The following is a 57337-nucleotide window of genomic DNA, read 5'->3' as shown; positions in this document are numbered from 1 at the left end:
CATCACCCTGGCCAAACACAGGTGTGAAATCCAGGTAATCAGGTCATGGTTTTTTGTCCTTCCAAATGTATATTCATCACACAACTCCTCCCACAGCTAATAAACTCATTTAGCGCCTTCCTTTTCTGCCTTAAGGACATTACATCTTAGGTTTCAAAAGTGCCCCTGATTCTGGGTGCCCAACTGAGATTCCAAAGACGTGATTTTCAGTGCTGTCGAAGAACAACACTTCTCATTTAAGTCAAAAGAGGCTGTAAGTGCTGAGCACCTCTTAAAATGGGGGGTGGGGTTGGGTGTAATTACCCAAAAATATTAAGTTTGGAAGGTCCTTTAAAGTAAGTCTTCAGCAGATTTCACTCACTTACTGTTGCCAATAAAGTAGTGCTGCAGGAGACATGAAGAAGTTAAGGTAAAAGTTGCTCTCAGGGTGGGTGGTGCTGTGGGGTGGGGAGGTTTGTAACTGTGCTTGCAGGTGATGAAATCTAGTCAGAGAAGCTTCTGCGATTTGTCAGCTGTGAAGGGGGAAGGACAACAGGATCTGGGATGCTTCACCGCAGGGAACCCACAGTTCCCTCGCCTGCAGAGAGAGAAAACATCAGAGAGCGAGTGTCTGTGAAACAACAGGAGACGGCAAGTCACGTCATTCGTATCCGTGAAGCGGCTCCTGATCCCAAATATGGACTTGACCATGCATCCCTGGATCCCGGAGCTCACACTATCAGCAACACAAGAGCCGATGCTGAGCACAAGGTACAAAATAACAATTTAGTGTAAATGTTTCCACTACTGGAAATACACTATTTCTACTCCAAGAGCCAACTGTCAGTGCCTGGCTGGGGTGCTTGATTTATTGGGTAGAGCCAGCATTTATCTCGCGGGATTTCAGCTAGCCTAGTACCCAATGGGCAGCTAGCTTTTGTCAGTTTTGAATTGCACTGAATGTGACCTTGTTCTTGTGCTGTAAGACTGTGGATACAGAAGCTTCCAATCTACCTTCTCGAGGTTATTCATTATTTTATATAGTTCATCATGTTTCCTCTTATTTGTCTCCTTTTTAAGGTAACAATCCCAATCTTTTCACTCTCTCTTTTTACAATGGTTTTTGAGGCCCTTGCTCATTCTCATCACTTTTGTTTGATCTCCCTCTAGTTCTAAATGATCCCTGTTGATGGGGTGACCTGTCCTGCCCAGAGTATCCAGATGAGGCGGCACCACTGATTTATATAAAGACTTTATAATATATTCCATATTATTCTCCATCCTGTTCCTTATGCATCGTAGCATCTTGTTAGCTGTTTTTACTTCAACTGCCCATTGAGCAGAGGTTTTCCTTGATCTGTCCACAGTGACGCACAACCAGGTCTCTTGCCTGAGTGACTACAGTTAATTTAGAACCCCACAAGATATAACAGTAGCGTAAATATTTCTCTCCAATGTGTGGAGAATGGATTTTATTTACCATCATGTTGTCCATTCCCCAGGCCTCTTTAGATCTCTCTGAAGCTCCTCACAGTTCTTTCTGGTCCTGAATAGCCTAAAGAACTATGTGCCATCTGCAAATGTTGCTACCTCACAGCTCTTCCCATTTTACATTATTTATATTAAATAATTTGGGACCTTGTATGGAACCTTGAGTTTCCTGCTGTTAACCTTTGGCCATGATGAAAACTAACTATTTCATCCTACTCTTTGTTTTCTGTCACAGACAGTTTTTGATCCATGACAATAGTCTGTCTCTCACCCCATGACCACTTAGCTTCTTTAGTGGCTGCTTGTGGGGGATGTTCGGGTCAAAGGCCTTTTGGAAGGCTCAATAAATTATGTCAACTCATTCATCTTTATCATGCACTTTATTGACACATGGAAACAATTCTGAGAGATCAGTGAGACACAATTTTCCTTTGCAGATTCTGTGCTGATTAGACCCTATCACATCATGGTCTTCTGGGTGTTTTGTTTTTCTGCTTTTAATTGTCATTTCAACCAATTTGCTGGGTACAGATGTAAGGCGTAATGTCTGTGCAACATTCAGTACCCTCCAACCCTCTGGAGCAGTGGCTGTGCTTAATGACAGATTACATAGTTTTGTTAGCTGTTCATGGAACCCACACACCTCCTGGTCTGGTGTTCTTTCCCATCTAGTGTTGGGGAGGGGGAGGGAAGAGAGGTAGATAGAGATAGAAGGATAGATATATTAATGAGTTTGCTTTACAGTCTTAGCTAATAGCCAGTTGGCTTTTAGCTCATGTGGTAGAGACTCATTCACTGAGCTTCAGAGATCACCGGTTCAATCCTGCCCATCAACAACCACAAACTGTTTCATACTTCAGCCACTTCATACTTAATCCCCTTCAGAAACCTGCAGGCTCCTTGCGAATGGTGAATGCTCTCACTTTTGAGGAATTTCAGTGCCCCATAAATGCACCACCAGTGCCACTGCCCCCCCTCTCTCCTTGGTTGGTCAGCAGTGCTGTGTTGGGGATAGGAAGCCCAGATAGTGGTGTGGGGCTGGAATTCTATGGGAGGTACCAGCTGTCAAACTGAAAATGGCACCTGAGAGGCCAGTGCATGAGCACCAGCCAGGAGGAATCAGGGCTTTGCTGGGACAGGCTCACTGAGCTGTTGCAGGCCAGCACTAGGCATGACAGATCGGGTCTGTGCTGAGAGCTGGGAACAAGCATGCTTGGTGTGTACACAATGTGTGTGATGCTGAACCCAGGGTGAGGAGCTGGGAACAGGTATGCTCAGTGCATATCATGGTGCTGGCACCCAAGCACTGAGATGGGGGAAGAGGAATGTGGACACCTGATGAGATGAAATGGAGCCGTTCTCACCTCTCTTAGCATCCCATGCTGCAGATGGATGCGCAGAGCCCCTACCCCATACACTAGACTGAGATTTGGGGTAGGCACTCAATCTCCTTTCTCCCACCCCTTCTTCTGTCCAGCTGGTACGGGCACTGCTCACAGGCCCATCAACTCCCCACCTCTCCATGGCCCCTCCCAGCTTACTAGAGTCACAGAATGGTAAGGGAGTAGTGGGAGCTTGTAGCTGAGTGGTGGAGAGGTATACTCAGGAACCTCCTGTGTCTCTCCCTGCAATTATGCCCATCTCACTGTCATCACTGCTTCAAAAAACAAGGGAAATTCCTTGCTAAAAGGTTTGTTAACAGAGTTAAAGTTGCCCAGTGCTGCCTTGGGCATTGCAGAATGTCTGCTGCCTCCACCTTTAAATCTCTAACATTCAACTGCCTTAACTCTGCCCTCCACCTTAATTAATTAATTAATAATATTATAACACTCCAGATAATTCTGAGCACAGCGGGGCCAGAGCACACGAATACCATAGGATAAGCTGTAGTACACTGCTATGTAGACCACCACACGGCTACAAATTCCCATGGCAAGAATAGACCATTATAACTTACAAAAGTAGACTTGGCATACTCCATTTTTAAAAATAATTTTGATGGATAACTCTAATGCCTATTTTTAAGCATTTTATTCAATTTTTATTTATTACATTTTCATAATTGCATGAAATTATGGGGCTGGGAGGAGGTCAAAAAATGATGATATCAAAACATACAAAGTAAATATCTTTAAATTGAACTCTAATAAGTTCTCAAGCAGCATTTTTCTTACCTTTTCTATCTGTTAATTTTTATTATCAATGGAAATATATTTTCATTCATTTGTGTGTGTGCAGTGCAATGCCATATATGGAGGTAAAACCACCTCCATGCTTGATATTTCCCTCCTTCATACATCCAAGGATCCCACTGATCCTCTTAGCTCCAGCATTATGCTAGGAGCTCACTTTAAATTTAGATGTTCACCACAACTACAAGTCCTTTTCAGTGTCGTTGCTTTTTAGGATACAGTCCCCCATTCTGTTAATGTGACCTGCATTCTTTGGTTTTTGACCTTGCAATTACCTGTATTTAAACAAATGTTGTTCATATGAGCCCACCTTATCATGTGATCTCCATCAGTCTGTATAACGTCATTATTTACCACTTCTTCAGTGTTTGTGTCATCTGCAAATGTTATCATCAATGATTGTATGTTTTCTTCCAGGTCATCAATAAAGATACCCAGTAGTATTGGTCCAAGTACAGATCCCCGTGGCACATCACTAGAAACACCCTATTAGTGCTGATTATGTATTAATTGATAAAGTCAGAGATGTATCACTTAGCACCAGTTTTTAATCCATTTAATATGTAGACTATATTTGTGTAATCAGAATGATTTCCAAGATACATTATACAGGATGACTTGCAAGAGAGGACTCAGGATGAAAGCAGAAAGTGATTTCTGTTGTTTTGCTTGTCAAACACTCCCCCATACAGAACAGAATCTGATTTTTCTTTTGTTTCTCTGTCTTCTAGGTGGATGTAAAGGGCAGCAGGGAAAGATGGGTTTGTGAATTTTACTGTGATGTGCTGGGAAGCGCCAGCAAAGCTCCCTGTTGCTCCCTGTTTTTACGCGCTGAAGAATGTTGTTACTGCTGCCAAGTTGTCATGGCTGCTCAGTGCTGCTGTTCTTGGAGCGTCAGTGTTAGCTGCATGAGCAGAGGACTCCGCTTGCTGATCCAGCAGATCTTGATGTTATTCATAGGAAAGACGACAGGCCTGGTCCGTTGGAAAAGGTGCTCAGCGAGGTTTATCATCGACAAAGCACTGTACTAGTGCTGCAGAGGAGCTACAGGTGCACTAACACATGTATGCCCTCAGCAACGGTACCAGCTCAGCCATCCCCTTGGCTGGCCAAAGGTGCCCCTCCTCTGACTTCTCCTTCTATACATTGATACCAACCAGTTACCTACCATACTCCTGACATTGTTGAAAGACTCTGGGTAAGGATAAAAGAGGTAAAAATCAAGGGTGATGTCATGGTAGGGGTCTACTATCCACCACCTAACCAGAGAAAGTAGGGTAATTGGCTACTTATCTTAGGTGCATGTACACAAACACAAGAAGCCTGGGAAACAAGCAGGGAGAACTGGAAGTCCTGGCACAGTCAAGGAATTATGATGTGATTGGAATAACAGAGGTGGCAGGGCCGGTGCAACCACGAGGCAAACTAGGCGGTCGCATAGGGCGCCAAGTGGTTGGGGGCGGCAAAAAGTGGTGCCCTGGCTCGGCAGGGAGGAGCTGCCTTCCGGAGGCACTGGAGAGCCAGAGCGTCGGCTTGTGGGGGCGGCGAGCCCCAGCCATGGAGGAGCTGGCACGGCGCAGGGGGGGCAGCAGCTCTGCAAAGTCGGCAGCGCCGCTAGCGGGAAGCAGCCGCGCCCCCCCGCCCCTCCTGCCCGGGCTGCGGCCTGGCGCACCCCCCAGGAGGCTCCTGCAGCAGATGCATGCGGGCACCAGCCCCCATGCGCCCCCCCGGCTCCCCCCTCACTGCGCTCGGGTCTGCGGCTCCTGGGAGCGTGAGCTGCTGCTGCCCCTCCCGGAGCAGGATCAGGGCCCTGCGCCCCAGCGGAGGCTCACACTCCTGGGAGCTGCAGAACCCGAGCGCGGTGAGAGGGGAGCCGGGGGGCACATGGGGGCCAGCGCCCGCATGCATCTGCTGCAGCCTGCAGGAGACAGAGCCCCTCCCCTGCCCCCCTTCTGCTGCCTCAGCACTCTGAGGGGGAGGGGCTGTGCACACGGCAGCGTGTTTTGTCTCCACGTGGAGCCAGAGTCTGACCAGCATAGGCATGGTAAGGGGAGTCCCGGGGGCAGTCAGGGAGCAGGGGAGGTTGGAAGGGTTGGGAGTTCTGGGGGGGGCCTGTCAGGGAGCGGGCGTGTAAAGAGGGATCGGAGCAGTCAGGAGACAGGGAGCAGAGGGGGTTGGATGGGTCAGGGGTTCGGGGGGGGGGCTGTCAGGGGACGGGGAGCAGAGGGGTTTAGATGGGTCGGAAGTTCTGGGGGGGGCTGTCAGAGGCTGGGGAGTGGTTGGATGGGGCGTTGGAGTCCCAGGGGTCTGTCTGGGGGTGGGGGTGTGGATAAGGGTTGGGGCAGTCAGGGGACAGGTAGGGGGTAGGGTCCTAGGGGGCCAGTTAGGATGGGGGGAGGGTCTCAGGAGGGGGCAGTCAGGGGACAAGGAACAGGGAGGCTTAGGTAGGGGGTGGTGTTCTGGGGGGCAGTTAAGGGCAGGGGTGTGGATAAGGATTGGGGCAGTCAGGGGACAAGGAGCGGGGAGGGGTTTGGGGTTCTGAGTGGGGCAGTCAGGGGGTGGGAAGTGGGAGGGAGTGGATGGGGGCAGGGAGGGGATCTCTTCCCCCTCTACTCTTTTTTGATTGTTGAAATATGGTAACCCTAGGGGCACGTGGGTGCAGCCTGAGCAGGAGGGGTGGGGGGCATGGCTGCTCCCCACTAGCGGTGCCGCTGCCTTTGCAGGGCTGCTGCCCCCCTGTGCTGCACCGGCTCCTCCATGGCTGGGGCTCACTGCCGCCGCAAGCCGACGCTCTGGCTCTCCGGTGCCTCCGGAAGGCGGCTCCTCCCTGCCGAGCTGCTGCAGCAGCCCAAGCCTGGCAAAGCCAGTGAGTGGACTCGGGGCAGGGGCCACAGGTGTGGGGTGGGCTCACGGGGGGACTGTGCACCCTCCAGGGGAGTTCAGGGGGCAGGGAGGGGGAACCTGGTCTGGGGAGCAGCCCCTGGGCACGGCTGGCCCCTGGGGTCTATAAACGCTCGTTGGGCTTTGCCCCCAATGAACTGATGTGCAAGGGGCGGAGGGGGGCGCAAAGTGGAAGTTTCGCCTAGGGCGCAAAATATCCTTGCACTGTCCCTGCTTAGTGGGACAGTTCACATGACTGGAGCACTGTCATGGATGGATATAAACTGTTCAGGAAGGACAGGCAGGGTAGAAAAGGTGGGGGAGTTGCATTGTATGTAAGAGAGCAGTCTGACTGCTCAGAGCTCCAGTATGAAACTTCAGATAAACCTGTTTAGAGTCTTTGGGTTAAGCTTAGAGGCAAGAGCAAAAAGGGTGATGTAGTGGTGGGCAGATGAGGTAGACGAGGCTTTCTTTGGACAACTAACTGAAGTTTCCAGATCACAGGCCCTGGTTCTCATGGGGGACTTCAATCACTCTGACATCTGCTGGGAGAACAATACAGCAGTGCACAGACAATCCAGGAAGTTTGGGACAACTTCCTGGGTGCAAGTGCTGGAGGAACCAACTAAGAGTCATGCTCCTCTTGACCTGCCGCTCACAAACTGGGAAGAATTGGTAGGGGAAGTAGACGTGGGTGGCAACCTGGGCAGCAGTGACCATGCGATGGTTGAGTTCAGGATCCTGACAAAAGGAAGAAAGGAGAATACGGACCATAGGCGCTGACTCCGTGGGTGCTCCAGGGCTGGAGAAAAATTGGTGGGTGCTCGGAAGCTCCCCGCCCACCCAGTCCCCAGTCCCAGCTCACGTCCACCTCCCGAGGCACCACCGCCAATCCACTTTTCCTCCCTCCCAGGCTTGCCGCGCACCAGCTGTTTGATGCGTGTCAAGCCTGGTGGGGGGCGGGGGGGGGCCTGAAGCGGAGTGGCGGCACCTTGGGGGAGGGGGAGGAGGCAGAGGCGGGGCCGCCCAGCTCAACTCCGGCCCCTCCCCCTTCCCCAAGGGGGGCGGGGTGGGGAGCTGCCGGTGGGTGCTCTGCTGCTTCTCCCCCCTCCTTCCCAGGCTTGCAAGCCTGGGGGGGGGGGCGGGTGGAGGGGAAATGCAGCATGCCTGGGGCAGGAGGCGGGGGTGGGGATTTGGGGAAGGGCTGGAATGGGAGCGTGGCCGGGGGTGGAGTTGGGGCGGGGCCGGGGTCGCGAGCACCCACCGGCGCTGTCTAAAGTTGGCGCCCATGATACAGACCCTGGACTTTAGCAAAGCAGACTTTGAATCTCTCAGGGAACTGATGGGCAGGATCCCCTGGGAGGCTAATATGAGGGGGAAAGGAGTCCAGGAGAGCTGGCTGTATTTTAAAGAAGCTTTATTAAGGGAGCAGGAACAAACCATCTCAATGTGCAGAAAGAATAGCAAATATGACAAGTGACCAGCTTGGCTTAACAGTGAAACCTTCGGTGAGCTTTAACACAAAAAGGAAGCTTACAAGAAGTGGAAACTTGAACAGATGACCAGGGAGGAGTATAAAAATATTGCTTGAGCATGCAGGGGTGTAATCAGGAAGGCCAAAGCATGATTGGAGTTGCAGCTAGCAAGGGATGTGAAGGGTAACAAGAAGGGTTTCTACAGGTCTATTAGCAAAAAGAAGAAAGTCAGAGAAAGTGGGGGAGGTGATGTGGAAAAGGCTGAAGTACGCAATGCTTTTTTTGGCCTCAGTCTTCCCAGACAAGGTGAGCTCCCAGAGTGCTGCACTGGACAACACAGTATGGGGAGAAGGTGAGCAGCCCTCAGTGGTGAAAGAAGAGGTTAAAGACTGTTTAGAAAAGCTGGACATGCACAAGTCCATGGGTCCAGATCTAATGCATCTGAGGATGCTGAGGGAGTTGGCTGATGTGATTGTAGAGCCATTGGCCGTTATCTTTGAAAACTTGTGGGGATCAGGAGAGGTCCCAGACGATTGGAAAAAGGCAAATATAGTGTCCATCTTTAAAAAAAGGGAAGAAAGAGAACCCGGGGAACTACAAACCAGTCAGTCTCACTTCAGTCCCCAGCAAAATCATGGAGCAGGTCCTCACGGAATCCATTTTGAAGCACTTGGAGGAGAGGAAGGTGATCAGGAACAGTCAACATGGATTCACCAAGGATTGCCTTCTATGATGACATAACTGGAGCTGTGGATATAGGGAAAACAGTGGACATGATATATCTTGACTTTAGCAAAGCTTTTGATACGGTCTCCCATAGTATTCTTGCCAGCAAATTAAAAAAGTATGGATTGGATGAATGGACTATAAGGTGGATAGAAAGTGGCTAGATCATCGGGCTCAATGGGTAGTGATCAATGCCTTGATGTCTAGTTGGCAGCCGGTATCAAGAACAGTGCCCCAGGTCCTGGGGCCAGTTTTGTTCAACATCTTCATGAATGATCTGGATGATGGGATGGATTGGGCCCTCAGCTATTTCACATAAGACACTAAGCTGAGGGGAGAGGTAGATTCTCTGGAGGGTAGGGATAGGGTCTAGAGTCTAGAGGACCTAGATAAATTGGAGGATTGGGCCAAAAGAAGTCTGATGGGGTTCAACAAGGACAAGTGCAGAGTTCTGCACTTAGGACGGAAGAATCCCATGCACTGCTACATGTTGGGAACTGACTGACTAAGCAGCAGTTCTGCAGAAAAGGACCTGGGGATTACAGTGGATGAGAAGCTGGATAGGAGTCAACAGTGTGCCCTTGTTTCTCCTCTATCGGCACTGCTGAGGCCACATCTGGAGTATTGCGTCCAGTTTTGGGCCCCCCACTACAGAAAGGATGTTGATAAATTGGAGAGAGTCCAGTGGAGGGCAATGAAAATGATTAGGGGGATGGGGTACATGACTTATGAGAAGAAGTTGAGGGAACTGGGGTTATTTAGTCTGCAGAAGAGAAGAGTGAGGGGGGATTTGATAGCAGCCTTCAACTACCTGAAGCGGGGTTCCAAAGAGGACTGAGCTCGGCTGTTCTCCATGGTGGCTTATGACAGAACAAGAAGCAATGGTCTCAAGTTGCAGTGGGGGGGGTCTAGGTTGGATATTAGGAAAGCCTATTTCACTAGGGAGGGTGGTGAAGCACTGGAACGGGTTACCTAGGGAGGTGGTGGAATCTCCATCCTTAGAGGTTTTTAAGGCCCAGTTTGACAAAGCCCTGGCTGGGATGATTTAGTTGGGGTTGGTCAGGGGATGGGACTAGATACCTCCTGAGGTCTCTTCCAACTGTGAGATTCTATGATTCTATGACTGGGCACTAAGTCAGCGTGTTCTTGTCAGATCCCCGCTGACCCGATGGTGAATACACTTGTCACTGACAGGGCCCTGGGCTGGGACCTGGTGGAGTAAAGAGGGTCTGGGACTCCCTACCCCAGCCACCACCCCCCTTTGGTGATGGCCCATCCCTCCACCCCCGTGACCATTAGGCCCTAATGCCGTGCGAGAGAGGGCAGCTGTATTGACCCTGGCCATTAGGCCTTAGCCTGAGGCTAAGGGTGCTCAGGTGGACTTAGCCGCACGGCTATAACGCCCTTTTCCCTGCCCCAAAGGGGAATGGGGTGGACTTGCCCCATGAGAGGTTCTCACGGCCTTCTGAGCTCAGCACCTGCATGAAGAGCAGCTGGCTGAAGCTGATCCGTGTGGGAAAGGAGAAGCACTCCTTCTCTGTCACAGTCCCAGCCATCTGCCCTCACACTGCCCCTCTGCTCCACAGCCCGGGCTCCTCTTAGATGTATGTAGCAACAGCAACAAAGCAAAAAGCTCCCTGCTGTCTGTGGCTGGCCCGCTTGTGCCCGGTGTTAGAAAAGGCAGAGCTGGTCCCAGTGCGCTGCGCACTGTGACACTTAGGCTGGGTATTGCAGTTCCTTTTATCTAGGAGGGAAGCACAAGCCCTGAGGAAAAACAGCTTGTTCAAAACACAGCAACCTGGTCGCTCAGCAACACAGGACGCTGGGAACACATCACCCCAACATGCCGTTCTCTGCATTGGCTCCCCATTCAGTTCAGAGCCCAGTTCCACGGGGTGCTGATTTTTCAAGACCCTGCATGGCACTGGTCCTGGCTCCCTGAGAGATCAGTCACCCTGCTGCACCCAGGGCTCCCCTGACACCTGAATTCCACTGGCACACTAGGGCTGGCCAGAAACAGCAATTCCAGTTTGGGAAAAAATGACGTCTCTAATTTGTTTGGTTCCAATTCAAAACAAAACTGAGGCCTTTCAAAATCCCCCACGCCCAAATATGAGTGCAAGCCCCTGCCCACCCCAGGATAGCCAGTAGCCTGGTGGTTAGGGCACTCACGTGGGATGAAAACACCCCGGGTTCACGTTCCTGATTTGCAGTAGGCGCTTGGATCTTGCACATCCCAGGTAGTACCCTGACCACCAGCCAATAGAATCAGCCTCTCTGGAGCAATAAACATGTAATTTTTTCAATATAAAATAGAACAGCTCCAACAGGAGTCATTGAAAGAGAGTGACTCTATAGCCTAGTGGTTAGAGCACTTCCCTGGGATGTGGAAGACCCAAGCCCTTGCTCCTGAGCAAGCTATTCTGGGGTAAGGCTGGGTCTCTCTCTCCAGAAAGCCAATCCTGGACCTGAGAAACCTTCCTAAGGAAAAGTTAGTCAAACCTGCACGTGTCCAGCAAGTGGGATGAGTGGATGCGTCTGTGTCTCTTAGGAAGATAACTGTACGAGTAGAGAGCTATGTACAGCGCTGTCAGAATATGATCCGCTGCCATCCCAAGCTAGGGATCTAGGGTTCCCAGTCCAACTCCAATGGAAAGCCTCCCACTGTCTTGAGTGCAGTTGGATCCAGCCTACGGTCTGTGAGCAGGGTGGGTGCAGGCCGGGTCATTGGTAGCAGGGCCAGGCAGTGACAGAGCCGTAGGGACAAGAGAGTCAATGGGCTTGTGTTCACTAGAAAATCAGGGTGCGACAGAACATGGCCCTGAACTAGTTGTGTTCACTAACACGGCGTTAAAACCAACTTTGCAGTGGGTGTATTCGCCAGTGTGTTGGTTAACACAAGTCCGCCAAGCAGTGCTAACATGCCCTCATGTCATAGTGAAGACAAGCGGGACCCTCTGGGGCAGAGGGGAAGATCAAGGTGGGAGGAAGGGTGGCTGGAAGAGTGAGTTTGTTTGGGGATTGGGGTTGATCTGGGGGGGAAAGGCCAGGGAATGCTGGGGAGGAGAAGCCTCCACATGGGCCCAGTTGTGTGTGTTTCTCTGGGCACGGGGTCCATTCTGTACCTTCCACTCCCTAGTTACTGCGTTGTCTCCAAGGTGACAAGTCAATACTGTCGATCATTCTGCAGTTCACAAAGTCCTCGGGATAGCGGTTGACCTTGAACACGTCCCTGGGCACCTCTCTAATGCGAGTGTTATCACAGAGAACCCGCGGCAATGAACTGCTGCTCAGGGCCTGGCGCTGCTGTGGAGTGAAAACCCCGGGATTCTCCCACCAGAATCTACAAAGAAGCAGAAAAGCGGCAGTGTTACAGCCCGTGTTTATCCTTCTTGGGAATGAATTTAGGCCTGGGGGGACGTGATTTGTTTTGTCTCCATTGATATGAAAAGTGGCCTTGCCTGTGAAATGGAAATACACGTGGTGGTGTGGGACATCGGGGACTCGTTGTAGGCAGCAGCAAAACTCCCACCAGCTGCAGTGGGGCCACAATTTCACCCGGTAGTTTAAAAAAAAAAGTGTTTTTCTAATGTTAATAAATCTCCTATAGCCAAAATGCCTTCAAGCTTTCTAGAGAAAGACTGTGAAGATTCTATACAGATACGTTCTACTGAAAATGAAAAGAACTTTCGATTGCAAAGTCACGGGCTAAAAAGCTTCTGTGGGAATCACCGATGTTCTCTGGCCTGTGCTGTGCAGGAGCTCAGACTAGATCAAGGGTTCTCAACCTGGGGGTCGGGACCCCTCAGGGGGTTACAAGGTCATTACGGGGGGGGGGTGTCACAAGCTGTCAGCTTCCACCCCAAACCCCGCATTTCCTACAGCATTTATAATGCTGTTAAATATATAAAAAAGTGTTTTTAATTCATAAGGGGGGGGTCGCGCTCAGAGTCTTGCCATGAGAAAGGGGTCACCAGTACAAACGTTTGAGAGTCACTGGACTAGATGATCACCATGGTCCCTTCTGGCCTTAACATCTATGAATTGATCCAAATTTAGGAAATCCCGGAATTAAGGTTGCCTGCGCAATCTTAACTCTGCCCTCTTGTGCGTATGGGCTGTTAGAGACCTTAATTGAATGATCACGTACTGTTTAGTCCACAAACGACCCCTGGCTCACTCCAGTAGCAGGAGCTGCGCTACCAGCATGGCAAGGATCCCCCCTCCCTCATGGAGCATGGGGAGTGCTGAGAATCTGCTCCCCCGTACACCCGCCTCACAGAGCAAGGAGGAGAGGCAGCTCCTAGAGTCCAGCACTCCAGCCCCCTGGACTGTGCCCTTCACGAGCTGTAGAACTGCCTGCCGGTGCTCACCAGCCCAGTCAGATCATGGCCCCAGCTCCTCTGGGCCTGTCAGTAAAATGGGCTAATGCCTCCCTGAAACAGGGCGAGTTCCTGGAATACACTCTTCTGTCTTCCGCCCAGCGCTTGGATGGTGTGCCATGGGCTAGGCAGGGCTGCACAATGACTTGGAAGAGATACAAATGTGGACAAGCAGAGAAACTGCCCACCAGCACGAAAGGGGTTAAAGAGAGCCTAGCCCTGCCCTGTTATACCTGAATGCCAGGCCTGGAGGGGAGAGAAAAGGAGGGAGCCTGGCTCAATTTGGTGAAAAGGCAGGCGCTAGCGGCTCCCTACCTGAGGGAAGGAGCACTACCCTGCCAGCCGAGGCAGCCGCCAGGAACCCAGCACCGTCTTCCTGGCCAAAGGAAATGGAGAAAGAGGCCTAGGTGCCCCCGGCCTGAGAGGAACCCGGGTGACCGAAATGCAGAGACCTTGTGGGGCTCCTGCTACTGGAGAGGGTGCAGGCATGTGTAGGGGGGTAAGCTGGCTTGAACTGCGTGATACTGGGGGCCTTTCTGGGACCCCGTCTCTCTGCAGTGCTAGACGTGCTAGTATAAGGGTCATCTGAGGGGAGGGGGAAATGGGACACTTCCCCCCCCCAACTCTCAGGCGGGGAGACAATAACTTATCCCCCCACCATCAAGCCTGTGGCAGAGGGGACGAGGGAGGGAGGGGAGGAAACTGGCCCAGCTCAGGTCCCTCTGGTTTATCACTTGTTACTTTGCCAGCTCTGAACCCTGCAGGCTGAGATTCACCTGGCTTGGTCTCTGCCTCAAGCTGGATTTTTCTGCTGTGTTTCAGCAAAAACGGTTTGGCTCCTCTTGAGAACAGGGTGAGGGAAAGAGGTAGTGTTGCCCACATTAGCCAATTTTTCCTGCCATTTCTTTGAAGAGCTCTAGTGCTCCCAAGGGTTTGTGGCTTGGATGTGAAATTTAGCAGGAGAAACAAACGCCTGTAAGTTATGGAGTTACTAGCTCTGCGCCCGTCTGTCAAATGGGGCCCACAACACCTTCCTACCTCACTGAGGTGTTGTGAAGATACATTGGTGATACTATGGTAAGTGCCCTGGAACTGCCCATGAAGAAATGACTAATTCTGTATTCAGTGCAAGGTTTGGATGATGTGAGGTGAACACGGCAGGGGCCACCCGCTGAACAATAGGGATAAAACGAAATATTGAACAGCTGCCTCATTCCTGGAGCACTGTCCGTCCTGTGGTGTTTTTCCCAGAACCCTGACAACACACAATCGTGTCATTAAAAAGACTGTGTCAAAATGCACACGCACAAGGGTGCCGAATTCAGATCGCAGGCAGCCTTATTTCTGGCATTTCTGAGTGCTTCTGAGTGCTCGACTTTGCAAACTGCATAACTTTTCTTAATGTAGTGTTTTTGCAGGGCATAAATTATGGGAGAATGGTGGTGACGTTGATAAAAGGAAAACTCCGCTGCAACGTTAACAGTCAAATTAAACCTGCATTTCTAAGAAATGTTTTAAAAGTGGCAATATATGAAACAGAAATTAAAATTGACAGAGTGTTTGCCTTTTCATGTTGGTTTGAAGCAGGCCGGATTCATACACACAGGATAAATGACCCCAGAAATTACCACTTTTAAAAGAGATTTAAGGGGGTGTTTCACCTTTCTTCAGAGCCCTCTACAGACCATCCATGCACCAGTGAGTGGAGCTGTCTGGCCACATAGGGGTTAATCAACTGCCCTTCCCACAGGGGCGCCCCTTTAATAACTGTGAATGAAACTCCGGTATTGGGCTGTGGTGCTCGGAACACCAAGCAAGCCCGTCGGTGAGGGACTGGAACAGCACGTGACACCAACTGCCAATTGTTCTTTTGTAAATAAAATGGAAGTGGAGATTCACTTTCCAGTCAGCCTACCTGTCCCCATCTCGCAATTTCCTGAACTGAGATCCAATGATGCAAGCCAGGAGAGGTCCCACTCTGCCATTGGGAACAAACGGCTCCGCCATAGCCCCAATCCAGATGTCGATATTGTCTGGTGTCCCGTACAGGTCCATGAACTTCCTGGCCAGCTCAGGATTTCTCAGCACTTCAGAGAGTTCAGCTAAGTTGCGAGGCTGTGAGAGCCCACAGAATTGCCTCCAGGCGTTATACCCTGCGGAACCAGAGCAGAGCAGTCAATCCCGCCATCTCCCTCCCACCTGTGCTAGCATCTCCCCATTGTAGTCCATTCTCCACGCGCAGCCCGCTTTGCCATTGCCCAGGATTTTAAAAAATATTTCAGCAGTTATTGATGTGTCATCTAGAATCAGACACTGAATTAACAAAGTTCTGTCTTCACAAATGGGAGGGGGAGTTAAAGCTGAGCTGGAAAGTTCAGTGTCCTACTAACTTGATAACTATGTGGCACTGGGAGTGAATGTATCCATGAGGAATGCAGCACAGGACCTATTGTCAATCCCTGTTTTCAGATGCTTGTAACTTTCTGAAGTGTCACCGGGGGAGGGGCTGGCTTTTCCATGAGCTAGACTGTGTCCATAAGACAAAGTCCTTGTTCAGGGCCAGCGTCTCGCTGGATGCCCCCAAGGCCAGTGAAGGAGGCAGTGACTCCTCCTGGTGTCCCAGCCCCGTTACTCTGAGGGCTGGGGGATGTAAGCAGACGTGTAGCACCCCTTGCTCCAGTGCACCAGAACCAAACTCTGCAAGATGCAGGGGAGTAAAGGCTGGGTGAAAATCAAACCCTCCATTCAGGCCGGTAACCTGGACACCATCTTCGACTTGGTCCTCACAGCCCGGCTAAGTCTAAATCTCGCTGAGTCTTTCTGTAAAACATCTCTAAGATACGGCCGTTCCTGTCCATCCACACAGCTACAGCTCTCGGCCAAGCTCTCCGCATCTTGCATCTCAATTACTGCAGCAGTCTCTTCTCGGGCCTTCACAAATGCAATCTTGCTCCACTCATAACAATCCAGAATACTTCTGCAAGGATAATTTTCCTATCCCATTGCTTTAACCATGTCATTCCTCTTTAGATCCCTCCACTGTCTCCCACTCCTCCAATGCAACAAACACAAGCTGCTTGTATTCACTTTCAAGGCCATTTACGCCTATCATCAAGGCCTCACCCTGCCTATCATCTCTCATGCACCATCTAGGTGTCAGTTCCTACCTGACTGGCCAATGGCAGCCTACATTGCCCACTTGTTAAATTTTCAAACAAGCACCTTGGAGCTTTCTCTCATGCTGTCCCTTGCACATGGGAGCAGCTCCCTGTCAACATTGTCAAAGCTACCTCATTATCCGCCTTCAAACTCTCCTGTGAGTGATGCCTACAAAAGCTTGCCAACAGGTAGGGTGCTGCTGTGCTGAGACCCACTGCCTGTCGTGCTGATCAATATTGTCTCGCTGTTTCCTTGTGCTTCCCCGGAGGTACGTCTGCAGCCATCTATTGTCTCATCTTATACTTAGATTCTTGTTCTGTCTTTTTGTTTTGTGTTTGTACAGGGCCTAGCACAGTGAGGTCCTGGTCCATTACTTGGGCTCCTAGGTTGTATGGTCAAACAAATAACAATAATAATCCAAGGTTCAGAATCTGCCAAAGGACATTGTTTTGTTTTTGAAAGTTTGAGCAATTTCTACCAAAAAGTGAAGTCCAGATACTATTCCTGCTGGGAAAAATCTAGTCACCACAGTTTTCATGGACTCCAAGGCCAGAAGGGACCCCTGATCATCTAGTCTGACCGCTTGTAGAGCACAGGCCAGAAACTTCCCCAAAATAATTTCTTTTGAAGTAGTGTATCGTTTAAAAAATCCATCCAACCTTGGTTTAAAAGTTGCCAATGATGGAAAATCCACCACAGCCCTCGGTCAAATTGCTCCAGTGGTTGATTACCATCACAATTAAAAATGTATGTGTTATTTCAAATCCAAATTTGTCTAGCTTCAGCTTCCAGACATTGGGTCTTGTTATACCTCTGTCTGCCCATTTAAAGAGCCCATAATCAAATTTCTGTTCCCCATGTGGTACTTACAGACTTACAAGTCAATCATTAACCTTCTCAGCGTCAAGCTAAATAGATTGAGCTCCTTGACTCTCTCACTATCAGGCGTGTTTTCCAATCGTTCGATCATTCTTATGGCTCTTCTCTGAACTTTCTCCCGTTTATCAACATCCTTCTTGAATTGTGGGCACCAGCACTGCACACAGGATTCCAGCAGCAGTCGCACCAGTGCCACATAAAGAGGTAAAATAACCTCTCTGTTACTGTTCAAGATTTCCCTTTTTATGCCTCCAGAGATCTCATTAACTCTTTTGGCCACGGCATTGCACAGGGATCTCACGTTCAGCTGATTGTCCACCATGACCCACAAATCTTTGTCAGAGTTTGAGACAATTACAGCAGAAAATCTCCTGGACATCTTCTCCTTGTTGGGAGCTGAGACACTGTCCTCTCCTACCCCTTTTACCACGAGCCCTGTTGGTGGGGTTGCCCCCGTCCCTCTCGGGGGTTCCCAGGGCTCTGCCCTTTGCTCATCTCCCTTTGCTCCCTGGACAGCCTCACAGGCCGCAGCTCTCATCTGCATGCTGATGGCTCACACAGCTCTCTCCATGCCTCGCCTGTCTCCTGCCATCCAAACTCACCTCTTGGCCTGGCTCTCAGACATCTCCCTTCGGGTGTCCTGCATCATCTTACCCTGAACATGGCCAAACCCAAACACCTTCCCTTCCCTCCCAACCTTCCCTCTTCTCCACCACGATCGATAGCCCCCGGCCCCTATCACTCAGGCCTGCACCGCGGGGGCTATTTCTGATTCCGCCCTCTCCCTTGCTGCCCATCCCGGCCATTTCCAAACTCTGCTGCTTCCTCCTCAGCGTCTCCAAGATCCCGTCTTTTCTTTCCATTCCCACACCAGATCTCTAGTCCAGGTCCTGACTGCTGCACCTGCCTCCCGCTGGCCACCCGGACGCTCCCTTTCCCTCTGGCCTATCAGAATCTAGCGATAGAGCCACCTTCCTTCTCCATCCATCTGATCATGTCCCTCCCCTGGCTCCCATCAGCTCTGACATCAGATTTAAGCCTCTGGCTGCCACCTCCAAGTCTCTGTTCAGTTCTGCCCCTCCCTGGTTATCTTTCTTTTTCAGTGTTGCATTCCCCGCTTCTCCTCTACTCTGCCTCTACTTCCCATCTGCCCATTTGTCATGCTCTCTGACAGCCAATCACCTCCAGCCTCTTCCCCCACATCCCTCCTCCCCATGCCTGGACTCCCCACGGTCGTCCGAAAGGCCCCACACTATCCATATTTAAATCCCGCTTAAAAGCCTTTTGGTGAATGTTGATAATCAATACAGAATTGTTTTTCCTCCCTGACATCTGTCTGTCCACCCATCCTTAGCCCCTCAGGGCAGGGACTGTCCTTCCTTGGCTGTCTGGAAAAATCACATTGTGGAAGTGACTGCAAACAACGCAGAAAGGGATGCAGTCTTATGCTTACTTACCCGGAAGACCATGATCTCTTCCACGTTGCAGGTTTAAGGCTGCTAGATCCAGTCCAATTATTTCTACCTGTTCAAAAAGCCGCTCCTGGAGCTCCTCAACCACCATTTGATTCTGTTTCATTAGTTTTGCATGGTCAACCAGCAGACCACGGAGAAGCGGGTCAATGCCACCTGCAATGAAGGTCAAGTCCAGAAAGAAACAGAACAGTCTGTAATAGATTCTACCTAGTAGGCTACATTTTGTGCAACAGAAGATTAGCCCCAATGCTCCCTTTGCTCCTCAGGGGTCACCTGAGATCCTTCCCGCTCTGATGGTTGGGGAGGTCATTCCTAGCTAACAGTATGCACCATGTTCCCCCTAAAGAATCAGAGTAGTTTATAAGAATGTCTGTAGACGCAGAGGCCTGTTGTCCGATAACAACATGAGCTGCTCAAAGGAAGCCAAGCGGTTTTAGTAAACAAACTGCATAGGAAGAACCGGGAAGGTTTCTCCTTCAGGAAATATTGAGCTTTGTGTTTTTACCTCACAGCAACAAAACAGGAGCTGGGAAAGGCCTCGCAGGTAGAGCTGGCTGGGCAATGTGTGTTTTGTTCCTGGGAAAAATTTCAGGGCTGTTGGTCATAAGCTGATGTTTAATTTCTAAAAAGCTACACCGTTCTTATCATGCTGAGTCTATAGCGGTGACTCAGGCTAGAGCCACTAAGGGACTTAGGCTCCTAATTTCCAGGCCATAAAGTCTGAATCCAACATTTAGGCAGCACCGAGATCCTTAAACCCCTGCTCCACTGCTGCCTAACTCTGTAGACCCCTCAATTCCATAGCTGCCGACATTTCCACCACTGGGCATGCACAGAGCCTCCGAAATCCTGATGCCACCGAGCCGCTCAGCACCCTAGCGCACACCTAAGTGCCAGCAGGATTTATCAGTGAGGTGTTCCCCTACCAGGCTTGGTCCCATTTGGGTCCTGTGCAGAAGACAGTCAGCAATAAGGAGAGTGGGAACTAGACTGGCTGAAGTGCATGCTCCCCAGTAGGCAGCCGAGGCAGCTGGAGTGGGGAAGAGCTGTTTCCAAATCCCTTCTCGGCTTGATTTGGCACAAGGACTTGAACTCAGCTCTCCTACATCCCAGGTAAGAGCCCTAGCTGCCAGGCTATTGGTTAACCTGAGGGTGGGGGTGTCCCAGTCACTCCTGTCAAAGCTGTTCCACTTGGTATTAAACAATTCATTGGGCCAGACACAGAGCTAGAGATGTTGACTCTATAGCCTGGTGGCTAGGGCCTGTATCTATCACATGAAAGAGCCACGTTCAAGCCCTTGCTCCAATGACTGTTTACTTCTTCACAAGTGGTGAGTTCACCCACGTCATACCTTGGCTAATTTGGTTTAATCTTCAGTTCAAAGTAAGTTGAGAGGTAGGGCAGTCAGTTCTAAAGTGGCTGCACTCTGTCCCATTGTATATATATCCAATCAGCATGAAATACATATAAAATGAAAGTGTCACCACTAAACGTGAGTGAAAGGAGCTATAGAATTGGGTATTTTTAAAATATAGCAGAATGCTGTTGATAAGATCAGGCAGGCTTCTTGGGGGGCAATCTCCTGTTTGAGATATTTGTTCGTAATCTAGATAAGGTATTTTGTTTTCGGTTTGTACTGATTTTTTATTGAAAATGTCCTGGATTTTACAATTTTTGCTTTTTACTGATTGTCACCAAATTTTTTACCATCACTAGGAGCCAGATTCCTAAAGGTAGGTAGGTGCCATAGGAGTCCAATGGGATTTTCTCAATGGGCATTTAGGTGCTTTGGGAAATCCTACTAGGCACTAACTGCATCTTTAGATAGCTAAAGACCTTTGAAAATCTGGCCCTAGGCCTCTGCATCTCAGTCTCTGGAGCTGTAAAATGGAGATAACTCCCACCTCTGGAGGTCATGAGACTTACTTCATGTTTGGAAAGTGCTTTTGGGTCCCAGATTAAAGGCATATTTAATATGAAAACAGAACATTGAATAAGTTTTATAAACTAAGAGAGCTATCACCAAAAGCACCATTTAAAAACAGTGGCTTATTAGTATTCATAGAACAGTTATTAAAAGTGATGTTGAATTGTAACCGGGAATTATATCTACACCGATGAGAGGCAGAACATTCAAAGATTAAACTAACCCTGCAGCAGGAGTGAGACACAATTCAGCCTCCGCTCAGGTTCCAGGTCTTTAAAGATACAATTATCAGCAAAGTTCGTTGCTGATGCCCACGGCTAGTTTTTGCAAATAATTTCATAGTTTAAGTGGCATTGCAAGGTTTCATTTACTCAATACAGTGAAAGTTACTGGCAGCTTTTAAAATCTTTCCTAGAATCCCAGAGAGACAAGGTGGGTTAGGAAATATCTTTTATTGGACAAAATTCTGTTGGTGAGAGAGACAAGCTTTCGAGCTGCACAGAGCCATTCTTCGGGTAATGTACTCAAAACCTTGTCTCTCTCACCAACTGAAGTCGGTCCAATAAAAGATATTACCTCACCTACTTTGTCTCGCTAATATCCTGGGACCGAAATGGCTATAACACCGCTGCATACTAGAGTCCTAGAGTGGTTTTTGTTGCTCTTTTTTAACGTCCTTCAGTTTGTTTGTTTTCTTCTGGGGCCCAGAGCTGCATGCAGCATTCCAAGTGTAGCCACAACCGAACAGGGCCTGTTACCCTCTTGTTCCCTGAGCTGTTCCATCTGTACACGCAGCTCAAACCTGCACTGGCTATTCGTGGGGCCATGTTTAGACTGAAGCTCATGGCTCACCTGCTGTCCATTGTTTGTCCATTTTAGAGTTTTCTACCATTACCCATCACCATAGTAACTTAGTACCCTCCGGGTTAATTACATTAGCATTGTGAGGTCCCTATTGGACTTCACCGAGTCATTGGCTCATCTCCCTTCCCTGGCTATGAGACGCTCTCGCCAGGGAGGGAGATTGTAAATGTCATTCTGGAAAACCTCTATCAAAGAAGAAAGTCTTGCAGCCCCAAGTCTATAAGAGGGCTATCATAAATATTGCCCTCTATAATTATAATAATCTCTAATAATAGTTAGGGCTGTCAAACAATTAAAAATTAATTGCAATTAATCATGAGATTAAAAAAATTGTGATTAATCACAGTTTTAATTGCACTGTTAAATAATAATAGAATACTATTTATTTAAATAATTTGATGTTTTCTACATTTCAAATATATTGATTTCCATTACAACACAAAATATGATCATTTTTATGACAAATATTTGCACTGTAAAAATGATAACCAAAATAAATAGTATATTTAATTTACCTCATACAAACAAGTACAATCTCTTTATTGTGAAAGTGCAACTTACAAATGTAGAATTATTTTTTTTTTGACATAACTGCACTCAAAAATAAAACAATGTAAAACTGTAGAGCCTACAAATCCACTCAGTCCTACTTCGTGTTCAGCCAATCACTAAGACAAACAAGTTTGTTAACATTTATGGGAGATAACTTTTACTTACAATGTCACCTGAAAGTGAGAACAGGCATTCGCATGACACAGTTGTATCCAGTGTTGCAAGGTATTTACGTGCCAGATATGCTAAACATTCGTATGCCCCTTCACGCTTCGCCCACCATTCCAGAGGACGTGTTTCCAAGCTGATGACGGGTTCTGTTTGATAATGATCCAAAGCAATGCAGACCGATGCATGTTAGAAGGTTTGTTTTCTCTTTTGGCGGTTCAGGTTCTGTAATCTCCACATTGGAGTGTTGATCTTTTAAGACTTCTGAGCGCATATTCCACACTTCGTCCCTCTCAGATTTTGGAAGGCACTTCAGATTCTTAAACCTTGGGTTGAGTGCTGTAACTATCTTTAGAAATCTCATATTGGTACCGTCTTTGCGCTTTGTCAAATCTGCAGTGAAAGTGTTTTTAAACCGAACAACATATGCTGGGTCGTCATCCGAGAGTGCCATAACGCAAAATATATAGCAGAATGTGAGTAAAACCACAGAGCAGGAGACATACAATTCTCCCACAAGGAGCTCAGTCACAAACCAGCAGGGCTCAAGTTGTGTTTCTAGCTTTTGCAGTGTTTGAAATCCTTACCTGTCGGCACTGATAGGTTGTGCTTTTGAAGAGCTAATGTGGCTGTGATAGTGACTTTATTTCAAAGCTGATGTAACGCCGACAGACCCCGGTTGTCAGCGGGCAGGATCGAACTAGGGACTTAGTACATGAGCCTCTACCACATGAGCTAAAAGCCAACTGGCTATTAGCCAAGGCTGTCGAACAGACTCGTTTTATCTCTCTCTCTCTAAGTGGTCTTGGTGCCACTAGATGGGACAGAACACCACACCCAGGAGGTGTGTGGGTTACATACTTCCCCTAGCTGAGGAAGCGCATCCCGAACTTCAGAGTCTTCCCAGTTGAAATCTCGGATGAGCCCCCACTTGTAACGCCGACAGACCCCGGTTGTCGGTGGGCAGGATTGAACTAGGGACCTCTGGAGCATAGTACATGAGCCTCTAAGGCATGAGCTAAAAGCCACCTGGCTATTAGCCAAGGCTGTAGAACAGACTCGTTTTATGTCTCTCTCTACGTGGTCTCGGTGCCACTAGATGGGACAGAACACTACACCCAGAAGGTGTGTGGATTACACGCACACTGAATCATACCCAATGTGGAGTTCCATCTGGTTGAAATATCTTGTACAAGAGGTTCTTGTTTCTGTCCATTTGCAGCTTGTTGTATTCCTAGCTCTGCACTGTTAGCTGGACTGCGTTTGAAATGGCCCACAAGTTTTCTACATTTTGCCAGCACGTTTTCAAAACCGCCATCACCGAGCGCTACTGTAATCGATTGCTGCAGACCATGAGTGATGCATGTCATATGTGCAAAAGGCAAATGACTGTCTGCTGCTATCACATTACGTGCATTGTTAGTACAAAACTGTTGTAATATTTTCTTGAATATTTCATTTTTTCGCAACATCCAAGAAGTGCTCTGCATATGCTTCAGCATAATGTCTCTCTTCAGTATGTGTTCCTGTTAAAGCGAACGACTGCAGTGTCCATCAGGTGTGCTGTGACTCCAAGCTAGCTGTGATTGCTCAGGGATGTCCAGACATCACCAGTCAAAGCAACAGTTAGCGCATTTTTCAGAAGCTCCAACTTTGTAGTCTTCTCGTTGTGACAGAGGTCATGTATTTGTGATGCAGTAGTTCCTCGGGAGGGCAAGGTGTATGACTGATTGGAAGATGCAATTTGAATAGCATCTTTTAGCCTTCTGTCATTTACAATGTTGAGCGGTCTGCAGTCCATAGATATCTACTTTGCAATAGCATTGGTTAAGCTGTTGTACTTTGTTTGATCCAGGGGCTTGTCGTGATCCTGAAACTCTTTAAGCATACTCTGTTATGGCTGGCGGGATTCATTTGCTGTCAGAAGGTTATCCGTAGCACAAGAACTTGAGGTGAAAGCATGTTTAGTGTGCACGTGGTACTGAAGACTTGAAGTACTTCAATGGACATGCATCTGATGAAGTGGGTATTCACCCACGAAAGCTCATGCTCCAATACGTCTGTTAGTCTATAAGGTGCCACAGGACTCTTTGCTGCTTTTACAGATCCAGACTAACACGGCTACCCCTCTGATACGTCAATGGTATTGGAACTCAGCCTTGCAATAATTACAGATGAACGTCTTTTTATCCAGAGAACCACCCAGAAGCTTTTTAAAAATAAAGACCCATTCAAAAACCTGAACTTTTGTTGCTTTGCGCCATTAATTTTTTCTGATATTTAATCACTCCAGATCAAGAGAACACAGTAGAACTGTGCCAATGTCGGTACAGCAAGTGAAGAGGGTCAAAAGTGAAGTGTGTGATTAACACTCATTAAAAATAATGTGTTAATTTATTTTACGTTAATCGCTTGCATTAACTGCGATTAATTGACAGCCCTAAAAAATAATAATTCTACATTTGTAAGTTGCACTTTCACAATAAAGAGATTGCACTACAGTACTTTTATGAGGTGAATTGAAAAACACTATTTCTTTTATCTTTTTTACAGTGCAAATATTTGTAATCAAAAATAATAATGTAAAGTGAGCACTGTACACTTTGTATTCTGTGTGGTAATTGAAATCAATATATCTGAAAATATAGAGAAACGTCAAATGTATTTATAATAAATTTAAATTGGTATTCTATAATTGTATGGCAGTGTGATTAAAACTGCAATTAATTGCAATTATTTTTTAATCTAATTTGTTTTGCGTTAAATGCTTGAGTCAACTGCGATTAATTGACAGCCCTAATAATAATCTATACAAATAATAAATAATACTTAATCCTGCCAAAAGTGCAGGGGACTGGACTAGACGACCCCTCAAGATCCTTCCAGTCCTACATTCTATGATTCTAGCCATTTGCCCAGATAATTACACTTTGATGAAAATTGCTGGAATTGAGGAAATGATTTATTAACTGAAAACATGTCCTGATGCATAGAAACAAATGATCAGCTGTAATGAGCTTTAGGTTCTGATTCAGGAATGTACTTAAGCACGTGGTTAACTTGACGTATGTGCTTAAGTCCCAGTGAACTAATCAACTTAAGTAAATTGTTGAATCTCTGCCTTGCTGGCAAAGCAGGACTGCAGGCTTACCTTCCATTACAACCCTCCAGGAAGCACAGAATGTGAGGTGAAGAGGCACCTGGGAATGTGGACCCAAAGGTTGGAAATGTTCATCTAAACGGTTCACAAAAGGCTGTATTGAACTATGACCAAACCGAAAAGCCAAGGAGAATACATTTGCCACGGTGGGATCCTCAGACTCATCATAGCCCGTGTAGCATGGTATTTCCTTCTCAGTCTCATCTCCAAGCAGAAGTGGCAAGTAGTCTCTGTATGTTACTACCTGGAAGGGAATTCAGACTGAGTTAGAAGCTCATGTACGCTCTTTCTAAAGGAAAAAACGATCACTTTCTAACACGACCAATAGGATTGGTCAAAAATTCTGTGTCAAAATGCAAGACAACAATGAAACAGCCAGGAGAGTTAAAGACAACAAGAAGGAAATTTTAAATATAGGAGGCGCAAAAACAATTCTAGCAAATGGCTTTGTTCTGTTACTAGGTGTGGATGGCAAAATTGTCCATAATGATGTAGAAGAGACAGAAGTCTTCAATAAATATTTCTGTTCTGTGTTTTGGAAGGAGCAGGAGGATGTATTCATAGCTTACAGAAGGGGTAGACAACCTATGGCACGTGTGCCGAAGGCGGCACGCGAGCTGATTTTCAGTGGCACTCACACTGCCCAGGTCCTGGGCACCGGTCCGGGGGGCTCTGCATTTTAATGTAATTTTAAATGAAGCTTCTTAAACATTTTAAAAACCTTATTTACTTTACATACAACAGTAGTTTAGTTAGATATTATAGACTTAGAGAAAGAGACTGTCTACAAACATTAAAATGTATGACTGGCACGCGAAATCTTAAATGAGAGTGAATAAATGAAGACTTGGCACACCCCTTCTGAAAGGTTGCCGACCCTTACAGTGATAATTAAATACTTTCTATTCCAACAGTAAGGAGGGAGTACGCTAAACAGCAACTGCTGAAGTTAAACATTTTAAATCTGCAGGTCTGGAAAGCTTTCCCCTGAAAGAATTAAAAGAATTGGCCGTGGAGCTCTCTGAGCCACTGAGGTTGATGTTCCAGAGGACCAGAGAAAAGCCAATGTGCTGTCTGTGAGTGAAGTTCAGCCCTGTGCAGAGGCCAACACACGGTCCAGGCACTATCCAAGCCCCTCAGATAGCTGGGCCTTCCTAGTCACCCTTTTGACTATCAGCACATTGGCTTTTCTCTGAAATAAGGCGTCTTTAAAATAAATGAGAGCTGATGAAAAGAGAGACCAGGACAGTGCAATAACAGGGGCTGTTGATGCGGACATCTGATTATGAAGAGGAAAGGACTTGTGGATCTGAGATACTGAAGGGAGAGCCCTAGATATGGTGGTTCCAGGCACATTCCATGCAGCTTCTAAGATCTGTGAGTCTGATGCAGGAGCCTTAGAAGATGGATATGGCTCTAGACAAGGCATGGTGTCCAGTGTCAGAGTCCTTCAAGGGCAGACAATTCTGCCTTAGTGACACAGATGACTCTGTTGTTAATTCACAATACTCAGTACCAGCCCAGGATGATGGATTTCAGAATTCTCCCTGCTTCTTTGAAGGTGGATTGGACATCTCCCAGCTCCTGGGCACCAAAGGCTGAGCAGAGAACAACTTCTGCAGGGGCACGATGACCATAAGTCATCACCTTGCTGGCTTTTTGCATGGGGCAAGATGAGCTGGGGGGCGCAGTTCATAGATTCCAAGGGCAGAAGGAATCATTGTGATAATCTCGTCTGACCTTCTGTATAGCACAGGCCATAGAACTTCTCCAAAATAATTCCTAGAGCAGCGATTTTAGAAAAACATCCAATCTTGATTTTAAAATTGCCAACGCTGGAGAATCCACCATGATCCTTGGAAAGTTGTTCCAATGGTTAATTCCTCTCATCATTAACATTTTACGCCTTATTTCCAGGCTGAATTTGTCTAACTTCAACTTCCAGCCATTGGTCCGTTACATGTTTCTCTGCTAGATTGAAGAGCCCATTAGTAAGTATTTAATCCCCATGCAGATACTTATAGACTGCGATTAAGTCACCCCTTAACCTAGAGTTTTGGAGTAGGCACTTCACCAGTGTTCCCAGCAGATTATATGCTGAGGCATTGCAGACATTTTGTTATTGCATGAGGTGCTGTGTTTGCAGATGTGTCTCCCTGCAATGGCCATGTTAGGGACAAAAATTAACTCCTTAGGTCTCCTTTTGTTATTGTCACAGTTTCAGGGTCACTGCACCTGTACTCCCCCCTCCTATGTAAAGTTTCAGGCTCCCAGTTGTCATGTTTCTTGGAGAGAGACCCGCATCTCTGGGGTTTTAAAGCTACACAGCCTCCTGCCACCTACCATGATATCCTCATCAAGCCAGTCTGCCTGGGCTGTGCTTTCTCTCTACGGGCAATAACTGGCATGAGCCAGTAGTTACCGACTGCCACACAGCTCTTTCTCAGCAGAGTACATTTATTCTTAGGATAAAAGCATCACAGAGACAACATATAAAAACAATAAAAGTTCTTACACACAAACTAAACATGTCAGAAATCACCCAGCTTCCACATGGGGAGTCTGGTAGGCTAACATCTCTTCCAACCCTTCAGCCTGCGGTGGGGTCCTCTTAGGACCAAAGGTCCTGTCTGTTTGCTGAATCAAAATGAGGACCCCGAGTGTGTTTAAACTCAACCATTCCATAGCCCAAGTTCTTTCCCTGTCTCTGGAAAACCCAGTCTGAGCCAAGAAATGCGATCCACCCCACGGAGTTGTCTTAGCAACTCACGTTAATCATCCCTCACTGTTTTTAATTCCTGGAGGCGCTGTGGTAACCACCACCATGGAGTAGAACACAATCACACTGAAACTGTTCATGGATTGATCGCGTTGGTCCCCAAAGATACCGCATGCGGGTGCAATATCTGACACAGTAATTATTTCCCTTTGTACAACACTAAGCCACTAAAACTGAGCTGTGAATGATAAGGCAGAGGGCACCTGCAGCACGGAGGGTGCCTAAAACATTTAGATCTGCAGGCTGCTGCACGCAGAGCCCCAGTGGCTACAGGGCTGAGCAAGCTTGGTGTGTAGGAACCTGCACAGACAATTCTGGAGGGGAAAAATCATGTCTAAATCTGAGCAAGAAATGTTTAATCGACAAGTGAATGGCAGCAAAAACGATATTGCAGCTGATACCTGGGTCATGGCACCTATGATTTTTCGGGCCTCTTGGTAGAGTTTCTCTCCATCCCAGTGTGGATTTAATTTCTTCAACTCGGTAGCCAAGCGATTGTGCTCCCGCACAAAGAGTGTGTGTAGAGCTGTAAGTCCCAGATTTTCAGTTACTCGTGCATCACCTAAATTATAAAAACACAGTATAATTGTATATTTTATTCAGCTGAGGAACTGTTTTTAATTTGCCATATTAGACTCCTGCATTGTAAGGTGAGCTGCTTGCAATTCCAAGAACAGGGCTAGGGAATTAATATTATTTTGACCACGTTAAAATATTCTTACAACTGTTGTGTTGAGGATCTCTAGCACCTCCATGCTGTGGAGCAGGGACTGGAAATTTGGCCCTAGTGCAGGGGGTTCTTGCAACAAATTTTTTGGTGGCCTCAGAGTATGGCCACCACCTGTTGCTTAAGATATTTCAGCATCGCCCTCTTAACCCACTTACCTGAGCAGCTTCCTGCCCGCTCGCTCCACATGGCTGCTGGCCCCTCCCTGCAGCCCCTGGGCAGGGTGGGTCTGTGTCCCGCCCCAAGTGCCCCTGCAGCCAATAGGAAGCTGCGGGGGCACTGCCTGGGGGTAGCAGCACATGGAGGCCCCCCAGCCCACTCTGCCTAGGAGCCCCAGGTAAATGCCCTGCCCCCTCCCAGAGCCTGCACCCCCTCCCCCTTCCCACACCCCCCTCCGGCCCCCAAATTCCCTCTCAGAGCCGGCACCCCCTCCCTCTGCACCCCCTACTGCCCCAAACTCCTTCCCAGAGCCTGCACCCCCACCCCTTTCCCACACACCCCCTCCCACCCCCAAACCCCTTCCCAGAGCCTGCACCCCCTCCCTCTGCACCCCCTACTGCCCCCAAACTCCTTCCCAGAGCCTGCACCCCCACCCCTTTCCCACACACCCCCTCCCACCCCCAAACCCCTTCCCAGAGCCTGCACCCCCTCCCTCCACACCCCCTCCTGCCCCCAAACTCCCTCCCAGAGCCTGCACCCCCTCCCTCCACACCCCCTCCTGCCCCCAAACCCCTTCCCAGAGCCTGCACCCCCTCCCCCGTAGCCCCTCCTGCCCCCAAACTCCCTCCCAGAGCCTGCACCCCTCACCCTGCATCCAGCACCCAAATTCCATCCCAGAGCCTGCACCCCAAACTCCCTCCCCCACCCAAACTCCCTTCCAGAGCCCAACCTCTCACCCGTCCTGCACCCCAATCGCCTGCCCCAGCCCAGGACCTCCACCCCAGACCTCCTCCCCCCACCCAAACTCTCTCCCAGAGCCTTGGGCAGGTGGGGGGCGGAGTTGGGGGGGCAGGCTCTGGGTGTTCTGGCCACCACCAACATTTCTACAAACCTGCCGCCCGTGTACAGCCATAGGTTCTAACCTCACTTCTCCTATTAACTGGCATTCATTATTTTATGGCACGTCATAATTCTTACTACTAAGCAAAGACTCAGGTGTCAGACCTCCCCTTTTACAGAAAAAGGAACAGACGTTTCATAACATCGTCCTCACAGAGCTGGGAACAGAACCCAGGTTTCTCATCCAGTCGAGTCTCATCCTCTTAGCCACATTACTTCTGAGAAAGAATTTGACAAATCTATGCGCGCGAGTGAAGTGGACTGTTTCTGCGTATCTAGTCCATTGTTTTAGAGAAAAATGGCTTACTCCTGCTTCCACATACTGCAGTCACTCTGTCATGTCACTGGTACTGCTCTATGCTGAAGTACAAAAGGTTCCAGACCCTGGAACAAACCCTGCTGTGGATCAGGTGAGAGAAGGGGTGTTACAGTTGTTTTGTTTGTCTGTTTATTAAAGCAAACCAGGAAATTACAAAAACTGATTGAAAAGCCAAAAAAATGTCATGGTAAATTCCATGAGGAAAATGACCACTTGACATTTTTTCACCAAAAAATGATGGCTTTTCTGTGGGAAGTTTTCTTTTGACTAGAACTTTTCATTTAGTTTTGTAATGACATTTTAAAATGAAAAAAATGTTTGGGGCTTAAAACATTTCACTTTCCATTTTCAGTGTGATTTTCATGTTCCCCCCATTTTTTCTGACACAACACTTTTACACAATAGTTGCTGATGTCTCATTATATTTGTCTCAGGCACTGCTAAGTTTCTCTGCCGCTCACTTCAGAAAATTAATTGTGCTCCAGGCACATGACTTACCTGCTTTAAAACAGGGGATATTCATGGCCTTGTTTGTGAATAAACAGAGGCTTTGGGATTTGTTCTCAAAGGGCAGTAATCCCAGCCCTGCATCAGTAAAGTTCTGGTTCAGCGCCATCAAACCCAGCTGGTTTGTCTGATTCCTAATACTCTTAGCTAGAGGAACTTCACTGCCGTACACCATGCTGGCATCCAAGAATGAAGTGATCGCATTGATCTGCTCTCGCGTAAATGTTCTAGCATTGCACACTGGAGCTGTACGGACGAATGGCATACAAGTATTTGGGTCCTTAATTCGTGGATCATCAGGGGGAATCTGTAGAAAACAAAAGAGAATCACTCCCAATTTAATGTGTCGATGTGTTGATAAAGATTGAATTTTTTTAAAAGATATTCCCTAGTTCAATCGGAATTATTCTAGGGAAGATCTGTGGCCTATGCTATATAGGAGGTCAGACTAGATGCTCACAATACCCCCTGGCCTTAGAATCTATGAATCTAGGAATGTTCCAAACTCATTATCTATTCTTATTATGTATTAAAATAGTGACGGGAATTCACAGATTGGATCAGACCCATGGTACGTCTAGTCTAATGTCCTGTCTCTGACAGCGTTTAGTGGCAGATGATTCAGAGCAAGGTGCCATGAACCCTGCAGTAGGCAGTCATGAGATGATCTGCCCCCAAGAAGGTCTCATGCTAATCCCTAATAGTAAAGGATCTGGTTTAAAATGGTTTAAAATCTGAAGTAGGATTTTCAGAACCCTGTCAAAAATTGTATTAGCATTAGCTATTCTAACTCTGGATGCTCTTGTTATGCATATCCCTCTTTGTAACTTGCTACATTCATCATCTAGTAGCAGTGAGTTCCACAGTCTATAGATATATACATATTCTCCATCCCATTCTTTATGCATTGTACCAGCATGTTGGCTTTTTTGACCACAGCTGCATATGGAGCAGAGATTTTCATTGAAATGGCCACAGTGAAACCCAGGTTCTTTTCCTGATTTATAATAATATTACCTACACCCCCACCCTCAAACCACCCAATTAAACCAAACAAAAAGCCCAACAGTGCGAAAAGAAAATTATTTAGATCACAAAGTCAAGCACTCAGAAGTTAGGAAATGACAAATGTTATGGCTGCTCTTAAGTCTGCCTTTTGTGTGTCCATTCTGTGCACTAAACCAATCCTAGAAAAAATAGTATATAATCCCATAATAAAAGACTGTAGCATGATCCATATGTTCCAGGAAACATAATAAAGGCTGCATGGACAACCTGAATTCTGGCATTTTTAAACTTTGGAATGCTTGACTTTGCAATCTAAATAGTGTTCCTTTAATGGAGTTTTTCTGTGTGTAATTCCCTGTCTTCTTTTGCTTGGGGAAAGTGCTGGGTGCAGCATCCCAGTCTGTCTCTCCCCACAATACCCTGTTACAGCTGATAGACATTCCCAGTACGGTGGCTACCTTTCTTTGGCAGCAGTGTGGGCCCAGCCTTAGAATGTGGTGTTCAGTTAGTATTTCACCAGACTACCAACATTTTCCTGCAGAATGAAAGTGACAGAGGGGAAATGGCCATTTTTTCAACTACTTATTGTATCTCAGCAAAACGTGAACAGAATTCCACAGGGCAATGAACAGGCACTTCTCTGGCTCCAGGGCTTTCTCTGCGCCAAATTTCAAAAACCAACTGCAAACAATGGAGCTAGTACAGCTTCTCACAAAAGATTGCAAGAGTATTTTATGATGGAATTGTGATGGGGTGTACAAGCCCCACACTGGTGAACCAGGGGTTAAGGAGTAGCTATGGGCCCAGAAGGCCCAGCCCAGCTGCACCTGCAGGGCCTGCTCACAATGAAGGCCAAGCTCAAAAGGAAGCATCCCAGTTGTGTCAGGGTGGATAAAGCAAGGAAACAATCCTACATTGTTAGCTCCTACAGAGAGGCTACAGGAGCACCCACTGCGTGGACCAGACCCATCTGCTGAGCCACTGGGGGCCCTGGGGAGCAGTGGGCTGCAATTGATGGAGAAGAGTCTTCGGATCACTGCCAGGGAGAATCGCCAATCAGTGAGTCCATAAGCAGACTCTGCTGTGATTTTGGAGGGGCAGAGGCTGGGGTAGGAAGTGACCCAGGAAGCAGGGTTGGGGGGTGTCTGCCCCAGGCTGTGTCTCTGACCTGGCAGTCACAGGGCCCCTGATGGAGCAGGGAGGGCCCGGGTTCCCCTACCACACACCCCGCAGACTCTCGCCATTGGCCTGTCATGACTGCAGACACCAACCCCCATGGACAAGAATGTGCTAGGCAACCTAAATATAGAGGTTACTACCATAGGTATTGGAACTAGGGGTGCTGCCGCATGAACTGGCTCAAAGTGGATTCCATTATATACAGGGTTTACAGTTTGGTTCAATGGCTTTCAGCACCCCCACTATACAAAATGTTCCAGCCCCCCTGGTTACTACCAGCTCCCCCTGTAATATACAGTGTCCTAGGTGCTTTAGGCTCTTTGAAGAATTCACAACTTTGATCTTTCTATTTTTTCAACATAAAGTTTTTCTGGGTCTAACCTTATATACTATTCTCAGTCTTAGAGCCCAGACACTGCTCCTGCAAGGGAGGAAAAGACTCAGGGTTGTAGTTGTACCTGAATTGGGAAGCAAGGTGGCTCAAAGGTGCAACTGGTCTCGCAATGAACTTCTTTATTGTCGATTTTTGTCGTAGTGAAAGGGGCTAAGTCCAAATCGTGGTCAACCCACTGACCCCACTGCATGAAGATGAGAGAGCGCTGCTGGTCTTGGGTGACATTCTCATTGGCTGTGTGAATGATTTCATTTGACACTTTTCGAACCTGCACAGAATCAGAACAAAAACATTTATGATTGAGACATGGTGAATGTGTTTAGCTCCATAGGGGAAGTGCTGTAACTTTCGGGTAGCCTGCTACAGACCTCAGGAAAGTACCAGACACAACACTTTATGTGCTGAACGTCCATTTCTGAACATCAGCGATGAAGTTCAATGAACTGCCAATGATGCAGCCTTCATCGCCCACTTGACTCTTCAAAGAAGCAGCTTTGTGCTTTCTCCCTTGCTGCAATCCAGCGACTGGGGCGAGCTCCCTGTAAACACCTGCAAAGCCACGTCACTGTCCTCCTTCAAAACCCCTCTTCAAACTCGCCTTTGCCAGCATGCCTACAAAAAACTAGGTAGTATTTAGGTAGCTGGTGAGCGAGACCCTATCCAGCACGCTGCCAGGTGTTGTTGCATTGTGCTCCCCCGTCTAGTCTGTCTGTGTCCACCTTTTGCCTCATCTTATATTTCGATTGGAAGATTTTTGTTCTGTTTGCACAGGGCCTAGCACAATGGGGTCCTGACTGATGACTGGGGTCCTAGGCACAACCACAGCACACAACGATAGTAATGATGGTGATGGGCAAAGCATTAGTGTGGCTTTACTCCGAACAGTGACTCTTAAAACGGAACTTCCTTACTCAGCCAATCTGCTCCCTGCGTGTGCTCAGTCATGTGTGTTGATGCCAGACTGAGATCCTCACCCCCCCCGCACATGACAGACGCGCTTTGTGAACAGATCTCTCCCCTCCGTGAGAAAGGGAAGCTCTACCATTGTGGTACTGTGGATTCTCCACGGAGCTGAGGGTCAGAGCAGGGGGAGGGAGTGCAACCTGGATGACCCAGAAGGAGTGGGAGAGCTGGGTTCATTCTCGCCATAGGCGCCGACTCCGTGGGTGCTCCAATCAGCTCCCCCACACTTCCCCTCAGCACCTCCCAGCCACCGGCAGCCCGGATCGACTCCTCCCCCTCCCTCCCAGCACCTCCTGCACTGCACGATCAGCTATTTCATGGCTTGCAGGAGGCCTGGGGGAGAGAGGGAGGAGCAGGGACAGGTCGCGCTCGAGGGAGGGGGCGGAACTGGGCGGGAAGAGGTGGGGCAGGAGTGGAGCAGGGGCGGGAAGAGGTGGGGTGGGGCTTGGAAGAAGGGGTGGGGTGGGGGCAGGGCCTGGGGTGGAGTGGAGTGGGGGTTTGCACACCACAGGGGCCTGGCGGAAGTTGGCGCCTGTGATTCTGGCATTTCCTCACTTTTGAGGGCTCAACTTTGCAACCTTCTTTTAACAATATTTTTTGGTATAGAATTTGCTAGAATTTAAAGAACCTGAAGAAACACAATTCCATCATATGCAGCTGTAGTAACCCAGGAGCTTGGGTTAGCAGCAGGGTTTGAACATAGACCTTATTCTTCAGCTAAAGGAGTCACTCCAGTAGCTTAGAGCAGTAGTAGGCTGTTGTCCTCTATGTGTATGCAGTGTTGTTGTAGCCGTGTCAGTCACAGGCTATGAGAGAGACAAGGTGGGGGAGGTAATATCTTGTATTAGACCAACGTCTGTTGGTGCGTGAGACACGCTTTCGAGCTACGCCGAGTCCTTCTTCAGGTCCCTTATGTGGGCTGACTTCTGGACTGGGCATGACACACCGTATAATGTCAGGGAGTCTGAAGGGTTTGAACTCAGGATCTCGGAGTATGAAAGCAAGAATGCGAATGCTTGCTAGTGATGCAATGCAGTGACACCGTCTCAGGCCTCGGTGGGTCTCAAAGCACTTTGGGAAGGTGGAGATGCAGGAGTAATCCCACCTTCCAGACATCAATGCCCAGGGCACCAAGCTGACATTTTGGGTGAAATTCACCCCATGCAGCGTGTAAGCCACAGGCACCGACTCCGGGGATGTACCCTCAGGAAAAAATAGTGGGTGCTCAACACTCATCCGTGGCCGCTCCTCCCCATCCCACAATCCTTCCAGCACCTTCCAGCCCCCACAATCAGCTCTTTAACGGCGTGCTGGAGGTGCTGGGGGGAGGGAGCGGAGTGAGAGTGGGGCACTCGGGGGAGGGGCGGAAGGGACAGGAAGAGGAGGGCAGGGGTAGGGCAGGAAGAGGCAGGGTGGGGCCTTGGGGGAAGGGGTGGACTTGGGATGGGGCCTGGAGCAGAGCTCGGGTCGAGCACCTCCAGAAAATGTTGATCCAATGAGCACTTTCTTCTCCACAGGAGGGTAACAGAAATGCTGTTCGGTGTGAATGTATTCCCTGCACATGCAGCACCTGCCAAGGGATGAAGGTGTGTGGAGTGCTCCAAGCAACACAGCCCAGCGCAAGACATATGTACGGCTTAAGCCTCACATGTGCCCTCAAAATAGACTTAAATGGTGCGGCAGCCTGGCCTGGGCCTCTGCCCAGAGAGCACTTCCCCCCAGTCATGGAGAGAAATACGGGAGTCATTGATTAAACAAGAAACCAAATGATCTCACAGTCTCGTACCAGTGGGAGCGGAAATCCATTGTAAAGTTTTCCTTCAATTAATCCTTTGGGAAGAGACACGCCATCCTCATACTCTGCCGGGAGCCATCGGGCATATCCATGATTGGAAGCGCCCAAATAAGAATGTTTCCTGGAACATTGGGAAGAAAACAAACAACTAAACTATTTCAGAAAGGACCCACCCTGCAGAGAAGCAGAATTTCTTTTTCTCCCTGGAACCTACGTTGAATTGCTAGAACGATAGAAAGGAATCGTTTTGAGGTTCAGAGGCCACAGCTATATTTTGGACAGACAACGCTCCGAGGCAAAGACTCAAAGGCTCTTAGCGCAGGCTATGGTTACTACTGAGGTAAAAGGATGAATCCTCATGTTGTTGTCATACTCACATTTGTAATTCAGAATTTAAATCTAAGCTACTTATATGGTCTCCATCACTGCAGTATCAGTGCCTCACAATCTTCAATAGACCTGTGCTCCCAACCAGAGCTGACTGAAAAATGGGAATCCATTCCCATGAAAAAATGTGGTTTTAGAACCGTTTTCATCCCAACCCAAGACAAAATATCAAAAACATGATTTTTTTCCTGGGAAGGGATTTAAAGAAACATTCTCTTTTGGAAGAGCGGAAAGGCAATTTTTTGTCTTCCTGGCTGCCTGTGAAATTGACAAGAGCCTTCCAGCCTGGCTGCAGGTGAGGCAAAGAGCCCCTATGCCAGTGGCGGGCAACCTGTGGCCCGCAGGCCCCACGTGGGCCATCAGGGTAATCTGCTGGTGGGCCACTAGTTTGTTTACATTTGCATGGCTGCCCACTGCTCCCAGTGGCTGCGGTTCGCCGTTCCTGGCCAATGGGAGCTGTGGGAAGCAGTAGCCAGCACATCCCTGCAGTCCGCACCGCTTCCCGCAGCTCCCATTGGCCGGGAACGGCAAACTGCAGCCACTGGGAGCTGTGGGCGGCCATGCAAATGTAAACACACTGTCTGGTGGCCCGCCAGTGGATTACCAAGACAGGCCGCATGAGGCCCACGGGGCCGCAGGTTGCCCACCACTGCCCTATGCTCTTCCTACTCACCTCCCCCACGGCTCTTGGAGCCAGAGGTTTAGAGCACCCAACAGGACTTAGGTGCCTAAACGCATTTGAAAATCCCACTGGGCACCTATCTGCATCCGTTTGATGCTACATGCAGGGGAAGCTTAAGTCGTAAGACTGAGATCTCCAATCCCACGTGGATCACCTTGGATATGAACATTGGACTGAATCTATGGACTAATTCTAAGAACTCTTTACAACTCCAAAGCTCCCCATCTCGACTATGAAACTGATCTCAGAACTGTGCTCGTGTCTGTATGGATACTGATCTTGTAACCATACTATCTCTCTCTTTTCTTTTTTAATAAATTTTAGTTTAGTTAATAAGAATTGGCTATAGCATGTATTTGCGTAAGAGCTGAAATAGTCATTAACCTGACAGGTAATGTGTCCAATCCTTTGGGACTGGTAGAACTTTCTTATAAATAAAATAAAATAAAATTTTCAATGATCCTCAGCATATTTGACTTGGATGTCTGGGTGGAGGCCTAAGGCTGGGTTGCTTTAAGGGAACTGTGTTTTGGCTTCTGGGTAACCAGTCAGGTATTCGAGAAGCTGTTTTGAAGCTATCTTGATGGATCTAATACTGGAATGACCACCACCTTCGGGGATTTTCTGCCCCATTCTTTGCAGTTTGCCCTAATTAAGTAACCTCAGTCTGGCTCCCCTTGGACCCCAGTCACAGGGAGTCGGGTGCGTAACTGGTTTAGGTGCTTTGGAAAATTCCATCAACTTAGCTACTGCCTCTTGAGGTGGAGGATTTACTACAGCGATGGAAAAAACACCCTCCATTGCTGTAGTAAGTGTCTACACTATAGTGCTGTGGTGGCACTGCTGCAGCGCTGTGGCTGTGTCGCTGTAGTGCTTGTAGTGTAATCAGACCCCTGGAATTATCTAATGCAGCCTAGGATCACCTTTCTCTTTTTCTACAACTGCATCACATTGGTGGCTCAGATTTCTTGTGACTGAGTAAAACATCTAGGTCTTTCTCCTCCTCTGTCATTTCCAACTGACCAACCCACAACTTACAGCAGAAATTCTTGTTGCTAGTCCCTGAGTGCATGACCTTGCCCTTTGTACCATTACATTTCATCCCACTTCAGTCCTTCAGCTCATCCAGTGCTTCCTGTACAATATTCCGATCCTCCTCTGTTAGAAGATGCCACCCAATTTTGTGTCATCCACAAATGTCATTCAGACACTTCTACTTTTTTGTGTCAAGGTCATTAATGAAAATATTGAATAAGCTTGTTCCCAAGACTGATCCTTGAGGAACTCCACTGGCAACCTCCCTCCAGACTGATAGTTTCCCTTTCAGCACAACCCATTGTCCTCTCCCTTTAGCCAGTTCCTTACCCACCTTTCAATTCCTGTACCAACCCCCATCTTCTCCATGTTAATAGTTTCCTATGTGGTACTGTGTCTAATATTTTACTGAAGTCCAAATAAATTAGACCTACTGCATTTTCCTTGTGTAAGAAATTAGCCATTTTATCAACAAGAAATTTCAGGTTAGTCGGACATAGTCTACTTTTGTTTGCAGTGTTGTAGCCATATGGGTCCAATAAAATATATCACCTCACCCACCTTGTCTCTCTCACAGTTTACCATTGGTAAACCTATGTTCCATTCACCTTCATGTATTTCATTGTTCCCTCCTTCAAAATTTGTTCCAAAGACTTGCATACTATTGAGATCAGACTAATGTGTTTCTAGTTGCTCAGGTCACTCTCCCCCCCCCATTAAATATAAGTACTATGTTTGCTATTCTTCCATCACATGGTACCACCCCAATTTGATAGCTATAGTAAAAATCTTTACTACTGGATTGGCACTTCCATGTGCCAGTCCCTTTGGTATTCTGAGATGGAGGTTTTCTGGTTCCCCTGACTTTATTTCCACCTCAGATGTGATCATATCCATTTCTATTCACACATTTCCATCATTAATCCCACATGTTCTACATTATCATCCATATTGAAGACAGGCAAAGCATTAGTGTTGGGGCCACACCTAGTTTATCCGTCATTTCTACCATATCCGTTTCCATAGCAGCCCCACTTCCTCTTTCCTTGTTCTCTTTTTGATGATATGACTAAAGAACCTCTTATTATTTGCTTTAATTTCCTTTACAAGGACTAACTCAGCTTCACTTTTAGCAAGTCTCTCTGTAAGCCTCTATTTCTGACCACCAAGATGTCGCTTTCTTGGCTGATCAATCCCTTCTTTCATCCTTTCAAGCTGGGAGGGGTTGCAAGCAGTTTGGAGGACAGGATTCAAATTCAAAATGACCGTAATAAATTGGAAAATGGTCAGAAACCAGTAAGATAAAACTAAATAAAGACAAGTGCAAAGGACTACACTTAGGAAGGAAAAATCAAATGCCCAAATACAAAATGGGGAATTAACCTACTAGGCAGTAATACTGCAGAAAATTATACCGGAGTTCCATTGGATCACAAATTGAATATGAACCAATGATGTGATGCAGTTGCAAAAAAGGCTAATATTCTGGTTTGTATTGATAGGAATGTTAAATGTAAAGCACAGGAGGCAATTGTTCTGCTCTACTCAGCACTGGGGAGGCCTCAGTTGCAGTCTTGTGTCCAGTTCTATACCACACTGTAGGAAAGAGGGGGACAAATTGGAGAGAGTCTGGGAAGAACATGAAAATGAAAAATGGTTTAGAAAACTGACCTATGAGGAAAAGTTTAATAAAACTGGGCATGTTTAGTGTGGAGAAGAAGACTGAGGGGAACCTTCATTTATGTTAAGGGCTGTTATAAACAAGTATGGTGATCAATCGTTCTTCATAGCCACTAAGGTTAGGATAACAAGCAATGAGGTTAATCTGCAGCAAGAGAGATTTAGGTTAGCTATAAGGAAAAACTTTCTGTCAGGATAGTTAAGCACTGGAGTAGATTACCAATGGAGATTGTGGAACCCCTGTCATTTAAGAACAGGTTGGACAAACCCCTGTCAGGGATGGTCTAGGTTTATTTGGTCCTTCCCCAGCACAGAGGGGATGAACTTAATGATCTTTTGAAGTCCCTTCCTGTCCTACATGTCTATGATTTCTTGTTGGCTGTCGTCTTAGTTCTAGTATCACTTTGCGGTGGTTATTCATCCAGTTACATGTGGAGCTCTTCCCTACAAGCTTTTCCCTTTGCTTGGAATGCAAATTCCAGATCATTTTTGCCCCTTTGACTTACAGAAATTCCAAACCCCCTTGTGATGGGGTTTACAGAGCTCACACGATGGTAAAAGGAATGGTGGAACAGTACTGGGCCAAGTAGGCCCTGCTCCTCAGCAGCTGCCGGGCATGCTTGCTATGGAAGACCTGCTTAAAAGGGAGCTCTGGCAGTCTGGCAGAGGGGTGCATGGAGGAGAAACTGGCTGCAAGAAGGCAGACAGGCTGCAGCCTCTGAGGCAGAGCAATCTACAGGGGAAGGACAGGGGCTGGCTGGGATCCCCTTTCCCCTGACTAAGAGGGGACAATTGGATTCCAAGGGTGAGCTGGGAAGCATCGCTGCCCACCCCCAGCTGAAGCCCTGAATTACCAACACTGTGTAAGCAGAAGGCTGAGCCATGCCCCAAACGGAAGGGAAACAATGACGGTAGGAAGTGATACGGGGGAGACTGATCTGGAATGGCAGTCAGAAGGGACTGAGCCATCCCTTGCCTCTCTCCATTGGGCCCTCCACTGGGATTTGATGGAGCGGGAGGGCCCAGGTCCCCCTATCCGTCCCTCTTTCCCCAGCCTCCTGAGAGATACTAGAGGACTCCAGCGGGAGCGATGAATGGTGGCTTGGCTGCTGGGCCCCAGGACTGCCAGGAAGACCAGCCTCAAGGCTTAGAGAGACTCTTTGTCCACAGTTTGACCAATAGGCCCCTGAGTGAAGCCTGCTACACTCCTCCAGGTTAAAGTCTCTTTGTTATGTGTTTGTACAGCACCTCTCTTGGGCCCCTCAGTGTTAACACAATACAAGTAACTACGAATACAATTTTTTCTGCTTGGTGCAATGGTATCGTACCGACAACTTTAAGGACATTATGTAGGCTGAAGGCCCTCTATTATACATGAAAAATCAATGCTTTACCTGTTGTTGCATTCTCCAGTAATGGTCCGGTAAATGCTACTCTTCGGGCACTTAATGGAACGAATCTGATAGTCACAACCAGTTGCCTTGGAAATAATTTCCTTCTGCTTCCTACTTAGTACATCTGCAAGAGAAGCCAATCAGAGTGAAGCCATTTCCGTCATAATTTCTGGAACAGTCGCCAATAGTTCCATTTCATGGCTCCCCCAGCAGGAAAGCTCTACAGACAAATAGCATCTCATGTAAAAACTCTTTCTAGTTAGGAACACACTCAGTACTTCATGCTCTAGGAATCATATTGTTTGCAACCTTCATCTCTCAGCAGTTTTGGAGCATCTGAAGTGGAGGACAGGTATCGGGACTGATTCAGAAGTGCTAATGACAAAATCCCTACATTTCGTATGCCTGCCTGATTCAAATACTGATGAGATAAAGTTCCTTTTGGGGGGGTTAAAATGTTTGGTGTTTTCAATGACTATGGTGACATAATTTGAGGCTAGGTCAAGGGGACTAGGTAGGGACGAAGCAGTGGGAGGATTAAAGGATGGGGCAGGAGGAGTAGGGGAGGCTGGTGTGATGGGTTATCCCCCCCATCCCGGGTGCCACCTGATGTACTGGGGTACCACTGAGCCCACCAGTTCCACCAGCCTGGGCTCCCTTACCCTGTCCTGCTGAGCCAGGCCCTCGACATCCTCCAGCCCACACAGGTAGGGACCCGCCCAGCTGCAGAGAGACACAGACACTGAGATCAGCTCTGCCTGGGAAGATTCAGCTCGGGAATTGCCCAGCACTCAAATGCACACCCCCTCTGGGGTGCAAACCCAAAACTGAATTGTCTTGCACTGCACAGAGACCTGTACAGCGTAAGCTCCTGAAATCCGCCCCCTCCCTCAATGTAGAGGGAGATAGGCACAGCTTTTTGCCCCCCAGTTATGGATTGCACAAACTGGTTTAAAGAAAACAAAACCAGTTTATTAACTACAAAGGACAGATTTTAAGTGGTTGCTTTGATCGGTTTGCTATCCCTTATAGATTACTGAGCAAATAAAGCCAATACACAAACTAAACTTAATCCACTAAAGAAACTGGCTACAAGTAGTAATTTGTCACCCTAAAATGTTGTTTTAAGCAGGTTGCAGAGATTCTTGAAGACAAACTGCTCTTGTTTGACAGCTTAGAATGCCAGATATTACTTTCACAGGCCAGACACCTTCTAGTCTGGGTCCAGTCCTTTCTTTTCCAATTCAATCTTAGGTGTTTTCAGCAGTCATCTTGGACAGGGATTCAGTGAAGAACCGACCCTGATTAACTCACTTCCCTGCCTTAAATAGGATTTACATATGGCGGGAATCCTTTGTTTCCCAGTTTGATCCCCGCCCTCTTTGTGGAAAAATACTAGCAGTCCAAGATGGAGTCCAGTACCAGGTGACATGATCACATGACCCTGCCATGTCAAAGCAGCCCTAAGTCCGCCAGAAGACTTCCCAGGAAGGTGGGAGATTAGCATCCTTAAAGTCCTATTGTTCTTCCTAATGGTCCATTGGCTAACCAGGCAGACTGATTGCATTTTGTTTGGTGGGCAGTCCCCAGGTAAAAACACTTTTCTATTTGATACATAGTCCCTATTCCTAACTTCAGATATAGACATAATACAGGCATACAAATAGGATAATCATATTCAGTAAATCATAATCTTTCCAATGATACCTCACATGACCCATCTTGCATAGAACATGTTTTAGTTATGTCATATTCATATAATAACAATATCTCTATGAAGAATATGGGGCACCTTCCCCCTCCCACCCCCGAGGTTGGTCACTGCCTAATGCGAAGGCAGTGTGCCTAAAATCCTCTTTAGGTCTTGGTTATCTAACTTCCCAGTGTTACCAAAAATTGTCGTGTTATTCACAGATGTTTTTACAAAGTCCTGGGTTTCTTTTTCCAAGTTGCCTGAAAGCCTTTTAGTGTACAGCATTGTTAACACAATGTAGATATTCATATCTTTTAGAGTGTAGTTGTCTTGGCATTTAGCCACCAAGGCCATGAGGTGGTGTGCCTCAGTTTCCCCTTCCACACAGCAGTCTAAGTTTGTTATGCTTTTTCTGCTGTGCCAAGCTCTAACCTTGGCTACAGGTACTAGCTGAGAGGCAGTATTCTTATAGGACTTCCTTGTTACTACTTCTAGCTTGTTCAAAAGTGTCTACCAAAAGTCACGCATGCTACACATTGACAGGTTTCCTGCTAATCAGCCACGTGCACAGTACCTGTGATATTAAACTTTCCTTTCACGAGCCGACGCAGCTTCTTCTTCAGGAGGCTCAGGGTGGTTTCCATGTAATCGGCAGCTCGGATTGCAGACCTGGTTCCTGCCACTGGATCCTTTAAATGTTTCAGGAAATCTGAGGGGCTGGCGTCCTTTTCCCCAATGGCCTCTTTTGCCCTGGAAAAAAGGGATCCTGAAGCGGTGCACCAGCCACTGCTGTCCACAACAACTGAGGAGACGAGCTGCAGCTGCCAGGTCTACACTGACCTTTCCTACACTCTGACCAGCAGCCTCAGGGTTCCCAGGTCAGCGCTGTAAGGGACACGCCGTTCCGGTCTGTAACCCCTGCTTGGCAAACATTTGCTATTTTCTGTAAACAATTCAACTTTGTGCTCTGCTTCTTCGTATACAGAATCATACTAATTTATATGACGTTATAGGTGCTTGGGTTTGTGAATTGCCTGCTAGGTGTGAAGGTAGTGGATCTCATGAGACCTCTAGAGAGCCTTATAGTTAGTGCTGGGGAGGTGCCAGTGGTCATGGTACGTGTAGGTACCAGTGAGATAGGGAAAGGGAGGACAGAGGTCCTGGAGGCCAAATTTAGTCTGCTAGGGAAGAGACTAAAGCACAACACCTCCATGGGAGCATTCTCGGAAATGCTTCCAGTTCCACGCCATTGAAGCCGGGAGAACTGCAAGGTCTCAATCTGTGGATGAGACGATGGTGGAGGGAAGAGGAATTACAGAACTGGGGAAACTTGGGGAAAGGAGGAGCCTATACAGGAGGGATGGGCTTAACCATAACCAGAATGGAACCAGACACCGGGCACATAACATTCAAAAGGTTGTAGAGGATTTTTTTAAACTAAGGTCTGGGGCAAAGCTGACAGGTGTGGGGCAGCACGTGGTTCGGATGGAGACATCCCTTAGGGATAAATTGATTAAAGAGGGAACTCTAGATCCTACTATGAAGGATAGGAAAGAAGTTGGTAAAGCCCAGGTGGGAGCCAGTGAGGAACAGTCACACGTAAAATAATCCCATTGAAACCTAACACATGAAGGCAAGCAACTGAATACTGACAAAATGCACAAGTGCTTATAACCAAATGTGAGGTGTCTCAATACTAAGATGGGTGAACTAGAGTGTCATTAAATGGGGATGGTGATATAACAGGCATCATAGAAACTTTGTGGGATGAGGATAATCAATGGGACCTGGCAATATTGGGGAACAAAATGTACAGGAATGACAGAGTAGGTTCGCCTTGGTGAGCGAGTGGCAATACATGTTAAATAAAGCAGAGTCAAATAAGGTGAAAATCTTAAATGAATCATACTGTACAGCAGAGTCTCTATGGAAAGGAATTCCATGCTCCTACTGCCAGCCACCTGACCAAGATGGTGACAGTGACTGTGAAAGGCTAAGGGAGGTGGGATGGGGTGGACTAGGTCTGGAGGCCCTGCCTAGAGTGCTCACGGCCTTGCCACACCGCACCCCAGAAAAGGGACGCAGAGAGGTTCTCTAAGCTGCCTTGAGCAGCTATGTGGGAAGCAGCTAATCAGGGCCCAGCAGGCCAGCATAAAATGCCGCGGGGCCAGAGTGAGAGGAGTTTCTTGCTGGAGCTGGAGGAGTGTGGAGGTGAGCCTGGCTGGCTGAGGGAGTTAAAGGACCCGGACAGAGCAGTGCTCACAGAAGCTGGGGGGATGTGAAGGAATTCCAGGCTGGCTGCTGGGCCTATCAAGACGAGGCCCTGAGGTAAGGGCGAAGAATGAACTGGGGCTGCGGGGAAGTGGCACAGGGAACTGTAGCAGCGACACAGTTTATTTAAAGGGACACAGTGGGCGGATTCTATCTATAGGGGCTGAGACCCGTAGTAGAGGGTGGGTCAGGTCCCTCCCACCAGCCACTGGGAAACTGCCCTGGACTTTGATACACCCCAGAAGGGGAACTGAACTCTATTAGTGGCCTAGCTGAAGAAGATCTGGGGCCAGAAAAGAGGCAAAGAGTCTCCAGGGAGGGAGCCCTGGGGCACATGGACCCACACCAGGGTCAAGACTGCTTGAAGAGCAGAGACAATTTGAGAGAGCCCAGAAGGGACTGAGACAGTTCGAACCAGGGTACTGTGATAGGCCTGCTGGATTAATTGGGGAGCGAACCCAAAGGTTGGGCTGCAGATCAAGGGGCCTTATAGAGGGCACTGAGATATACATCCAACAGGGGGCCTATCCCAGAAGGGGGCTGATTTTTATCTCACATACAGACTGTGTGACTCAACCAGAGGGCTGAGTCACCAAAGATCCACCACAAACAGAGAAAGAGAGCAGGCACATGCCCTGTGACGGGGCGCTCATGAGAAGTGGAAGTACCCCATTACATATGGTACCAGCGGTGGGATATTTGAACCGGCCTCTGCAAGCAAGGGGAGCATGGAGCTCTTCCAATCAGAGTTCTAGGCCAGCAGCAGCAGGTTGCAGGAGCCACAAAGCTCCAGCAAGCTGCCCAGCAGCAGCAACTCCAGGATCACCCATCTCAGGCTTGGCAGGGAGCCTGTCAGCCATGACAGTCTCCACTCAGGACCAGCCATCACAGAGGCCATAAAGGAAAGAGCTATAAGACTCCACCATGGCGCTGCAGGTACTATGGGCAAGTAGGTCAGGCAAAATGGTTTCACCCTGATCCAAGCCATGGTTGTACGGCCAGCCAAGTTGTCTTGAGGGCCGCCTAGACCAGTGAAGGCCAGGCTGACCAAGACGCCTGGCCGGGAATGGGGGAGGCCCAGGCTATACTGAAGGTAGAACACAGGGACCATCACAACTTAGTGTAGTGCTTGGAAGGCTGCCCCAGGGGCAATTTGTTCCCGTTGTGGGAAAATGGGCCACAGAAGAAGGTATTGCCCTGAGAAAAACTTGAACTCTGGAACGCAGTACTAGTACCTCCCCGTAACTGGCAAAACTGGGCTAGACAAGGAAGCAGGACTGGGTCCATGCAGTAGAAATGGGAAAGCAGTCTGGGGGCGGATTGAACAACCCTTCCGCTGAAGACAAGACTCAGCCTCCAGTCTCCATCCTGAGGAAAGAGAACCTGGGGAATGTACCTAATGTGTCACAGGACCAGGGCCTGAAATAACTCTGGTGGAAAGAGCCCAATGAGAGGCCCTGAGGGATAGCAGGGTACCCAGATGGAGACAGAAGGAAACCAGTTTCACACTGGGAGCGCAGAGAATGACTGATAGCCAGAACTCTTGGTTGGGCACCAGGCACCCCTAAAACCTGCAGAACCAGATGAATGCTGTCTGGCATGCACTAAATATCAGGATGAAGTCTTATGGGACCTAGATGCAGGGAATGAAATGGACATGTTTTCAAGTGGTGAAAGAGCTGGCCAAGCAGCTGGGACAGACCAATCAGGAGATGGTCGACCTTGAGAAGGCGAAGCTGGCATTGGCGCCTGAATGTACAGTTGGCCAAGGAAAGTAACATGTCTCTGCCTAGGGGACAAAACACTGGGGGCATGTGACCAGATCACCTGGTACTGGACTTCATCTTGGAATACCAGTGTTTTTCCACTGAAAGGCGTGGGAACTAAGCTTGGAAACAAAGGGTTTCCGCCATATGCAAAAGCTATTTAAGGCAGGGGAGTGACATCATCGGGGTTCTTCTGGGCTCGGTCTGTGGAGCTAAAAATAGTGGTGTAGAGGATTAGGCCTGGGCTCTGAGATCTTGTGGTGGGGGAAGGTCTCAGAGGCTGGGCTCCAGCCTGAGCCCCAACATTTACACTGCTATTTTTGGCCCTGCGGCGGTGCCCCGTGATCCCGAGTGAGCTGACCCAGGCTCTGAGTCTTGGTGCCACAGGATTTTTATCCCAGCATAGACCTATTCCTAGAGCTTATCAAGTCAAAGCCAACTTGCTGAATTTCTCCTGGATGAATGGGGAGCTAGTGCAGACTCAGAATCACAGATGGGGAAACACCACTGAGTCAACGGGCAGCTGAATTCTGTGTCTGCTGGAGTTTGGAGTGGTCTTTGGCAATAGTTGTACGTAGAGTGTATCTCAGTGCTCCGTTCCAGAGGTGAGAACGGCCTGGAAAGCCATGGCGAGATCCATGACCGAAAGACAGGGCCACAGTCCAGCAGCGGAAATAAGGAGACACATTTCATAGCGATCATCTGGGGCTGTCAAAGTGTAATTCACTTTTGAAGAAGACTTCTAACTTTTTTGTTTCAAAATGCCCTGGTTTAACATCCTGCTGCTGGCTGGGACTGGACATACATGAAATCGTACAAAAGGCAGGTGGCTACGTGTTGTAGAAGTTGGAGTTTCTGTGACACTTTCACCTGCAGCCCCAGATAGAGGAAGCTACAATAGTCTAATCTGGTGATGGTGGTAGCACATATCACAGTGGGAGAGGAATGAAGAGTCTCCTTGCCAGCCATAGGTGGACTAAAGCAACAGTAGCAGGCAATGCAATCTGTGTGACCAGGAGCAAGGAAGATCCAGGAGGAACTCTATTCTGCATAAACAACAAGGAGTCTGGTGGCACCTTAAAGACTAACAGATAAGGTGCCACCAGACTCCTTGTTGTTTTTGTAGATACAGACTAACACGGCTACCCCCATACTATTCTGCACATTATCTCTCTGTTTGGACATGGTGCTTACATCACGAAACCAACACCTGTTTAAATGTGTAGCACTATCCGCCTTATTCCATCCTTGCACATGAATGGAATGTCCAGCCACAGCAGATAAATCTATCAACTGGATATTTCGGCAAAAATTAATAGTATTGGAATAACCAGATTGATATTCAAATGGTCATTATTAGGCATTAGAGTTAATACCATCTTGGGATGAATAGCATAGTCCATGGGCAACAAATGTTAATTTAGTCACCAAAAAGGCAGTTTCAGACAACAAAAATCTATTTTTGAATTTGTGTTGAGTTTATCAAATAATGTTGATACAAAATGAATGTTTCAGAAATGTTGAAACAAAATGTTTTATTTTGACCCAACTTGAAATTTTTCATCTTGATTTTAAGGCATTTTAACAAAAGCAAAGCAGGACAAGCCTCACAAAATGGCTGGGTGGGGGAGCAGAAGGCGGCAGCCTCCTTTTTAACCATTGGCCCTGTGGTGACAGCGCTCAGCTACACCGTGGGAAACCCAGTTCAATTCTCCCTTAACCCCAAAGCATTTTTAAATAGGTCTTCACAAAAAAGGTAGAGTTTCCAAAAGGGAATTACACCTAATTTTGGACACTTCTCAGAGATCATATTGAAGTGCTTTGTCCAGTAACCTCAAGCTTTCCTCCAAAATTCTCCCCTGCTACAGACCAAACATGCCATACTTCCCATATCAGAGAGAGGGGCTGCTATTTTCCAGAATGGTTCAACAGAGTTGATATTGAGACTAGAATCAGCTAAACTCTCCCTACAGAATCACTGTAGTGCCAGTGATGAGCGATGATGATCCCTGGCAGCTGCTGGGGCTCGCAGAGCTGGCTGGTCATGTGGTGCTGGCATGAGCTACGTTAAAAGAAGCTAAAATATGTGTACTTTCCTAATATCACTTTGCATTGTAAGCAATTGCTGTAGTTGCCATAGCAGTGCTGTGTGGTCACAAATGAGAGAGGAGGTGGTCCATGCCATTGTGGAGGGAAGAGATTAGTGCACATGGTATGATCCATGCTAGAAAAAATTTCAGAACCCTGAACTACGATGTCACCATAATAAATACATATTTGTACAAAAGAAAAACTCCCCAGATAATGGTATCACGTTCCCATGTTGTTTGTAAAATTGTACCCCTAGTATGGATAACAGAAGGTGAACTGACCTGTCCCGTTCGTACTTGTATGCAGCGTCCACCAGCTCCTTGGCTTCATTCGTGCTGCTCAGAAAGAATGGATCTGGCAGCGTCTCCAAGATATCTAGTCCAAAGAGAGGAAAGAGCAGGACATGAGGACAACTCCTTCCCACCAGCTCACTGCACAGACCCAAAGTGAAAGGAGCACATGTCTTCTCCTTCGTGCTGTGAACTTGCTGGATTAACCTTTAGGCACTTAACGCCAAGACTGAGTGTTGAATGAGAAAGTTGTTCATATATAATTGAACCTTTTTCATGCTATGGATCTAAGAGCTAAAGAAAGGGAGACATGAAGCAAAGTTAAACTTAGGGATAACTGGGTGAAATTGAATGGCCTGTTCATATTGGTGAGAGGTTTCAGAGTGGTAGCCGTGTTAGTCTGTATCAGCAAAAACAACAAGGAGTCCTCGTGGCATCTTAGAGACTAACAAATGTATTTGGGCATAAGCTTTTGTGGGCTAGAATCCACTTCATCAGATGCATGGCGTGGAAAATACAGTAGCAGGTATATACACATATTACGTGAAAAGATGGGAGTTGCCTTATCAAGTGGGGGGTCAGTCTAACGAGACAATTCAATGAACAGTAGAATACCAAGGGAGGAAAAATCACTTTTGTAGTGGTATGAGGGTGGCCCATTTCAAACAGTTGACAAGAAGGTGTGAGTAACAGTAGGAGGAAATTAGTATGGTAAAGTGGCAATTTAAGTCTGTCACTCAATAACAGACTTAAAAGTGGCAATTCTTCAACAAAAAAACTTCAAAAACAGACTCCAACGTGAAACTGCAGAACTGGAATTAAATTGCAAACTGGACACAATCAAATTAGTCCTGAATAAAGACTGGGAGTGGATGGTTCATTACAAAAACTAATTTTACCATACTAACTCCCCCCCTACTGTTATTCACACCTTCTTGGCAACTGTTTGAAATGAGCCACCCTCATTACCACTACAAAAGTGATTTGTCCTCCCTTGGTATGTGTTAGTCTCTAAGGTGCCACAAGGACTCCTCGTTATTTTTGCATATAGGTGAGATCACACTAAATGATCTAATGGTCCCTTCTGGCCTTCTCCTCTATGAATCATAGAGCTCTTGGTTCTCCAGTTCCTCAAGGGGACCAGGATGTATTCCAGGAAGGAACTTAATAGGTAGAAATTTTTGGATAGCCAGACATTCTTCAGCTCTCAGCTGAAGCTGACCGTGTCTGCATCTGCTTTCTCAATTCTCTCTGTTCCCCCAACAAGACCTATGGCCAGTGGCCTGATCACTTTCCTCTCCTCCAAGTGCTTCAAAATGGATTCCTTGAGAACCTGCTCCATGATTTTGCCAGGGACAAAGGTGAGACTGTAGCTCCGCGGATTCTTCTTCTTCCCTTTTTTAAAGATGGGCACTATATTTGCCTTTTTCTAATCGTCTGGGACCTTCCCCGATCGCCATGAGTTTTCAAAGATAATGGCCAATGGCTCTGCAATCACATCAGCCAACTCCCTCAGCACCTTCGGATGCAGCGCATTCGGCCCCATGGACTTGTGCTCGTCCAGCTTTTCTAAATAGTCCTTAACCTGTTCTTTCACCACTCAGGGCTGCTCACCTCTTCCCCATACTGTGCTGCCCAGTGCAGCAGTCTGGGAGCTGAACTTGTCTGTGAAGAACGAGGCAAAAAAAGCATTGAGTACTTCAGCTTTTTCCACATCATCTATCACTAGGTTGCCTCCCTCATTTAGTAAGGGTCCCACACTTTCCCTGATCTTCTTGTTGCTAACATATCCGTAGAAACCCTTCTTGTTATCCTTCACATCCGTTGCTAGCTGCAACTCCAAGTGTGCTTTGGCCTTCCTGATTACACCCCTGCATGCTCGAGCAATATTTTTATACTCCTCCCTGGTCATCTGTCCAAGTTTCCACTTCTTGTAAGCTTCCTTCTTGTGTTTGATTGCTCTGTTAAGCCAAGCTGGCAATGGAGTCCTGTTTGAAATGTGATTACATGAATCCACTAGGGCAGTGCTTCTCAAACTATCTGATGTGGGGGACCAGCAATTTTTTTTTCCAATGTGCCAGGGACCGGTGCCATATTATTATCCTATTTGACGCTCTTATGAGGAAACTCGTCGCGGACCGGCAGCCGATGGCTCGCGGACCCGCACTGGTCCGCGGACCACCACTTTGAGAAGCACTGCACTAGGGAACTACTAGTGCACACCAGCAGCATCCACAGAAGCCACTTAGTGTGCAACACACTACTGTGCACTAGAATTCATATCCCTCTGGTGCAGTCTATGACACCAGGTAGACTAAATCGGTATCCAGATAGCTCTTCACATGAGCTATTCGAATATTTCCAGATGGTGGCACTACTGCATCAGCAACTTCTAGTTTGCCTGGTCTGGCTTTCCTCTGCTTGGGCAATTCTGTCTACAAAGGGCTTTGCCTCCACATCACCTGCAAATGTCTTCTGGCCTGGGAGTCCCTTGGGAAACTGTCTCTCATCTGACCTAAAGGACACCTGTGAATAGCTTGCACCGGGGCCTTCTCCAATGTTGTAGGCACTTCCCTAGCAATCTACTTGAAGAGCTGCATCTGGTATACAGACGTCACCTGGGGGCTGGGAATTAATAGTTGAGAGTTTAAAGAAACCTACGTTTCTGCTTCCAAATTTATAATTCTGCATCTAGTCTGATCCACGGATTTATCCAGTATGTTGTCCTCCTTCCCCAGCAGGTTAGGACGTTCCCTTGTTAAACCATTTCTAAACTGACTTGTCACAGAGTATTCTCATGGCTCACCACTGAGCATAAGCCCCTCTCTGCATTGCCAACTCTGCAGGCAGTACAGCCGGTTCTGCCTCAGTCGAGCCATATCGCACAGACGCTGACACAGCGTAAGCTCTACCAAGCAGTCTCCTCAATACACCCCAATAACTAGGCAGGGGTCCCCCGCCACCTCCTGGCTTGCCATGCCTTCTGGCAGGTCAGTGTTTGCGTAACAGGCTGTAAGATCCAGGATCCACACTGGAAGCTGCTGGTAAAATGCTTTGGCGTCGCCATCCAGAAACACTGCCAGGTCTGTGCTGCTCGCTCAGCAGGCCACTCATTCACAGAGTGCAACAGCTCAATTGTCAAATGCTCACAGGTTCCAGTCTCCTCTTTGTGACCAGTACCTTTGTCTGAAGCAAAAGTGCTTTTCCCTTCTTAAAGCTGCTGCCACTAGTTGTGATACTCTCTTATATGAATCAAAGGATTTATTGGAACACTGCAAGTACCAACTCCAGCACACACAGGCAGGATTTCACTTCCTACTAGCCACCCCCCTCCTACCGCTGATCAGATACAGCAACATAACATCAAAACATCCACACCTCAGCACTGAGCTAGAGATACAGCACTACTTATGGGCGGAGGTGCTACCTGCACTGACCATTAGACAGTCCCTCCCCAGTCACCATCTAGTCTCCCTCCCTCCCTCCCCACTTACAGTCTCCTTTCATGCTCCCCCCGGCTCCTTTCCCCAATGCACCCCACCCCCCAAATCTATCTGCTCCCATATTTTCTTACTGCTTATGTATCCCTCTCTCCCTTTCTTTCCCTGCTGTTTGTCAGTCTTCTGTTGCAACCTCCCTCCTGTGTGTCATGTTCCCATCTCCTCATAGGTTCCAGTCCAGCCTTCTGCTATAGAGAGGTAGTGACCTTCCCTGCAGACAGCCTAGCTGCAGTCCCACTGAAAACTGGGAATTGATGGTCATTGTTACTAAGGTCAGTCTCTCTTCCACAGGCAAAGCCTGTATGACTGTGAACGGCTGCCATCTTGTCTGAGACCCATTGCCAGGAACAGAAGGTTGTGGCCATTTTGAACAAAGGAAAAGTTTGAAGCTAGAAATTAAGAGATCATTTGTAACCTGGGACAGATGTAGTCTCCCAATTCAATAGGCGCACGGGAACCTATCCAGCCCTGCTCCCCTCCCTCTCTACCCCATGTCCAGCCCTGCTCCCCTCCCACTCTGCCCCATGTCCAGCCCTGCTCCCCTCCCACTCTGCCCCATGTCCAGCCCTGCTCCCCTCCCTCTCTGCCCCATGTCCAGCCCTGCTCCCCTCCCTCTCTGCCCCATGTCCAGCACTGCTACCCCGGGATCTCTTGGCCAAGTGGGAGTTGCCATCACAGCCCAGAGCGGGCAGGAGCACGTGGAGCGAACACCCTTGCCCCAGTGGTGGTGGCACAGACTCCCCCACCCTGCAGACCTCAGCCCTCCCCTTGTGCTGCAGCTCCCATCCAAAGCAGGCAAAGAGAACCGATCACTTCCTCCCCCACCCATGACCCTACGGCTGCACTGTCTAAATCCTTACCCCTCCCTGCAGCTCCCCGGCACCCAGTGGAGCTGTTGAGGGTTCCACTAAGAGGGCCCAGCTGCAGACCCAGACTTGGGGGCTGGCTGTGCTCCCTTGCAGCAGCAGCTCTCTGAGTTCTGTAACCAAGGGCGGGTACAGAACTCGGGCACTCTGCAGATTCAGGACGTGGTGTTTCTAAGATCAGTTTTGGTCTGCGCCAGGGCTAGGACTGCTGAGGAGTGTAGACCCAACTGCCCAACCCTTCCAACAGAGCCTCAGTGACTCAGCGCTCAGGCATGGGGCAGCAGCCCATCCCTGAGCAGAGCCTGGGTCAGATGACCCCCACTCTCAGGTACTTCCCCAACCCCATCAGAGCTGCAAGTTAGTCTGTGCAACAGCACGAACTGGGCAGTGACCCTCCTGCTGCCGTGCCATGTAACAGACTCTAGATTCCCAGCCTCCCTCTGATCCAGTGCTGGGTCCTGCCCCAGCCTTGCCCATGCCCTACTCTGACCTTGCTCCAGCCCTGACTCCGGCTACGGTACAGTTTGTCTTGTCTACAGACCCTGACCACCTGGCTTCAACCTCCACTCCGACTGTTTGTTATTTTGTGTACTTTTTTGTGTCCCGTCTCTAACAAACAATCCCAGTCTTTTCCATCTCTCTTCAGAGGAGAGTTTTGCCGTTCCCTAATCATTCTCATTACCCTTCTCTGAAGGCCCTGTAATTATACATTGTCCTTTTTTGAGGTGGGATGGACAACACTAAACACAGTATTCCAGATGAGGGAACTGATTTATATAACAGCCATGTTTTCCTTATCCCTCTTCATCCCATTCCTTACGTATCCAAACATCCTGTCTGCTTTTTTCACCACAGCTGTATATTGGGGAAAGGGCTTTATTCAGCTGTTTATAATGAAGCCCAGGTCATGTTCTGAAGTGATATCATTAATTTAGAGCCTTGTACAGTGTTTGAGTATTATTCATTGTTTAACGCTGAATTTCATCTGCCATTCTGTTGCCCATTCACTTAGCTTGGATAGATCTGTCTGAAGTATTTCAGTCTTCCAGGGCTTGACTAACCTGAATAACTTTGTGTCATCTGCATATATATTTCTGTCCACAATGTGCAATTGCTGCTGGAATAGTGTGTCCAGTCCCGGGGTCCCCAATTCAAGAAGAATGTTGATAAATTGAAGAGAGGGTCAGAGAAGAGTCATGAGAATGACAAAAGGATGAGAAAATCTGCCCTAGCTTGAACTTCTTGAGTCTCTCATTATATTTCATTTAACAAATAGAAGGTTCAGAGGTGACTTGATTACATCTGAAAGTATCTACCTGGGGAACAAATCATTAATACTGGGCTCTTCAATCTAGCAGAGAACGGGATAACAGGAGCCAATTGCTGGAAGCTGAAGCTAGATACATGCAGACTGGATATAAGGCATAAATTCTGAACCGTTAGAGTAAGTAACAATTTAGCAAGGGTCACTGTGGATTCTCCATCACTGACCATTTTTAAAGCAAGAGCTGATGATTCTCTAAAAATATGCTCTAGGAATTATTTGGGGAAGTTTTGTGGCCTGTGTAACACGGGAGGTCAGACTAGATGATCACAATGGTTCCTTCTGGCCTTGGAATAAATGAATATACAAGGCTGATGAAAAATCATTTAGTTTTTCAACAATGTCCTTCTCAATTTTAACTGCTCTATTTACCACCCCTGGTAAGTCAGCGGACCCACTGATTCTTTAGTGGGCTTCCTGCTTCTTCTAGAGAATTTCTCATGTTTTATACCTTCAACTATTTACTGTACAAAATCCATCCTAGCCCTCCTCCTTTCCCTCTTACATATTGGCTGCTGTAGTGTATGTTCTTGTTAATCGGCTTGGCTGGGGCTGGATTTCCAAATCCCAAAGAATTTCTCTCTGGCTCAGATAACCTCCTGAAGACTTGAACGTTGCCATTTACTCTTCTCTTCCTGCTCAGCAGATTGCATAAGACTACTACTGTTTTCTTAGGTGGACAAATCTAAGGGTGTTGCTTCCTTTGCTGTTGGCATTAGGGCTTTTCTGAAGAGCTTCCTTATTGTATTGAAATCCCCTTTTCTATATTTAGTGTCACTGTGATAGTTTTTTGTACCTTATTTCCCTTCGCTATTAAGCACAATTATGTTGTGGTCGTTATTACTTGCTGGCTTATTGGAGGAAGACATGAGTTGGGGCCTTTCAATTCATTATATGCTGAAGTAATTTGAATCAAAACTGTATGCAGAGTCTGTGCATCCCCCAAGAGTTACTTGGCGATTTTTAGTCATAACCATTTCTACAGAGCTTTTAATCCTAGCAGGAGCCCATGAATTTTTTCAGTGCATAAACACTTCTGCACATAAATCTTTACAGCTGAGGTCTAATTGTAGGGGACATTGGTGGTGACCCTTATTATTGAAGTTGCCCAGGACTTCCCATTATAACACCCTGTTTTCCGCTGTTATAACTTGGCCAATCTTTCATCTTTCAGGGGCTGGAACGTTCCAGGAGTGCTTTCTGCCTCAGGCTGAATATTTTTGGCAAGTTTAAGCGAAACAGTTCAGCTGTTTCTATGAATGAACTTTTGCCAACTTTTTTTTCCAGCTATTTCCTCGAAGAACTCTAGTGCCTCCATGAGTTGAGAACTGAAGTTTGCAAGAGAATAAGCCTGGAATCAGTGATTGATTTATTGTCAAAAAATGAGCTGCCCTGTTTTTGCCAAAACTTTCCCAAACGAATGCCAAAAAGAAAAACCTGAGGGAGGGGTGTGGGATATTGTGTGGATGCAAAAGCGACCCCTTTAGGATGCGGAGCCTTTTTTGATTATATTGCCAATCCATTTTGTTTTACTGCAAAGGACACTAGTGAGTCAGCATGTCCCTGGACTCGGACACTAGTGGACTGTGCATTAGGAGACCTGGGTTCTGTTCTTGGTTCTACTGTATGTGACTCTTTTTGTCCTGGAGGCAGGCATCTGCCCTCTCTGTGCCTCAGTTTTCCCATCTGTAAAAAGGGGATAATGATCAGGTTCTCTGAAGACCTTGGATATTCATAGGGACTATACACTTCCTAGGTATATGTTTTATTTTGGGTGGGAGAGGGAACACTTCAAACCTATATAGACGGGGTGGGGGCCCACAGTGAGTTTTGACTTTGGATCCCACCACGAAGCATTATACCCCCAATGCAGAGCATCAGCAGCAGGAGAAAGGGAACAGTACCATTTATGGAAGATCCCGATGCCTGGCACAGGCTCAGGGTCACCAAGAATCCGAAGAGGAGGATCCCTGACTTCATCCCTGGAGAGAAACACAAATACACCTCGGTTATTAGCAGTAATTAAAGGAGGTAAAGGGCCCACGGATGTCATGCACCCACTGAAAGAGATCAACTTCCACAGCTCTGTTCACTGAATATTTGTATCAGTTTTCTGGAAGGAAACATGGATTTGCTGCTGATAAAGTTTGCAGGTGAGACTAAGATTGGTGGGGTGAAGGATTTTGCCCCCAGATCAGATTGACAGTAACTTTTGTTTTTTTCCCCTTCCTCTGCAGCATGGGGGTTTGCTAAGGTCAGACTTGATCGGGTGGTCCCTTCTATGACCATAGAATCATAGAATATTACGATTGGAAGAA

The 57337-nt window shown here is 47.7% G+C and overlaps 1 protein-coding gene across 1 annotated transcript; it reads right to left on the bottom strand.

The window, feature by feature from the left end:
- Positions 1–7942: 7942 nt before the first annotated feature.
- LOC101935994 (myeloperoxidase-like) lies at positions 7943–57024 on the bottom strand. The gene is made up of 13 exons (XM_065573534.1): positions 56924–57024; positions 49321–49414; positions 43486–43661; positions 41219–41342; positions 36032–36161; positions 33347–33550; positions 30693–31008; positions 28491–28651; positions 25302–25554; positions 18621–18791; positions 15041–15278; positions 11869–12086; positions 7943–8764 (listed from the first exon to the last, which is right to left on the bottom strand). The coding sequence occupies exons 1-12, from the start codon at positions 56997–56999 to the stop codon at positions 11879–11881; spliced, it is 2151 nt and encodes a 716-aa protein (XP_065429606.1). The 5' UTR covers positions 57000–57024; the 3' UTR covers positions 7943–8764; positions 11869–11878.
- Positions 57025–57337: the final 313 nt, after the last annotated feature.

The sequence above is a fragment of the Chrysemys picta genome, chromosome 19 (genome assembly GCF_011386835.1).
Source record: "Chrysemys picta bellii isolate R12L10 chromosome 19, ASM1138683v2, whole genome shotgun sequence".
In the NCBI taxonomy this organism is placed as follows: Eukaryota; Metazoa; Chordata; order Testudines; family Emydidae; genus Chrysemys; species Chrysemys picta.
The sequence above is the reverse complement of the archived record's forward strand: the minus strand, read 5'-3'. Positions and strand labels throughout refer to the sequence as shown.

Bases quoted from the DNA above. Each gene is read 5' to 3' on its own strand.
- LOC101935994 (XM_065573534.1), bottom strand. From the start codon at position 56,999: ATGAAGTCAGGGATCCTCCTCTTCGGATTCTTGGTGACCCTGAGCCTG. The intron at 28,652-30,692 runs GTAAGTCATGTG...TTTATAATTTAG, and splicing joins TATCCCCTGTTTTAAAGCAG to GTGATGCACGAGTAACTGAA. The intron at 15,279-18,620 runs GTAAGTAAGCAT...CTGGTTCCGCAG, and splicing joins AAGAGATCATGGTCTTCCGG to GGTATAACGCCTGGAGGCAA.